Source organism: Gossypium hirsutum, chromosome D03, assembly GCF_007990345.1.
Source record: "Gossypium hirsutum isolate 1008001.06 chromosome D03, Gossypium_hirsutum_v2.1, whole genome shotgun sequence".
In the NCBI taxonomy this organism is placed as follows: Eukaryota; Viridiplantae; Streptophyta; class Magnoliopsida; order Malvales; family Malvaceae; genus Gossypium; species Gossypium hirsutum.
The window spans coordinates 48,972,199-49,044,287 of NC_053439.1; the positions used below are offsets into that span (position 1 = coordinate 48,972,199).

A 72,089-nucleotide genomic window follows, 5' to 3' on the forward strand; every position below is an offset into this window, starting at 1 on the left:
CCCCCAACACCTAGTTTGACTCCCAGGAGAGTGAATTTTTTCTTGACACCTAGTCCGTCCGATGCGAGAATTACGGGATCCTCGGGTCCTTCCTCGTCGAGAGGCAAGTCGTCCTTGAAGAGTCTTTTACCAAAAGTAAGCTTTAAGCATAGAAATCCTAACTCAGACATCGAAAAGGCCGCAAACTTTGAACCCGAATCTTCTTCTAGTTCACAAAGGGAGAAACCTGTCATTGCAAGTACATTGTCGCTTACAAAGATATTTACTCCTCAGATGAAAAGGACATCCTCGATGCCTGTAACTCGTATTGCACATTTGAACTCAGAGTCTGCAATCACTGGAAGCCTAAGTGTTTCTAATGCAAGTTTTGTGATATTTTGTCATGATTTATGTTGAATGAATAGCGTATGAAACTGCAGGTATTAATGTGAAGTAGAACTTTTCCTTGCAGAGAAAGGGAAGCATGTGGCAGTTTTCTCGCTCACTTTCACTTCCTCTCAACCGCAAAGAAGGAAACTTAAGGAGAATGGATTCATTTTTTCGTGTGGTTCCCTCAATTCCACGAGTAAAGGATGGAGAAATAAACTCGAATGCTTCGGTGGGACCTGATGCTGGTATCTCTTCATCTTTGTCTATGCATTTAAGCATATGTATACATAAGTTCAAGTTTGCAAACTTGCCTCCGGTCATCATTCTATTAGTACGATAGGTTTTACTTTACTCGTAACTATCGTACCAGCTGATGTCTTAACAGCATCTCATTATTCAGAAAACAGTGATCTTGATGGTGAGGACATACCCGAAGAAGAGGCAGTTTGCCGAATTTGTCTGGTTGAACTATGTGAAGGAGGTGAAACGCTTAAGATGGAATGCAGCTGCAGAGGCGAACTCGCTTTGGCCCACAAAGACTGTGCTGTGAAATGGTTTACCATCAAAGGGAACAAGAACTGTGATGTGTGTAGGTCCAGAACCTACCCGTCACTCTTCTACGAATCCAAAGTACTCGACCTCAAAATGTTGGAGCTGCTATTCCTGGATACAGGTAAATAATCAATTTGTTACCGACTCATTAGCTTTTCTCCTCATCGATGGCCTTATATATATACATATACCTCTAGACTCTAGTACATATGTCTCGACCATTGATTGGATCATTCGTTGGAAGTTATTTTCGGTGCTGGTAAAGAGATGCAATACACATGAATTATATCACATCTAGTATGTTATGCACTTCTTCATCGTAAATTTTGAAACGAGGAAGGGTGTTTTACGAATTTGCTTCGTCCCTCGCCTGTTCCATTGTTGCAGTGTATTTCTATATTTTCTTATTCTTCTTTATCGTGAGCTCAATAAGTGACAAAGAGGAAAGTAACAATTTCAGTTAGATGTTTGCAGGGTTTGGCATGAGGTCCCTATTCTTGTTTTCCTCAGCATGCTTTCATATTTTTGTTTCCTTGAGCAGCTTCTGGTAGGATAAGCAGTTTCTCATTTGTATATTTCCCCAGTTTCACTACTTTTTACTGTCGATATATTATTCGTTCGCCTGCAGATTGTTAAAATGGGCATAGGTGCAATTGCTATATCTCTTCCATTCGCCTGTGTGATAGGCCTCCTTTCATCCATGACTTCATCAACAATGGGTAGGCTCGCAAACATACTTGAGCTATAAGTTACTATTGCCAATGTCCGGTTAACATGTTTTTGTGTCCGGCCACCCGAAACAGAATATGATCACCGCCAATTGGTCTAAGTTTTTGTTTATAACACTCTCATTTCATGTTTCACCGTTGTATTTTGTAGGTTAGAAGTTAGATTCTAACTTAACACACATACATGCTTGCACACAATGCTGACACTTGAGGTCAATCAGGAAGCCATAGTAGACTAGGCTGGGAAACGTGGGTATACCATTGACTGTCAAAACTCTGAATTTTATAGGAAGTTCAAAAGTTGATAAGAAATTCCGGTACACTGTTCTCTTAAGATTTTCTGACTTAAAGCTACTCGAATCTTTGTATTCAGCTACACGAAGATTTGTCTGGATTTACGCATCGATTCAATTTGTTTTGGTGGTCATCTTTGCTCATATATTTTATTCGCAGGTAAGTGCCTATCTTGTATTAAAGGACATTCCTCTTTCCGGAATATCAATGAAATGGTTTCCGGAATGTCACCTTTTATGGGTGGCTGCATGAATGAAATGAGTTAAGCTTCGGGTTCAATGCAATGGTGATTAGACCGCATACTCTTGGCTCTAAGCTTCCTTCTTGCACCCAAAATGGGACATTCTAAACATGGTTGATTCGTAAAGCCATTTCATTCATAATGTTCTGCGGCATGCAGGTGAAGGTACAAGCAATACTATCAATTCTCCTCGCAACGTTTTCCGGGTTTGGTGTCACAATGAGTGGGAGTTCCATCATCGTTGAGATCCAACGATGTAGAAGAAGATGGCAGCGGGCTAGGTTAGAGCAGCAACAGCATAGTCCACAAGTGATAACTCGAGCTCCGGTCCAATCCCCTAGAGCTGTTAATTCGCCTCGGACGGATCCTAATAACGTAAACCGGCAAAATACAGAAACTGTTCGGTGGGAGCTCAATTGATCGCAGGTTCTCCAACACTACATTACGAAATTTATCCAGATTTCATTTAGGCCAAAATGGAAAGGGGTATATAATGAAATACATGGTTGCAATTTTTCTTTGTTTTATTGCGGTTTCTTGTTTCCCAAGGCTGTAAAATGCATTTTTTTAGGGTTTAGATGGTGAAGAAGCAAAGGAAAAATTAGGGTTGAAGTACACTTGTTTAATGGTCGAGAAATTAAATTTGCTCGGGTTAGAATGTCTAATTTGGGTTTACATAAATTTTTTTCCCCTAAATATATTGGGAGGTAAGATAAGATTTGTATGAGATATTATTTACTAATTAAATTTTAATTTTTAAAATAAAAAAATGAAAATTGCAATATAAAAAAGTAAACCCCAAATTATGTTATTAATCTATGTTTTCTAATTGATAAATTTTAGTACTTATACAGTCGGTCCTATCTATAACTGTCACTCTCTATATTTCATTATAATAATTTCGTTTGTTAGAATTGATTTTTTTTAATGAGGAAAAGACCATTAAACTTTAAACTATGTTTATAATATCAAAAAACCAACTAGCCTTATCACTATTAAATACTTCAAGAATTTCCTCCGAAACTGTTGTTAACACATTAACACCTTCCATATTCGCTGAAGCCATTTTAGCAATCCTGTCAGCAACTTGATTAGCTTCCCTCAAGGCATGGCTTACCATCCAATAAAAACCACTCTGTTTTTGCATTACCAATGCAGAGATTGGATTTGAAGATATTCCCTTTTTATTGTTTGGACTACCTCAAGATTATCAGTGTGGATCAAAATTTTGTCTAACTCCCTTTCTTTTAAAAGAGTTAGGCCATCCAAAATGCCTCATAACTCGGCATTAAAGACTGAACATTCTCCCAATGAGTGATTGTAACAACCCGATAGTCACGGGTGTTGGAAAATACATTTTTGGGACTTCGTTTTCGTAACTTAGACTCGTAAATATTTAATAAATATTTACGAAGTTAGTTGTGTGGTTAATTAGGTTTTAGTTAGATGAATTTGCATGAATTAAGAGTAATTAGGTATAAGGACTAAATTGTATAAAGGGTGAAAGTTAAATTATAGATTAAAGAAAAATTAAAGGGACTAAATAAGCAATTATGCCGCTGCTTATAAATGGGGCCGCATAATATAGACATTTATAAAACTTAAAGTTAAAATATATATTATAATATTATAATATTATAATATTATTTCTTAATTATTAAGTATATATATCATATTATATATTATAATAAGTAAATATAATAAATAAAAGAAACAAAAAGAAAGACAGAAGGTTAAACGAAATAGAAAGAAAAAGAAAGAAAAAGAAAAAGAGAAAGAAGGAAAGGAGAAAGATGCAAAGTTAGGGATTTCAATTGTTTAAAGTTCAATTGGTTAGTCAATTTAGTTTATTTTCTTGTAATTTTTATGTTTTTGGAATCTCGGTATTAAATACTACTCGCCTCATGTCAAAATTTTAGAAATTATTGAATTTTTAAGTGTTGTATATGTTGAATAATTTTAGTATTAGGGATGAAATTGATAGATTTTTAAGTTAGAAATGAAAAAGGATTGAATTGTAGAATAAATTGTAAATTTTGAGTAATATGGATTAAATTGTGAAAATTCAAAATTTAGGGATTTGAATGAAAATAGGGAGTTGAATTTAGTCTAAAGTGGAATTTGTATGAAAATAAAGAATTAAATGTAAAGAATAAAAGTTAGTCTCGGTTTAGGGACTAAATTGAAATTTAGGCAAATATTGAGTAAAAATTGAAATATTAAATATGAGATTGTATTGTATTGTATTGATGAATTTTAATTGTTTTAATTCCGTAACTAACGTCGTATCGGAATCCTCGACTAAAAAAGGGAAAGATAAAGTCGACAAGGAATAGCTCAAAAATTTCGGTTTGTATTTCTATAATCCGAATCTAATTATTAGTTATTGTATTTTGATTAAATGTTTATGGTAAGTGATTGATGTGAGTATTTGACATTTTGATATTGAATTGAATTTTTATGTATATGTGATTATATAAAAAAATTGATATTGGATATTGGTTGTATTTGAAAAATGAATTGGAACCCTATTAACTGTATCGGGTTGAGTGGGATATAGATGGCATGCCATAGGATTGGAAGAGTTTAGGGATTTCTTTGGCTTCGAGTCTATGAGACACTAGGTGTCAATTTACTACTTCTGATTAATTCGATAAGGCACTGGGTGCCAATTTATTTCGGTTTAACCGATGAGACACTGGGTGTTAAATTATTACTTCGAATTATCCAATGAGGCACTGGGTGCCAAATTGGTATGTTTTGGTTGGATCCGTGTATCCGTCCGAGTCTGAGTCGTGTTAATAGGGGTAAATAATTGAAATGGCACTATGATTGATATTAGATGATAGTGTATGTGAAATGAAAATGGGACAATGAATTGAAATATGGATTGAGACACATGAATTGTGTATCCATGAATTGGATATGGAATGAACAATATTGTTATTTAAATGGTATGTGTACCATATTGTGAAAAGTTATTATATATAGCAAGTGATGTAAATTGAGTATGGTATATAATGATGTATTCATGAATTAAGTAATGTATGGCTAATGCCATTGTATGAATAAATGTGGTTTTAAATATTCAATTGTGCTTATAATTAACATATGCATATTATATTATTTTGTCTTTAAATACTCGGATTATAGAAATACCATTTAGTTTTACTCAGCGTACGGTTTTGTTTTCCGTGTGCAGGTTAAGTACTTAATTTTGATTGCCGATTCAACATCCAACAACGGTCCCAAACTCAAACATGGTGATATTTTTCCTTTTGTGTCGGCATGTACCTAAGGTGTCTAAATATTAATTATTTTTTGGATTGATTGTAAATAAGATTATAAGTTAATTTTGATTGGATATATACATATAAATATGTGTTTAGGTTTAAGGTCTTATTATGACATGTTTAAGTTAATGTTAAAATGAACATGAATGTAACAGCCCAATTTTGACCCTAATCGGAATAGTGGTTTCGAGACCATAAATTCGAGTCTGAAAAATATTTTAATATTATTTTGTGTGTTTATGATGTGTGAATTTAAATGTGTGAAAGTTTCGTAAATTAATTTTGTTGTTTGGGTGTCGATTTAATAAAAAGGGGCTTAATCGCGTAAAATGAAATTTTGATGGTTAAATAAGAAAGTGCCTAATTATTGTTGTCTTTATAATTTGGAGGCCTTATGTTGAAATTTAGCCAATACTATAAGTAGTGGACGGCATATTGTTTTAATATATGGTTTTTTATACATTAAAAATAAAAAAATGATAATATTATAATATATGTTATAATAATAATAGTGATAATAACAAAGCCATTATCATATCATCTTTCTTCACTTTCGAAACTAGAGAAAGAATAAAAGATAAAAGCTTGGCTAAGGTTCGGCCATTGTTGAACTAGATTGAGGTTAGTCTTCTGTTCGGTTTTTGATAATTTTTACGTTTTTGAGATCGTTGCTTTGTGTTCTTTAAAACCCATGTTTAAATTTTGTGAATTGATGATGATTTTGAAATGTGCCATTGATGAATGTTTGAGTTTTATGATGTTAGTTGAGGAAATATGAAATATATGTGTTAGATTAGCATGTTTTATCAATGAATTGTTGATGAATTTGAGTAATTAGGGTTAAGTTGTAAAAATAAAATTTTTTTAGGAGCTAAAATGTGAAATAAATGAAATGTGTGGGTTTGTATGGATACTAAGAATATTCGGCCCTTAAGGAGTGTAGTCAAATTTTGTGTATTTTGTGTTTTGAGCAAAAAGGACTAAATTGTGAAAATGTAAAATATTAGGGGTAAAAATGTAATTTGCCCATTTATGCGTTCTTAGACTAAATTGAATGAAAATATGTTTAAATGAGATTTATTTGAATATGTTTAGATCAAGAAACCAAGAAATCGAATTTAGATCGGGGGAAATCAAAGGTAGTTGAGTAGCCGATCTATTTGTCGACGACATCCGAGGTAAGTTATTAAGCATACATATTTGTGTCGTTTTAAATTATCTTAACATCTATGTAATTATGCTGAATTGAATTGATATATATGTAGTGAAACAATTTTTGAAATATGACGTATTGAGTTGTTGACCCCCAACACTAAGTGTGCGAGTATAAAAATAAACGATAATGAGATTAGCACTAAGTGTGCGAGTTTAATTGAAATGCACTAAGTGTTCGAGTATAATGGTAAAGCACTAAGTGTGCGAGTGTGATTATTAAGCACTAAGTGTGAGTACTTATTAAATATTTTCGAAATATTATTAATATCGAGTATTTGACTTATCGAGAAATCATGAGTAACAAAGTGAGTAATAATTATTTTGATAGTATTCAAGATTAATTTTTATATGTATCAAACCTAGGTGGTGATTATAATTGGAGTTATATTTATTTAAGATGATTCATTATATTTTATGATAATAAAATGTATAAGGTACTTGGCCTTGTACTTAAATTTGAAGAAATGCTTATAGTTGAGTATTTATATTGATTTTTGTTAAATCACAGTATGAAGTGAATAATTATATTATGCTATGGGAAGTTAAAGGTAAGATGATTTAGAAGTATGAATTGGTTAAATATTATTCTAGATATCAAGTTAAATTGTAGAGTTATTTGTTTGTAACTTACTAAGCTAAATTAGCTTACAATGTGTTGGATTATTGTTTCGATGTATAGATTTCGGAGATCGCTACGTGTTCGGGAATCGTCAGCTAAGCTCATCACACTATCGGTGTCTCCTTTTGATATTTTGCTAAATTGTTTTCAAATATATGACATGTATAGCTTAGTTAAAAATGGTGATTTTGAAATCGATGTGTATGTGTAATTAAAAGCCGTGCGAAATTGGCTTATCTCTTTTTGTTTTGAATTTGGTATTAACGAATATGCTTTAATGGTCTAATTCCCATGCTTAAATTCGGTTTAATTAAAAATGGCTTGATCATTATGTTTAAACTTAGTTTTATATATTCTAGGTTGAATGTTCAATGTGTTTGGTTTCAATGATTCGACCATGGTATAAGTCTATTTGTATAAATGATAATTAGTATGATTGGTAACTTGATTTTATGTCTTGATTGGTTACATCATGAATAATTCATGAATTAGTTTGTATTAGTAAGTTTAAAACATAGTAAAAATGCTTGTAAGTTTTTACTAAACAATTCGGCTAAAGAGTATGAAAGAACATAATGTATATTTGATCATGATCTAACCTTAATTTGAAGTGGTGTTTATGCTGTAAATTGGTTAAGGGACGAGTTTCGGTTGTGCTATGATATTGAATTGATGGATATGTATGTTTTGTATTAAGAATTGGTGTGGAAAGAATAGATGATATACATAAATGTTGGTCATGATAGGTTAATTGAAATTATATATGTATTTTCATATACGCATATGTCATAATGGCAATTGTAATGAGTTGGTCGAATAAATACATGTTGGCATGATAATTAGATTTACTTATATGTTAATAAATTTAGGTGAAATGTTAATTATACTATAGATGGAATGATAGTTTATTTTGATTATTCGTTACGAAATAAAATATGTTTATTTGGTCTTATGAGTTGCACCAAAGTTGCTTATATACTTGATTAATGAATGGTAAACAATGGGTTTATGATGTATTAGATTGTATGTTGACTATATAGGTTCGGCTATGATGAAATATTACTATGCTTGAATTTACATTGAATTATTTAATGGTATAAGATGGTTCGGTTGGTTAATATGCGCAAGTATTGAAGTAAAATAATTGATATTCAATTTATGATATATATATGTATATATGTTTTGATTTATGTTTTATATATATACTATATAATGTTATATGCTGGGATGCGTTTTAAGTATATAGATGCCATTAATGTTAAATCAAGTGGTTCGAACATCTTTATGCCTTAAGCACTTGTAATATGTTTTATTGCACATCGTTAAATTGATTATGTGATCCATATATATATACGAGTTTGCTTAGTTCTTGAATTTAAATAAATGTCTGTTTTGATCTGTGCTATGTTTGATAATGCCTCAAACCCTAATTCGGCAACGGATACGGGTTAGGGGTGTTACAATGAATTAGATAAAATAGATTGAATTTGGCATGTTTACAAATTTGATTTGAATGATGTTCTATTAATATGTTTTGATGATATAATTGTGGTACCTATGAGGGTACATTGGTTAAGCACCTAGGATGATTGTTTTGACATGTTTTGAATGTGTTTGATCGTGTTTTGAATTGGTTAAACGAATGGTTTTTAAGTTGCTTATTGTTCAAGCTTACAGGGAATGGTAAACTTATCGTTTAAGGTACATTTTGAGTCCACACGGCCAGGCACACGGGTGTGTGGGGCCATTTCCAAAAGGGCACACAGTTTGGCACATGGGCCTGTGGCTCGGCCGTGTAACCCAAGTTAGAGAGTTACACGGGTATAAATGAGGGCTGAGACACGCCCGTGTGTCCCTACTTCAAATGCCCACACGGTCTAAGACACGGGCGTGTGAACCCTACAGGTTTGAAAATTTTAATATTTGTCGAAAAATTCTCTTAGTTTTCAATTAGTCTCGATTTGTTTCTAACACGTATTTTGGGCACCAAGGGATAAAATAAGGGACATTATGTATGAATTTAATTAATTTTTTGACTTGAATATTATATGATACAAATGTTTAAATTTATGTATGTTTGATCGATAAGTTTCGGTAATGCTTTGAAACCCTATTTTGACGACAGATGTGGGTTAAGTGTGTTATAGTGATTGAAACCCAACACCCATTCCCCTAAGTGATTCCTCACCACTCCCCCTGTGGAAGCATACCTTGTATTCAAACTAACTGCACCAGTAGTGTACAAGTGGGCCCAATTTTTAGATAAAGGGAGCCTTTGTATGGAGATATTAATTTGATTCAAGTCCTCCTTATGTGTGGACCAAAATTATTTCGCCCAAGCAATAGATACTTTTAACAATCTCAGATGCTTTCCAAGTAAGGTCTTGAAAGACGAATAAGTTTCTATTCTTCCAGATGCGCCACATGATGGTACCAAATAAACTTGTCTAATTAACTTCCACTAAATCCAACGTCTCATGAGACTCTAAGTTGGATATCAACCATTTCGAGAGATTAAATGAGAAAAACTTGCCACTATGATTCGAGGGCACCACTTGCCCCTACACCTCTTTTGCCGCAGAATAATCTCTTAGTACAATTTTTCATTTATAACAACTATTAAGTGTGAAATGGAGTCTTTATTAAATTACTTCTCTATAATAACCTATTGCCTTAAAATTTTAGTAAAATTAATTATATTACTATGTGAGATAAAAATAATAAATTTTAATTAAGAAATTATTTCAATAAAATACTTAATTTTTATATAAAATATAATAATAATATTTTATCAAATGAAAAATATCTTTAATAAAAGGAATTATATTTTTAAAGTTTATTAAAAATATAATCCAGACATCACTAATTAATATTATTATTAATAAAGTATATATTTTTTATAGATGTCTTGAATGTTATTATATATGTTTAACTACCACCTCTGTATAACATCTAAAATTTTGATAAACAGAAAAAAGTTATTAGAGAGAGTTGACTGTAATTTTAAAATTATGAAATTTCAATCCTTACCCAAAAAGTAGTCAATAAATCCATTAATTGAAATATTGAGGTGTTTTTTTTGTAAATACTATGTGAAAATGATAAATTGACATATTGTTCGGCATTTTAATCTCTCATATGTGATAATATATTTGTCACCTAAAATTTTATTATTTAAAAAAAATAAATTGTAGAAAACTACTACCATGAGTGTATTATTTATACAATATATAATCTGATCGACTGAGTTGAAATCATAAGTTAACCTTACATTAATTCAATTGAAAAATGAGTTTTTATTACAAAATAATAAATATTGTTTTGAGAGTTTTTTTTAAAATATTTTATAAAAATTTATAAAAATCAATTTAAATAACACATATTAATATTTGAAAGCAAGCCATCGTAATTTAAAAAATATCAACTTTATCAATTCAACTCAACTTTTATTAGCTTTTAATATAAATTTTATTTGTTATTCATTTTTTTCATCATAATTAGATTTGATCATGGGCCAAGTCACCTGGCTTGGCTCGAACGCCTACTCGAACAGTTAGAGAGTTTGGGCAAAAAAATGAGCCTATTTTCTAAACAGGTCAAGTCTCAAGTAAGCTTTTTTTGGGCCCGACCTAGAAAAAAAACTTGATGTTGTTTCTACTATTTTGGTGTTGTTTTGCCACTATTTTACTTTCATTTTGCTATTATATTATTATTATTTTGTTGTTATTGTTTAGATATTGTATAATTCTTGTTTTATTGTTAAATTTATTACTATTTTAGAGGCATTTGATTGTTAAGTTGCACCTATCTTAATGTTATTTAAACATAAATATTAAATTATTTACTTATTTTCAATTTGTTAGGAAACATTGATTTTAATGTTTTTAGTGTATTAATTTGATGTACTATATTTTTAAAATTTGTTTCATATAAAAATACTAATATTAAAAAAAATTAATACAGACAGGCTAGACCAAATTCAGGTTTTAGCATTTTTATCCAGACTAAACTTAGGTAAAATTTTAAGCTTATTTTTTAGGGCCGAACCTGAGCCTAAGCCTAAAATTATATTGAGATGCCCAACTCATGATCACATCTAATCATAATCTAATATATAGATAAAAAAAATCTTAAAATCTATAATTTTTAAGTACCAACAAAATAACATACTATCCAATTATTATAAACTCAAACATATCTAATAACTTTCTCTAATTTAAAATTACTTATATAATTAAAATTGTGAAAAAAAACAACGTTTTCAATGGTTTTCTTTCTTTTATAATTTAAATCATTTTTAGCTATTGTTTTCTAAAAATAATTTAAATTATAAAAGAAAAAAAAACCCTTTGAAAACGTAATTTAATAACTGTTTTTTTTTCAAAAATTTAATTATATTAATAACTATAGATTTTAGTAGTAAAACAGACGGACATCGTTGAGAGATGATAACTGTAATGGAAATACAACAGTACGGGACTCACTGAAAATTTCTGCTACGACAATCTTAAACTCATGCAAAAATAGTTTAAATCTCTTTATAAAGAATAAAAAATAAATATCAAATCAAAATCAAATGCTAGTAATACATTTGAATGATAAACCTTTGTACTGTTCATCTTCTTCACAGAAATTCGCTCCTGGCGGCGTACCCGTACTGAGATCTCCTGATATTCTCTTGTCTCTTCTTGTAAACCAATCCACCGAAGCCAACCAAACACGCTGCCGCCACTACGCCAAACACGATTCCCGCCTTTTTTCCGCCGCTCATTCCTCCATCGCCGCCGCTCTTCTCTTCGCTTCCTTCTGCGTTGATGTCGCTGTGGTTGATATCGCTGGCATCGACCGGTGAAGGAGCGGGAGAACTCGCGGGCGAGTTTCCTGGCGCCAGATCTGATGGAGATGGCCCCATTGGTGCCGGTGGCGAAGCATCCATTACCGGTGAGATATATGGCGCGGAGTCGGGAGATCCAGTTACCGGAGTAGGAGCGAGTTGCGGTAAGTCTGCACCGAGTGACAGCGCAGGCGCAGGCGCCGGCGGTTCAGCAGCAGAAGTGAGTTCAGCAACAATGAACAAAACAAAGGTAAGACAAAATCCGACTTTAGCCATTTCACCAATCTGAAGAAGGAAAAAAAAAGCAGTTGAAAATTAGAGAGAATTTGAAGATGGGGAGAATTTAAGGAAAAAAATGGGACGAAAACGGGGTAGATATAGTGGAACGGGAATTTAGGGGTGAAAATGAAACAATGTGGAAATTTGAATACACGTTGAATGGAAAGTTGAGAGCGAACGAACGGAGCCAAACAATGAATTAAAAGAGACGGCTTTGATGAGAGATTTAAGGGACTTAATGATTAAGTTAAGGGAGCATATGGGGAAGTAATGAGAGATTAAAGAGAGACAAAACAAGTATCATTTGGTTTAATTGTGATTTTAATCCCTCTATTATGTTGAAATCTAAGATTTATTCTCTTCACTTTAATTTAGCTTAAATTGATATCTTTATTTTCATAAAACTGTAAAGGTTAATAACGTCTAAGATGGTCTAAAAATGAAACCATAAATATACAGGAAGTAAATTATGTGTTTTTTTTTCGTGTATTTAAAATATCGTGTTTATGTGATTTTTCACGAAATTATTTGTTTAAATTATTTTAAATTCTTATGTCATGTCTCAAGTTATCTCATGGTTAGCATAGTTTTGGTGTGTTCTTGTTTTATATCTATAAAAAATAAAATATATAATGTGTTTTATGTTTCGAGTCAGCTCGATACTAATTCTATAAAAAAACTTATTTTTATATAAAATGCTTAAATTAAACCATTAAAAAAATGTCTAAAGATTGAAATTGAGCCTAAAAGAGGTTTATTGGTAAATACTTTACCATTCTCTACTCATAACTCCTCCTCAATCCTTAAATAAAAAGATAAAATGCATTTCAGTGTGCTCAAACCGACGTCTTCCTACACTAGCAATAATATCGGTGTCAATTGAGCTAAAACTCAGTAGACACTTATGATTCAATTGTTAAATATTTTTTTTTATAAATATAATTTATTATTAAGTTTTTCTTTCACCCATGTAATGGGTATGACACAATCTATAGCGTATATATTCGTTTTATTTTTCGTATCATGTTTGTGTTTGTGTCATTTTTGAGGTAGGAGTGATATAAATGTATATATTTTTGATAAATTCCGCTATTAATCTTTGTACCATGTTTAAGTTGCAGATTTAATTCTTGTATTTTAAGTCGATCATTTTTAGTTATTGTATTTTTAAAATTTTGAAAATTCAATAATAACCCAAAGAGTAGTTGTTAAATTATGTTATTTCTAAAATTGTATACAAGTAACATATTATCACATGTGTAATGTTGTATCAACTTGTTATTTTCACATAATACTCATAAAAATACCACTTTATATTAATAGATTTAACTACTATTGTATTAGTCATGATTGAATTTTCAAAATTCAAAAAATGTAGGGACTAAAAACTAATCAAATTTGAGAACAAAACTAAATCCACAACTTACAAATAGTATAAAATTAATAGTAGAATTTGACCTAATTGATTTTATTAGTAGTGATTAGATTAAGATTAAAATTTTAAAATTCAAAAAATATAAAAACTAAATCCGCATTCTTATGCATAATACAAAAATTAATAGCAGATTTAACTCATAATTTTCACACATTAAAAATACATTATACTCGTATCTTTTATTTTTATTTAGTTAAATAAATATTTAATTTTATCAAAGTGAATTAGGATCAGAAGACTAGGGCCTAATTTGGCTACAAGCCTGAGAATAATAGATAGTAATTGTTATTTATTTTACTTAAAATTAAATTTTCGTGATTTAATTAGATGTATTTAAATAATGTTAAGGAAATTAGCGATTTAGTTTGAATTATTCACGTATTTGAGATTGTTGATTTAAGTCGAACTTTTTTTGTTTTTGTCGAATAATTAAACTGTGGGAGCAAGAGCTAATTGTCGGGCTATTCCACTAAGAAGAGGTTTGAGGTAGTTAATTGACCACTACGAAGAAGTTTAAGGATGTTCCTAGATTGTTATAACCGATTTATAGGATGCATAATCCGTGATTAGATTTATTATTTGTGATAAATTAAAACCGAAACCAAAGTCGTGTTAGAGGCTAGAGTTCTCATGCTTTTGCTTAAAGTTGTATCTGTATTTTGATTTGGTTCCCCTTTTTGTTTTCTACAAGACTGTAAAAGTCGTGGGCACAAAATTATTCATAAAATGATCAATTTATGTAAGATTGATCCTATTTCCCTAATCGAATGAGTTTTAATTTTGTTTTTGTTATAGAATTTTTATTTTTGATGAGTTAGACACTCGACAAACACTAATAACAAATTAAAAAAAGTTAAAAAAAGATTATTAATTTATTGGTGAGAGGAAACACCAATAGCAAACTAGGAAAAGAAATAAAACTGTTCTAATTTTTTTGACACAAATCATAAATAATATATGTTCGATTAATTAAAAATAGAGACAACTTAATCTAAAGCATAATAAATTGAAAATTGAAATAAATTAAAAAAAGAAAATCATACATAATCAGATTTAAATCCGAAATAATTAAAAAGAGAATTCAGACATAATATTTACGCCTAATAAAACTCAAAATTTCATTGGGCAACTGGTGAATGAATTAGTAGTTGAACTTGTTGGATTACATTTAGACCCCCACCGACTCAATTTATGAAGGTCAAATTACAGCGGCGGGTAATAGGGAACACGATCTTCGGTGAACTCCGAGTCTCATGGACCAAGGCACATGATTTCACATGCTCTTCACTCTTCAGCCTCCCCACCAAATATCCCATTTCTCATTGCTTGTAAAGGTGAACTGATACAAATAATGGGAGGAATGAAGTTGATTTTAAGTTGGATTAATTTATATTTAAAAAATTCATTTATTTTGGGTTTGTTATTTTAAGTTTGATGATTTGGGTTTAAAATAATTTAGGTTTGGAATGTTTTGCGTTCAGATTTGTCTGATAGATTTTTTGAATTTAAATATTTTTAATTTGAGACCATTTCGAATTTTATCATTCAATTTTCACACTTAATTTGAGTTATTATAAGTTACTTGTTCAGATTATTTGAAATTCGAATAATTTTGAGTTTAGATTTATTACTAACATTGAGTTTAAATTGTTTTTTATTTAAGAGTTAATTTGGTGTTGTTATTGCAATTGAAAAGTAGGATGACTTAAAAATGTAAGTGAAAAAGTATTGATTTGTAATTTCAAGTTTTAGCATTGCGGTTAACAATTGTAATGTTAATTTTAGATATGATATTAAAAATTAAAAAAATATATTTAAATTTTAAATTATTTAATATAATGATATATAAAATATATATTTTAAATAATAAATATAAATTATTTGTAAAATAAATGGTAATCACCAAATAATTTAATGTAACAACATAAATTATTTAAAATTTTAAATAATATAAATAGCTGTATTTCGATAATACCATTTCAAAAGAAGAAAAAAAAAACTTAAATCTTAAATTTCGTTTGGCTTTGGAAAATATGATCTATTCTCATTTTAAATTTTTGATTTGATTTATTGTTTTTTAAAATTAAAAAACACATTTGATAAATAAAAACAAAAAATTGTTTTCAATAATGAAAATATGTTTAATACATTATTTTCTTATGATAAAAAAAGTATTTTTTGTATTTAAAGAGTCATTAATTAGTTGAAAACAATAAAAATAATTTAATTTTCACATATTTGGAGGAATCAAAAGTGAAGTATTTAGCATTACATTACTTATGGTATTGAAAAGTAATTGTGCCCCCGAATGCAATGTGGAATCAAAATTAATAGGTAAAAGGGAAGGAAAGAAGATGTTTAGATGAGGTGGCATGATAGCAAGAGAACAATGGGCCATTTATTCTTCAACGTCTAAAAAGCCAATTGCTGTCCTCTAAGAAAAAAAAACTCATACACCAAACACTAGGAACCCTCACAATTTTCGGATTCCTCGTTTCTACTCACTATTCTTTACTCTTATCTATTCATATAATATAACGTCACTGTGAGATCACAACTCATCCTTCAAGCCACCATTGCTGCTCTTATCACTCTCCTTCGACTCCTCAACCTTTGTTTCTGGGGTTGATGCTGCTTCAGCTTTGGGTGCTGACACTGGTTTTTGGAGCTTGAATGGGATTGATGCATGTTTCTTTAGGAACTTATAAAATGCCACGACAGTTCGATCAGTGTCCACAGTTATCTGTCAATGCCCAGTATTTCACACATTTTCTCATTCAATCTTTTTACAAAGAGAAACAGATGAATATACTCAAACTATACTTTAATTTGGGATAATTTAAACCATCTCCATTTATAATGTTATTAGTTAGCTCAAATAGCTGATACCCTTCAAATACTGACTGAAATTAAAAAATACACACAAAAAATGCATATCAGCTAAGGGTATTTTTAAGAAAAATTCCATGTCAGTTTTTTTTTCTAACAATCTTATTATAAGTTCTAATTGTATCAGCTCTTTTTGACACAGTATTTAGAACTACCCATAACCCCTCCACAACCTATAAATAGGAGAATAATGCGTTTCAACACACTCGAATCCATATCCTCCTGCATTGGCAACAATGCTCATGCCGATCGAGCTAAGACTCAACCAGCCATGTTGGGTTTTTATCAGAATAGTTAATGATGTTAGCTACTTTGACTAACTAATGACATTAAGTAGAGTAACCAAATTAAACCAAATTAAAGTGCTAAGGACTAAATTCCAAATTTAAGCATAGTAGAGAGACCAAAACCATAACTTGTCCAAAAATATTTCATAGGAAGGATGATGTAAGCAGAATATCATATAGTACTTACGGGATCAAAACTCTTGTTTCCTGCCGGGAAGAACAGAATTGTCGGGAACCCATCGGACTGCCAAAAAATAAGAGAAGTTCCACTCAAGCTCAAGTGCAAAATAGGAATTGAATAGGATCATGAGCTTAACGACGAATTGAAGCGCAGATTTGAGTTAATTTTTACCTTTGCCCTAGGATGTTCATTTGTTGTACCATCCATTTTAGCAATAACCAAAGAGTCAATGCCGCGGAGATGTTTGGCAAGCTTGTTGTATGTCGGCTCAAGTGCTTGGCAATGGCCACACCAAGGTGCATAGATCTGGTATTCAGTGCAATTAACAGAATGAGTGCATTTAAAGAAAGATATAATTAAGCATTTTTGTTTCTTACAGCAATACCTCAAGAAGGACATCCTTTGACTCATCTAATACGATTTCATCAAAGTTATTGCCAACCACTACTTTCACATCCCCATTGTTCTGTGTCAAATAGAAATTCAGGGGGGGGAAGGAAAAATGGAAGTTAGATTACAATCAACGATGAGAAACTCAATCATGTGAAAGAAGATACTTACTGTTTCAGGAATTGGTTCCGACTTGTAGAAAGGTTTAAGCCTGTCTTCTAAAAAATCTTCCCCAAAAGCCTACACAAAGGTAGAACCCTCTAAAGTTAAAGTCAACTATTACTGCTTACAAGTTGATTGGAAGAGTAAGTATTGTCAACCAATCACATTAAGGAGAGTAGGATAAATCTAAATATGGTGAGACATGGAGAGAGAGACCACCTTAATTTTATCCACCGTCACTTCTCCATCAAAGACAAACTTCCTAGCATCGTCATTTCCAGTGTATGCAAGGAGCTGTGTGATAAAATAACATCATAGTGAACATCAAACTCATTGCAAATGGAGTATACAACAAAATTTCACCATTCCCACATCTTCCATCCAAAAAATTGAACTTTCTAGGGGTAAAAGACCATAAAGGGTAAGGGAGACATACTTTGGGACCGTCTCCACTGACACCAAAATAATCTGCAACAGGTCTTCCAAAATCTTCATTATCCACTTGCACATAAACAAAGATAAGCTGCAAATAGACATACAAGACACAAATTAGTAAGAAGTTACTACCATCTACAGGACTAGAGAGAAATGAAGTTTATGGAAATCGAACGTGCCAATAGTTTATTAAAATTAACACAAACAAATACTGAAGAGTACTTTTATTTAATCTAGATGATTTAATGTTACCTTTCCCTTGAAAGATTTCGCTGCTTCTTGGAATGATGGTAAATACTTCTCAGAAATGTTTGATGCAGCAAACATCAAAATCTTCAAGAACAACGTTTTAAGTGTCAAATAAACTAAATCCAAGGCATGTATAATTCAAAAGTTCATAAATAGGAGAAAATGTTATAACACGAATACCTGTTTCTTAATATCGCTTTCAAAAATTGAAGGAGCACTTTCCCTAGTAAATATTGTAATCAAAGGAAGCTTGTTGGAAAATACAAACTCGGATATCGCAGTCTTAACAAACCGGCCATCTGCAAGACAAAACAATTGGGTATAAAACTTCCCCTATGAAGTTGGATCAAGATTCCAATCAATATTGCATCTGTCTAGAAACTAACCAAAGTAGTTTATTTTTTCAGCCTCCATTTTAACTAAGACCAATGCAGGGCGTTTAACTTGAGGATCTAGGTGGAAAAGCTTCGCAACATCAGGATTCACAGTTTGATAGAAGCTGACATCATCTTGGAGTCGTGATGCGGCAGCAATCTCCTCACTCTCAGGACCCTGTCATCATTAGAACAAGCCGAATCCGAATTACAACATCATTTGAGAAAGGGGTATATTAATAAATGGAGATCGATCATCAAGCCACCCCTAATGACAATTCCAAACATGTTGATTGAACAACAAGCCACCCTAATCTAACAAGTAACTATAGTTGACTACAGAAATATAACCAGAGAAAGGTAAATCATACCACCAAAGAGTTCAAGTAACCCAAAGCAACTTTAGATTCTGAGGTCAATATGCGTTCAGCCTCGTCGATGGTGGTAATGTTGGAAATACCAGGCCCTATCTTCTTCTTGATCCAGGTCACTATGGCCTCCCTGAATTGTCAATGATTAAATTTTCAATTAAACAAAGCCGGTACATTCTAGTTTCTATATTTTTACCATGATTTGGCTAAAATCAAATCGTGAATTCAATAGATAATCGAAAACCCCTAATCCTAATCAAAACTTACTTATTTCTAGCTCCAGGGTAAGGCTTATGCTCTCCATCAACAAAGAAGTAAACAGTAGGGAAACCCTGCACGTCATACTCTTGCGCCAGCTCATTCTCCTCCGTGGCGTCCACCTTGGCCAACACCACTTCTTCTCCCTTCAATTCCGTCGCCGCCGCAGCGTACTCCGGAGCCAACGCCTGGCAATGGCCACACCACGGCGCGTAGAACTCAACCATCACGAACTTGTTTTTCTCAATGAAATCACTGAAGTTCCCTTCCTTCAAAACGACGACGTCCTTGTCGTCGATTTCGGGTTCCTTGTACGGATCCGAATCGGAGTCATCGAAATCGTGGTAGTTCCCGAACTCCTCGTCGTCCAGGTCGGGGTACTCGTCGTCGCCGTCATCTTCTTCGTTGAAGTGGGAGTGAGAAGGAGCGGCGTCTTTTTTTCCCTCCGTTTCTTCGAGAAAACGGAGATCCTCGTCGTCGTCAAGCTCGACGTCGTCGCTTTTGGCGGTCTTGGAGATTGAAGGAGTGAGAGTTGAAATGAGGATGAGAGAAACGAGGGAGATAACTATGAAGAACCGAAACGACGCCATTTCGAGAAGAGATCGGAGATGATAGAGGAAACTGAGAATGACGAGATCTCTGATCTGAGTAGGGTTTATAGTGTGGAAGGAAATAGAAGATGGAAGTCAAACTGAGCAAGAAGGTCAACAACTCAGTCCAACGACGTCGTTTTCGTCTTTCAGTCGGGATTCGAACAAGATTAATTTAATTCATCATTTTCCATTGCTAATTAGTAGATTTCGCTAAATTAACTGTAAAAAAAAATTGTTGCGTAAATAGTTGGATTTTTTTGAAAATTTATAAAAATAAGTTGTTTTTGTAGAGGGAGAGAAAAAAAAGCTTTTCAAGTTCGATTTTTTTCTCACTCAAATTTATATATTTTATTTTGTTTTGTTTTAAGCTTTTTTATATTTTTAATTAATATTTTAATATATTAGCTCATTTAGTTAAATAGTTAAATAATAATAATTTCATATCGTTAAGATCCAAGTATAATGTTCCTCTTCTAAATACATTTATATTTTTATTTCATGTTTTTTCAAATATTTTTAATTAATAAATATATTCTTTTCAATTTTTTAATTAATAACTCTTTTATTCGTAAAATCAAATTATTATTAAAAATATTATTATTAGTAAATATAATTTTTATATTTGTAATATTTATTTTCAATCCATATCATGAGTGCAATAAATTTTAGTATTATATATTTTTGTATGTATTTAAAATATTTCACATATAAGCATAATAATATTTGAAATATCATACCCACAATGTAGATAAAAAAGTAAAGATATTTGAAATATTTTACATATAAAAATAATAATTGTATTTGAAATAATTATTTTATTTTATAATATTAAAAATCACCAGACCCATAATCTATGCGGAGAAAATAAATATTTGACATATAAATATTATATATAAAGAAAAATATATCAAAAAAATTAGTTAATGTTTATATTATATATAAAGGAGTTATTAATTTCAAATATTTTTAACATAAAATATATATTTTTATTATATAATTACATATTTATTATTTGATTTTATGAATAGAAGAGTTATAAATTAAAAAGATTAATTAAAAATAAAAAATTTGAAAATGATAAATTTATTAATTAAAAATAGAAAAAAGCTTGAATCGACATGGAATAAAAATTACAAATGTGTTTAGAATAGGGGAATTGAACCTAGGTCTTAAAGATGAAATTATTATTCAACTATTTAGCCAAAAGAGTTAATATGTTAAAAAGATTAATTAAAAATATAAAAAAAATTAAAACAAAAAATATAAACGTGAGTGAGAGAGAAATCAAACCTAAGACTTAATGACAAAATCACTAACATATAACTATTTAACTATTTAACCAAAGAAACTAATTATGTTAAAAGATTTAGAAAATGCAACTTAAAATTAGACTGTTTTCCCACACTCTTTCCAAAAATAGTTTATTTCCCTAAATTTTCAAAAAAATCGACCTATTTAGCCAATAATTTCTTTTTGCATACATGGCTAATTTAGCCCGTGAATTAGCATGCTCAACAATTTTCTAAATAAATAATTTAAAATAATAAATATTTTTTAGAGCAAGTTAAGTATGGATCCTATATCAAATGTGAGTTATCATGTAAATTAAAACTAAAATAAAGCATTAAGGATGTGTTTGGTTGAGTGGAAAAGTGGAGGGATGAAAGGAGGGAGTGGAAAAGTAGAAAGAAAGAAATTTTGAGTATGATTGGTTGAAAAGAAAAGCGAGAGAAAGAAAATAGGAGGGGTGATCATTTTGCGTAAAAACCAATCATTTCAAAATAAGTGTATCTTATTTCAAATTATGCATTTTTCAAATTGTTTTATTTTATTTCCTTCACTTTTCAACTCTTCCGAGCAATTGAGGGAATTTTTTTTTCTATTTTTCCATCTTACCCACTAGGCATATTGATAGAAAGAAAATTTATATTTTCCACCCTTCAAGTTTTTCACCCTTTCAATTTTTCATATTTCTAATTTTCTTTCTTTCGTACTAAGTATAGTTTAAGGGTATGCTTGGTTGCATGGAAAAGTGGAAGAAAAATAAATTCTAAGCATGTTTGGTTGGAAAAAAAAGTGAGAGGAAATAAAATAATAAGCATTCTTTAATTTAAATTCATGTAAAATTTTAATTAATACAAAATAATAAATTTAATATCCGAATATGTAATATATAAATCATTAAATTAATAAATCAAATGTTGTCGAATATTTAACTTTTTATTATACATTTAATGACAATATATATTTATATAAATAAAACCACATCTTGGATTTTTACTTTAGGTTTAAATTGTTTTGGATTTAATCCTTTTATTTTAATTTGATATAATTTAATCTCTTTACACTCTTAACTTTTTCGATTAATTCTTACGTGGACTTTTTTCCCCCTTAAAAACACAAATTCTAACTCATCATTTTGAAATATATATATTGAACAATCTCATTATAGGTTTTGATTATATCTGCTCATTTTGACAGCATGCCTAAAATTATCCATAGCCCCTCTCCAACCTATAAATAAGAGGATAATGTGCTTCAGTGCACTCGAACTCACGTCCTATTGCATTGGCAATAATGCCCATGCTAATCGAGTTAAGACTCAATCGATGAAATATATTTTGATAAAAGATAGAGGACTAAGTTGCTAGATTTGGTCAAATTTTTTACCGAGGTAAGTTTACGGTAAATAAATAAAATATTTTAATAATAATTATTAATGTTGTTATTTTCTAGCAATTATATATTTATTTCATGAATTTATTTAATGTTGACTCAAGTATGAGATGACAGAGAATCAGTGTTAAAAAGTCCCGTTGAAACATAAATAATGTATCAGATACAAATGTCATAACATTTGGGTAAAGAGGTCCCATGTAAGACCATGTCTGGGACACAGCGTTGGCACCGAGATAAGAGGTCCCATGTAAGACCATGTCTGGGACATGGCATTGGCACCGAGATGAGAGGTCCCCCGTAAGACCATGTATGGGACATGGCATGGGCATCGATATAAGAACTCCCATGTAAGACCATATCTGGGATATGGCATTGGCAGTACAAAAAACATCCCATGTAAGACCATGTCTGAGACATGGGTTTGGCATGTTATTATCATATATGAGACCCAAATATCCTTAATATTCCAATGTGGCTCAGCGGGCTAGAAAACAGATTATGTTCTATGGAAGTTAAAGTAAAAGTATAATTAGCAACTTCAGGTGAGGTATAAGAGTTAAGAATATGTTATGATATGAGTGAGAACCAATATTTCAGCAAGAGAAGAGTAAGTTGTAATCTTAAGCTATCTAAATAGGTAAGTAAATAAACAAGTAAATGAGAGTAAGTAAAGAGGAAACTTAAGAACATGATACTTGCATATCATTATTTGTGTTAAATGTTGTTATTATTTACTTGTAAACTTACTAAGTTTTATGCTTACTTCTTTTATTTCTTTTTCTTTCTTATAATATTATCAAGTATAGTCGGGATCTTGAAGATGCCGGAGAGCGTTCACACTATCAACCACCACAACTCGGTATTTTAAGACGATAAATGTTTCGAGCTATGACATGTATAGGAACTTAGTCATTTCGATTGTATATTCTTAAATTATGACCAAAAGATGATATGTAAATATTTGATGATGAATAGTTATTAAAATGGCCAAGTATGAAGGTGTTTGTTGTTATAAATGTCTAGGTGATAAATTATGCATAGAAATTATGAAAAAGTAAAAATTGGCAGTGAATCAGTTTTGAGACAGCAGTAGTGACGTGAATTTGAAAAATCACCAATGATAGTAGAAAATGAATTAGAGGGTGGATGATATATATAATTAAAGCTTATTGAGTCTATTTTCATAGAAAAATAACAGTATAGACAAAGGAATTATGTATTTTGAGATATTTGTATTTTAGTTAGACAATGTCAAAGTGGTCTTCGGAATCCCCTATTCTGCCTTTGGAAAATCATTAAAAATTTTATAAAAATATTATGAGTTTTAATTTATATGTATAGATTCATTATTGAGTATATTTTCTGTAGAAACAAGTGAGAACACCATATGAAGTCTGTACAATGAGATAATTAAATTTTAGTGACAAGAGGTCAGGACAGTCGATCAGTGAAACATGGGAGACTTTAACTAATAAACTGTACTAATTGGCTAAACCAAAAATTCTGAAAAATTTATGGTAAAAATATATATGAGTCTAGTTTTAGGGAAAATTTATGGATCTAAATTTTGAGTTTCGTAACTCGAGTTATAATTAAATTAGTGACTGCTGCGCAGGTGCACAGTATTATGATGAACAGTGAAATAAATTTTAAAAGTAAATTTTTATGCCCTGAACTAATAAGTGAAGTCAAGTAACGCCTCATGCTTGACTCCGGCAGCGGTCTCGGGTAAGGGGTGTTACAAGGATAATATGCTTCAGTGCACTCGAACTCTCGTCCTATTGCATTAGCAATGATGCCCATGCTAATCGAGTTAAGACTCAATCGATGAAATATATTTTATTGTGTGTGTTAGAATGGTGTTTTAAGAAAAATCATGTTGGCATTCTAACTAGAATAGTTACTGATCAAAATTATTTGGATAAACCAATGACATTATAAAAGTAAAAGAATCGATTTATGTCAAATTAAAGTATATGTACTAGATCACAAATTTGAACATAGCAAAGGCATCAAAACTAAAAATCACAAAATTGAATGTTGTAGAGACAGTCACCAAAACTCAGAATCAACCGTTATATTGCAACGGCTAAAACTATTTGAACTAGCTAATGATATTATAAAAGTAAGAGAATCAAATCATGTCATGAAGGGACTTAATCTGAAATTTCAACATAATAGAGTCACCAAAATGGACATAGGTTTTGAGCATTGATCAATTTGGTTCGGTTAATAAAATTATTTTATTATTTAAATATTTGATTAGGTTAGTGTTAATTTTTAGAACTTTATTTTATCTATACTTAATTAATATTTGACTGTTTGAGATAATTAATGTTAGGACCCAATCAAATATTAATTAAATAGAAAAATGATTAAAAATTTATTTTTTTACAAAATAAAAAATCTTATATATATTATTAATATAATTATATATAAATATGAGTTTGATTTTTTTTTTGAAAAGATAAAAGTACTTTTTTTATTTATTTGATTTATAGAATTGGATTAGAATTAAGATCCAACATCGAACTCTGTGTTCTAGAGATGGCTTTAAAGATGGGAAGCTGAAAAGTTTGAGTAGAAAGATTTCTTTTGGGATATTTTAATAAAAGACAAAACGTTCTATATTTTATAAGCATTTTACTTTAAAAAAAAGTTTATATGATTTTTTTTTTAAGTTTGGTAAAGTTTTAATATGAAATTTTAATGATGTAAGTTCTTTCAATTTAGATTTAAACTTTTTTAATGTTTGCATATTGAGTTTTAGCTCGATTAATATTAGTATTGTTGTCAGTATAGGAGGACGTGATTTCGAGTGCGCTGAAATGCATTATCCTCTTATTTATGAGTTGAGAAGGGATTATGCATAGTTCTAGACATTGTTTTTGTTCAAAAAGAAAACCTATATTGAGATTATTCAAAAAAAATTATTTAATGTTTCGTTAACTTTTTTTTGCTCAAGTCTTATCTTATAATTCCATAAGAAAAGCATATATTTTTAAGAGAAATAAAAACAAGTCTTCTTAAATCCTTTAAAGAGTTCTAATTTATTGGGTGAAGCTTTTACCTTCTAACTTGTGCAGGTTAACAAAATGTATAGTGGGTGACTAGCTTATTGCATCTCGAGAGATAAGGTATAATAAAATTTCTTCGCACCGGTTATTATTAGCAAGGGGGTGCATGTCATCTCAAGAAAGCGACTGGGTTCGTGCCTCAATATCTGTCACTCTATTTTAACTATTAGAGTTGTGATAGTATAGCAACAAGAAATTGATCCTATACTCCCATGCACAAGATATATTGTCCAACATTTTCTAACAATTTGAGATGAACACATGTTGTCCCTTTCCTTTTTTATATTGCCCAAAACTACTCAAGGCGGTCATCTAATTCTCCCTTTCCTCTATTATGGTGCAAATTACAAAAGATGGAAGCAAAAGACATTTTACCACTTGATACTTTTGAATGTCTCATACATTTTGATGAAAAAGAGTAAAAAAAAAAATACTAAAACTATGACCGAAAAAAAAATCAGAGCATGAAAAGAATGTGAAGAAATGAGAGAAGAATCATGACCATTACAAAAATTATTTGGTCAATTGTCTTTCTGATAATTTGTATGATTATTATGATCAAATGCATACTTCAGCAAAGAAAAGTTAGAAGGCATTACAACAAAAGTATGACACAGAAAAATCTAGATCCAAAAAATATGTTTGTAGACATTACTTCCTATGAAAAATAAATCTATGATAGAACAAGCCCATAAATCTCTAGATACTTGCATGTAGTGTTTAACGTGAAGGTCTTACACCACATACAAAAGGAACTATCCATTGAATCTCTTATTATGCGCTTGAGAGTAGAAGAAGAGTGCAAAAACCAAGACAATCTACTTTACTTCGATGGTGCAAGTAATTCAAAGGTACATCTTGTCTCTTCAAAGAAGAACATGTCTAGTACTTATAATGATACAAAATAAAAATAAAAATAAGTCCTATTATAAACAACTTAAAGGTCAGCTTAATAAGAGAAAAAAAAAACCAAGAATCTCCTTCAAGAGAAGTACCAATTAATAAAAGATATGATGGGGTGCTATGTACGTGAGAAGTCTGAATGTCATTTCCGAAAATATGGACCTTCTAATTAGGTTAATGTTAACACCTAATTTTATTCGAGGTCGCAAATTTGATTTGGGTTTCATAATTTTTAAAGGACCATGAATTTTTCTTTTCGGGATAATTATTTCGATTTTAAATTTAATTTCTTATCAAATTGATTCTAAAATTGGAACTAAACGTGGGTTAAAATAATTACCTTTACCTAAAATTTAAAAGATTTAGAATTGAATTAAGTTTTAATTATTTCTAATTTGATTTATTTTAATTCTTTGAAAATTTGGCATAAGGTAAGTAATAGTATTCTTGTGTTTGGTTGAATGGAATAGAGGTGTAATAGCATAAGGAAAAAAACTAAAATGACTAGAATACCCTTAGCAGAATTTTTTTTAGGTAGATAATTATTGTTATTGTAATTAAATTTTAATAAGCTTATTAATATAAATAACAAATAATTTAATCATATTTTAACATAATAATTATTAAATATAATTAAATAAAAATATATAATTTAATAAAATTCTTAATATTAAATATTCTTATATGAATTTAATAAAATCATAATATATAATACTAAAAAATATAATTTAAAATAATTATTAAATATAATTTAATAAAAATATATAATTTAATAAAATTATTAATATTTAAATATTCTTAAATGAATTTACTAAAATCATAATATATAATACTATAAAATATAATTTAAAATAATAATTATTAAATATAATTTAATAAAAATATATAATTTAATAAAATTCTTAATATTAAATATTCTTAAATGAATTTACTAAAATCATAATATATAATACTATAAAATATAATTTAAAATAATAATTATTAAAAATATAATTTAGTAAAAATATATAATTTAATAAAATTCTTAATATTAAATATTCTTAAATGAATTTACTAAAATCATAATATATAATACTATAAAATATAATTTAAAATAATAATTATTAAAAATATAATTTAGTAAAAATATATAATTTAATAAAATTCTTAATATTAAATATTCTTAAATGAATTTACTAAAATCATAATATATAATACTATAAAATATAATTTAAAATAATAATTATTAAAAATATAATTTAGTAAAAATATATAATTTAATAAAATTCTTAATATTAAATATTCTTAAATGAATTTACTAAAATCATAATATATAATACTATAAAATATAATTTAAAATAATAATTATTAAAAATATAATTTAGTAAAAATATATAATATAATAAAATTCTTAATACTAAATATGCTTAGAATTTACTAAAATCATAATATATAATGCTATAAAATATAATTTAAATTAATTATTTTTAAATATAATTTAATAAAAATATATAATTTAATAAAATTCTTAATATTAAATATTCTTATATAAATTTACTAAAATCATAATATATAATACTATAAAATATAATTTTAAATAATAAAATTTGAATCGATTAAATGATATTTGAATTGATTTGATAATATGAAATAGTACTACTAATGCATATATGTGATATGTGATTATCAATAGCATGTAAAAGACCATGCGAATCGGTTAAAAGCTTGGAGGGTCGATATGGAAACTTAGCGAATCAGTAGATTCGATAAAGAAATGTGATATTGGTATAATCAAATGGTATCACATACATCCTTAATGGTAGAAAATTTGTCATGTCATGTTTTTATTGAATTGCTAAATGAGATAATGAATCATGAATACATTGTTTGAATTGGTTAAAATTGAATTATGCATCGGTTATATGCTTATTATCTTAATGTTTTAATTTATATGATTTGAGCTTTGAAAGTACCACTAAGCTTTTTCACTTAGCATGCGGTTTGTTTATTCTTTGCACAAGCATCGTGATGTCAAGCTCTCAATGTCACAATGAGGACAAGTTAATGAGTTACATCTCGACCTAGAACCCCTAAAATCATGTCATCAACTCGATAGTTTAAAATTTTTACAATTTGATCCTTATTCAATCTTAAATTATCTATTGAGCTTCCGTAAACTTGTACAAGTCTCGTATACGATTGTATAACATGACAAAATGATATTTTGAACTTTATAATATGTACTAATTGTTAAATTGAATTGAAATTGATCATAATTGTTCCGACAACAAGTATGATATCCCGTAACTCGAATTCAACAATCGAGTCAGGTATAGAATGTTACAAATCTATACTGTGGGCAGTTTATTATTCACATTCATTGCCGGAACATTTCCACCATTACCTAGATTAGGTACATTATCTGAAAAAGTAGGCCTCAGATCTGTTGTTTGAGAAACTGGGGAAGATTCCATAGTCGCATCACCCTGTGTTAATCCAATTGCTTTCACGTCCTAAACATGATCCAAGGGAAAAATTTTAAAATTCTATGACTTGTGCACATATACCTGAGCTTAGAAAAATCCAAAACCCTGATAATATAAAAGAGATACAAAAATAATGCCAAAAAATGGAGCAGTTAAGAAGACCATTAATTTTGGTCTATGAGAAATATAATCAACTATTATCTATGAGAAATACCTGATACAATTGTGGACCATTGTCATCGTATCTAGCAACCAGTAGAGATACACCAAAAGGCCTTAAACCACTACAAAGAAAAAGAAAGATACATCAAACTTACCATCAAAGCAAGAGGATTGCACAATTTAGCATTTCCACTTTTTTGGTCCAATTCAAACGGACTCAAAACATAGCAGCAAGGCCATGGGTCATAAGGCATGTGAAAAAATAGTGATCTACAACATTGCCATTTTTCTCTGAAGTTCCCTTCTCATATTCCACTTTCAGCTCCGACATAATGCAAAAATATTAAGGCCAAAATATTAACTTTGATCAATAGAACAGACCAAAGCTACAATACCATAATTTGATCTGACATAATTTTTTCCCAGATGCACATAGGTTAGAAATTAAGTAAACTAAGCGTCATTAAGAGCCATCAATACCTTATACAATCTATGATACTGTTCTGCCTGCTTTCTACTTTTCCGAACCAAAACTCGAAAATTAGGGCCCATACTACTGCAGAACAATATGAAGATTTATGTGAATCTATATATCAAGAAATATAGAAGTTATATTAGCAGCAAAGAACTGTATTAAAACATAGAAATGGTGATGAGCTACTTACTTAGTAGCCTAGTAATCAAACCTACGTATTTTGAAAGAAACACATTTCACCTTTCTACATGCCTAACCGTCTTTCAAACTCAAAAGCACAGTCTCCTTTCTTTTGTTGGATATAGCAATACGTGGCACAAAATAATAAACCATAAAAGAAACTATATTACATGGTTAACAACTTACAGAGCTTCCTTACAAAAAAACCATAACAAGACAGCAAGATCATAAATAAAAAATTCTCTGACAAATAGGATATGAGTAAATGAATTCTTCATATATCAATCAAGGCATAGAACAAAAAGAAAAGGAAGGAAAGCTTTTTTAAAAAAGGAATAAATTCCATGAAACAAAAAATGGTCATGTACTGGATTGTCGATATTTAGAAACTGAGTATTCTACGATAGACCAACTTATGAAACGTGAAGTTAGTAACTTAGGGTGCTCCTTTTGAACTCCCTGTTTGGTAGTCAACAATGTCATAGATGCACATGAACTGGTACTTGCTCAAGACATTGGCGAAACACAGAGATAATTGCAGATTTGATTTTCAAGCAGTTTAATGCAATATGCATGTTAATCAGATCCAATATATCTCCAACTAAAAGAACAAAATAACCGAGCTTTCCAGATAATTGCAGAATGAAAAGAAACCTGTAAACAACTCCAATATTTGGTGTCAGACACTGTATTTTCTGAACCTGAAATCAGACATCAAATGTCCACATTTTGTGGTAATTAACAAAAAATCATCAGCATGGAACTAGAAATTGAATACCCTAGGCTTTTAATCTTCATACATTATAAAGTTGAATTGCTTCAAAAGAACTAACTAATTCTACCAGGAAAAGAAAACTAAAGCATCATCAATTATCAGTTATCTTTTACATGATAACATAGAGCCTTACATATTTTCTCAAAACAAAAACTAAATGTAATTAAGCAAGTACAAGCATTGCATGTTTCTATCGCTAGGAAGTGAGTGCATTCAACCATTCCCTAATTTTTGGTAAACCCAATACCCAAGGTCATATTGACACCGAGGTCGATGTAACATGGGAAAATCTAGAAATTTAAATGCAAATAGAAAGTTTGAGTGTATGGTACTAAATAATATACTCACAGAGGTTTCATCAACCAAGATTGAAGGCAATTTCTTCTCAGTAGCAATTACTACCCCATTAGCAGCTGTAATTTAAAACCATTTATTAGCATAAAAATCAAAACCATCAGCAACTTTTTTACTACTTCTAAAATCCCAAAACCCTTTTTTAAAAAGGAAACAAAGAAACCTTGGATTCCAAGATACGTTTGACCCGATCCTACTGCTGTCAAGGCGTGCTCGATCTGAACTAGCTTTCCTGAAGGACTGTTCAAGAACACAACAAACAAAAGAACTTTTGTTCTAAAAAAATTATGAAATATAGTACATTAACAAAGCTATAAAGCGATGAAAACATTACAGAAAAGAAATATTCCAGATTTGAGCACAAGCAAAAGCAAAAGCAAAATCAAAATCAAAATCGATTTTACAGAAAAGAAAAGAAAAGAAAAACAGGGAAAAAAATTTGGAAGAAGAAGCAGAAATCTGGAGAAAAGAAAATGGAGAAAAGAAGAAATGTGAGAAGAAAAGAAGCGTACCGAACCAGAAGAAGAAGTAGAAATCTGGAAGGGAAAAAATTGGGAAACGCCGAGAGAGGATGAGGGCAAAAAAAGGAAAATAAAATTGGGAATTGATGGGGAATCTCTATTCCCCGCTTCAAACTCAGAATGGCTATTACAGCCAATATCAGTAATAGACACAAAAGGGAACAGGGGTGTAATAGGATTAAACCCAACCAAACGTTTATTTGATGGTGGGCCCAGGGAATAGGGGGGAATGGATTCCTATTCCCCCAACCAAACATGCTCTTAGGGGTGCGTTTGGTTCGCTGTATTGGTTCGCTATGCCAATACATCAAATCAAACAAGTTGTAGGTTTCTGTATCTAGCTTACTAGGTCCTCAATCTAGCATGCGACGACAAATTTTATACCATTTTCTTTACTAATCAAAATTTTAATATCACGATTTAAACTTTCAATTCAATAATTAAAATTTTTTTAATCAAATTTCAAGTTTTAAGCATATTAAATAATTAAAAATTTAATCATCAAATTTTTATTCATCCAAATATTAAGCATAGTATAACTCAATAAAAAAACACGAGAAAACATACATATACAGATATAAATTTCTTGGTGCAAAGGAATTAAAATTTTGAACTATAAATATATATATATTTTTTTGGTGAGGATTGGATTTATAAGTATCTTTTTTTGTTTTTCAACTATAAAAAGTTACAAAATTGTCATTCAATCATTAGTAAATTTATTCTTTGGTTATTAGTTAGCTAACTGTAATAACTTTTAAAATTAGCATAATAGCTACTTTAGCCTTCAACATTTATAAATTATGTCAATTTAATCTTGGCTCTAAAAAGAATTATCCCTCAACATTCACACTTTGTGCAAATCGTCTTCTTTTGCGGTTTTACTTTTTTGTTTTTACATTGAGGGTTAATTTTAAAAGAATGAGAAAAGATGAAAAATAATTATCTTGGATTTTTGAGTGTTTCTATTGTTTGTATATTTTCAACCAAATTTATCTAATAAATTTATTTTTTTAGCTTTTTAGTTGGAAGGGTCATAAAGAAAAGCAAATTTGTAAAAAAGCCAAATTACAAAATGTGTAAATATTGAAGGTTAGAATTTTTAGAATCAAGAACAAATTAACATAATTTATAAATATTGAGGATTAAAATTACTATTATCCCTCTAGTTTACTATTTATAACTGGAAAATTTATTTTGAAAGTAAAAATCAGCAAAGTATAATAAAAGTAAAACCCGTTTCGAAACCCCCTTCCCACTTCTTTTCTTAATTCTTCCGTATCTGGTTTTAATTTTCTTTGCATCTTCCCTCTCCTCTCCCTTCACTTCTAGGTAAAATTTTATTATCTCCTTCGATCATTTTGTTTGATTAATTTGCATTGTGTTCAATCAGAGCTCAGATTTATAATTTTATGCTCTTATTTACTGTCTTTAGTTTTCAATTTTTGCTTTGATTGCAATAATATCGTTCTCGTGATTTCTTTTAGATAATTTTTTTTCTTCTAAATTTTATTGTTTTAGTTGGTTTTTTAATTTCTTATGTCTGTTTATTTATTGGGCTTTCTTTTTGGTTGATTTTGATCTTGGGTGACTTTACTCTCATACGGAAACCTAGTCGATTTGATGTTGGGTTTTTGCCTTTGGTGTTGACTTTTTCTGAATTTTGTTATTAGGTTGACTCTGGATCGTTGTACTTTAGATCCTAGTAACAGAGGAACTGAACTTAAATTTGAGCAGCAGTAGGATTAAAACAAAGCAAAGGAAGAGGAAAAGATGCATTCTTTTGGGTACAGATTAAATGGTTTGCTAACATTTGCCGTGACTATTCTAGCGCTAATGTGCGCCATCACATCTCTCTCGGACAACTTCAACACTCCCTCTCCCTCTGCAGAGATCAAGGTCCATCTCTACTCTTATATTCATAATTGGATACCTTTTTAGATCGAAAATTTTGGAATTGCTTTTTGGACTGTTTCGTGTTTTATTTTAATCTCTTATTTTGTTTTGCTTGGCGTGATTGTAGATTATGAACATTAATTGGTTCCAGAAGCAGCCACAGGGGCATGATGAGGTAATGTTGTTTTCGGTCATGGGCTTTTGAATTGTGTTTGATAGAGAACTACTTGATCATGTGTATCTCTTCCCACTACCCCCCTTCTTGGTAATATGTTCCTTTAGTTATTATTATCTTATTTGCAGCCGCACGCCACTAATTAATTGATTGCTGTTTGTTGTTGGTAAATTCTAAGTAAAAGCTTTTGACTTATGTAGGTCAGCCTAACGATGAATGTATCAGCTGATTTGCAGTCATTGTTTACTTGGAACACAAAACAGGTTTGCTATTTCTAGATCTTTATGGTTTCTTCTGTTAGAACTCTATGGCATTTGCTTCTTTCAATTATAGTAGGATCTTATCAGTACATGAGATAGAAGAAAATTTTCATTTTGGTTCTATTCTGATGCTTCTTTTTCCTTCTTGCGTTCATGTATTTCTATAACTCATATTTGTCACCCAACAATTCTAATTTTGATGGGGTGATGATTTGATTAGGCTTCCCTTTTGTAATCAGTTGCTTTTTGTTGTAATCATCATCGTCATTTTTTAAGCTGGTTTAAAATACTATATCACAGGTATTCATTTTTGTAGCAGCTGAGTACGAAACCCGAAAGAATTCCTTGAATCAGGTAAAGGTTAATTTCCCTGGTTAAATACCCTAAGTATCTGACTTGTCAATCCTCTGGCCTGCTTACTGTCATTAGCATATAAAATTCTTTGTTTATGTTGATCTTAGCAGAAAATATGTTCACTAGTTGATTTTTTTTGGACATGGTGTTGTACAGGTCTCACTTTGGGATGCCATTATACCTGCCAAAGAACATGCTAAGTTTTGGATCCACACCTCAAACAAGTATCGCTTTGTTGATCAGGTATGCTCGTTCAGATGAAGTAGCTTGTTCATCATATTTACCTAAATTGATTAGGGCTTTCTTGCAATGGAGGATAATCATCTCTTTTCTTGGATCTTTCATTATCTAGGGAAACAATCTCCGTGGCAAAAAATTCAACTTAACATTGCACTGGCATGTCATGCCTAAGACCGGAAAGATGTTCGCTGACAAAATAGTCCTGACCGGTTATAGCTTACCGGAGGAATATAGATAAGGTTTTCTTCACTATCATGTTTTTGAGGCTGCTGTAACTTTAGCCTTCTTGATATGCGGACATTACAGCCCAGCTGAACCAGAGAACTTGAAATCTAGTGTCCTCTTAGTGGGGACATTAAGTTGAATTAGAAAGTTTGAAACATTGACACTTATGCTTGAGAAAGTGAGTAAATGAATTTAACTTTTAGATTGAAACAAGAAAGAATCTTTCGAAGTGTTAAAAAAAGGCCATACACATTGCTTCGCAGTTTGCACTGAAAACTTCTTTGATGAATATAACCTTCATGAATTAGATTTTAGACATAAGTATGCTTTTTCTTTTACCCTATTTGATCTAAGTAAGCAATGGGTTTCAAAGAGGGATTGATTTACATGCTCGAGGTCAAGAAAGCAGTCAATGGCTGAAGATGATGTGTAAGCTGATCCTTGGACACCAATTTCGAGGAAACTAATGTTTACCGTATGGGTGGTTTCCTGCATTTCCATTAGGGATATAATCATATGCTAGAACCTGCAAGCATTGCACTCAGACAAACATAATCTTGACATCTGCCATTGAAAGTAGTTTCTTAGATGCTAAGAAAGGTTGTTTCTAGGCTTTGATTAATGGTTATGATCTATATAATCTTGGATGTTTTCTTGATTAGTTCATTAAAGTACTATGATCCTCCCCTATATATAATATTTACAGGTTGTGTAGCAGTCATTTATAGACTTGAACAAAATCAACCGGCTCTGATGTAATTTGTTCTTAAGTAGGACCGGGGTGTTCCTATGGGGCAAAAACAACAGCTGTTCTTGGCTTTTCCCATGGAACTGGTCGATAGTTACATGTAAGTGCAATAACCACATTTTCACTTCCAAATTCGTCTGAGTTAGACTAGAGAGCAGTTTTGTCTGTTGTCTGTAGGAGGAACAATGGGAAAGATGTTTCGAAACTTATCCAGTTGGAAGGATAGGGTACCCTACAGTTTACAGTTAAACTGGTTATAACTATGGTAATTTAATGTTGCCCCTCTGGGATTTTGATGATACGTCCTAATCAAGAACGGGGGGTGGGGTGAATTTGGGCACATGGTTGTAATGAGCAGGCAATGAGGCAGGGACCATTTTCATTAGTTAAAAGCCGCTGGCATTTGCATAGGGTGGGCAGAAAAAATAAGTTCTTATTTTTTTGAACTTATATTTTATGTAAAATCCAAAGTCTCTTCTATTAGTATTTTATGAATGATGTTAATTTAGTTGGGTTAAATCAGTTAAGGTTTAAGTTTGAATAGATTTAAGTTGATTGGTTAATTGATTAAGGTTTTTTTTTCTATTTTTATTTTTTAAGAAAGTAGAGTGTAAAACATCATTATATATTTATGAAGAAATTATCCAAATTCATGTTTCCAAATAACATGGCGTTTCTCTTATTATCAAATTGTAAATCCCTAGTTGGTTTAGTTGGGATCCAACATCTAAATCTAATCACAAGTGCATCCAACATCTAAATCTAATCACAAGTGCATTATTGTCTACATCATAAAATAAAAAGGTATAATGAAAAATTTAGTCCTAAACATTTGCATTTTTGTCAATTTAGTTATTTTTTTGAAGTTCTATTTGACCCTTGATTTTTTTTTTAAAAGAGCCTAAATTTGATCATAAACTTTTTTAAGAGTCAAATAGATTTTTTTAATGGAAATATTGACAAAAATTAATTTTTTAAACATGAGCTTGTATATATTTAATGTTTTTTTTTTGAATTTTTATGAACTTTAAATGATTTTTTATTTTTTAAATTATTTGTTGACGAGTGGCATATAAGACGAATAATGTTGCAAATTATTTCTGAATAAATTTTTAAAATCATATTATAGAACCATAGTATTTCGTGACCAATAATCAGGGACCATTAACATGGTTAAGCCAAACTCGATTGAGTTCGGATGTAGCAGGATACTCTTTCTACTACTATGTTACTAAATATAGAAATATTTTCAAAACAAAAATATTTTTTCGATATAAAACACTCATGTCGATAAAATGATTTAAGCCTCTTTTTCTAATGCTAAATCAATGACCTATGTATAAAGGGAGAAGAATTGTTTGAATTTGAAGAAAAAAAAAAGAAACAACTTTGCTAACAAATTACAATATATACATTATATAATTCTAAGTACAATTAGAAATTTCTATGTAAATTTTTTATTTATTATTTATTTATTATACTTTTTAGTTTTTTTATATATTTTCTATTTTGGTCAGAAGAATCCTTCGAATATTCTGGTCTTGAATTAGTAATCAATTTCGATATTTTTGAATATGAATAGTGACGAGAGGGAGAGGGTAAGCTCATTATGTTAGAAAAAAAGATATTGAGAATTAATTCTCAATAAATAATAAATAATTGAGCATGAGAGTCAAATGAATCGAAAGGTTCATGTTTGGTTCGGGAAGGGATCATGAAATTTTTGAAATAAAAAAAATGAATAGAAAGATAATCTGTAGAATATTATTAAAAATTTAATATTTTAATTAGTATTTCTGTGTCAAATTTACAATATATATAACTGTTGAGAGTTAAATTTTTTATTATGTAAAATAAAAATATCAATTGATTTTTGTGTGACACTATTCCTAATTTAAACCTTGACTAATTCATTTTCTCTACTCTTTAAAAAAAAGTAAAAACTTGAAAAGATAATTGGGGTAAAAAAAAATTGCATGGGTTGAGAATGGAAACAAAAACTAGCTGGCTACAACTACCATGGGGCATAGGCTTTAACTGTGAATCGAGTAATTTTGTCACACCTCTTGAGCTGACAGTGATGGCACTTGGCTAGTGATCATGAAATGTGTTTACATCTTTCTATAGCATTGGGGTGGAGTGGATGGGCTTAAATGGTTAGGTTTGAGTTGTTGGTGGCTCCTCAAGGAAAAAGTTAGTTAAGGCATCCTATGATTAACATCATATCAAGCACTCACTGCTCTAAATATGTGAAACACTATCATACAATTATGTATAACAACTTCAAACATAAAACAGAACTAAAGCGTGGCAGAAAAATCCAAAGATCAGAGGAAAAAAAAGATAGCATAAATGCTTAATTCTAACTCCTACATCATCATCATCATCACCATCAAGCCTTGGCCTACATTGTACATCGAGGATTGGATGTTTGAAGAGCAAATGATTTAGGCATCAGGTTGAACCGAGTTGGCTCGATTCGCATTAACACGACGGGTGTTGAGCACATAGTAAACACCCATTGCCAAAAGCACTGCAAATGCCAAACCAAAGACAATGCCAGCAGCAACTCCACCAGCTCCCACTCCATGCCCTGATGACACCTTGCTTGCAAGTGCTTTTGAACCATCAACTTGAGCTGCAACAGGCAATGGTGAGCACGTGGAAGCTACACAAGGGGTTTTGGGATGAAAAAAGTCATATGCTGAGGGGGAAAAGGCCATGGGGCTCTCGTATGCAATGCCATGAGGAGCTCTTTCTTCACATCTGCCAATGGAAACTAAAGCTAGAGAAGATAAGATAAGCAAGAAAGGAGCAAATGAACTCATGTTTTTTCTGACTCTTTGATGAGTTAAAAAATTCGGTTACCTTTTAAATTGGCTTTTATAAAGCGTCCTTGTTACTTGGCATTTAATTTTGGTCCCTTAGATTTGTTTTTATTCTTGATTTAATCATACCTCTTATTCATGTATTCTTCGAGCTTTTGAAATTTAGTCTTTGTTCTTTTCTTATTTAAAAATTAAAATCGAATTGATGATATCATTAATGAATTCTCATAAAACTTGAACACGTAACATTTTAATATTCAAAGCTCTGATTTAAAAATTAAAGTCCATTCGATAGCACATATTCAAATTTAACAAAAGTCAATCAACATTGTTATCAATTGGATTCTAGTTTCAAGGCTAAATTTCAAAACTCCAAGAAATACAAGGATTAGGGGCAGAATTAGACCTCTAATCTCTATTTCCTTTCTCTCAAAGCCAAGTTTCTATATGATTGAGTGCCTTCTCAAACACCTTTTGTGGACTCAGTTGTAATTTTATCATCCCACTCATATTGCCATTCAAATGAAAAGAAATCATACCCTAATCTCATCATTTATTGAATCAATGTTCTGAATGATTTTCTCTACACACACAATATGAATACATGAAATAAAAAGTAATGATAAGAGGGTTTTACTTAGCTTGAAGGATCAGCAAAGGGCCTAAACACATAGGAGTAATGTTATTTATCCAAACTAGAAGGTACGTGCGATATTTGAGAGGATTTGGTTAGAACTGTTTATTTTAGAAACCAATCTGCACAAAAAGAATTAATTTTGTTCCTTTTTTTTTAATTTTATAATATGTTATTTTTTTATTTATAAATTGTGTAAGTAAATATTAAAAAAATATATGTTAAATTGTTTATATTTACAAATTTAATAGAAGGAAAACATATATAAATGTGAAGGAGATGTAACTTCTCATTCTGACATTTCCACAAGATTCATGGTTTTCTCAGCCGATGGGGACCTTTAGGGCTTCACATGTTTTAGCCATTCATGTGCATCCTCACATCACACATCACATGAGATGGCATGTCTTGGAGATTTTATTCCTATATATGTAGAGATGTAAAACAAGCAAATTCGAATTGGAGTTAATTTAAAAAGTCAAAAAATTGGTTTTCAAAATAATTTGAATTTAATAAATTCAAATTTGTAAAAGTTCGGGCTAAAATCGATCTGGTATGATTATGAGATTAATCTTATTCAGAACTTTAAAAATCGAATTTATAATTAAATGGACATAAATATTATCATATAATAGTATTTAAAATGAGAATTCGATTGATTTAGTGGTTAAGAGATATTCATCTATAAAATTCATCCGGATTTGAATCTTCGAGGAAACAATAAATTTTATATAACTCCCTTTGGTGGTACATCGGATATATTAATACTAACCTTTTAATCATTTAAAATGAAAAGGTGGATTTAGTAGTTAAATGGGCTAATTCCTCTCATGGGGTACATTTTTATCTCAAAGTTGGCTTAGTCAAAGAGGACCCTTTGGGTCCATGTACATGTTCAAGGGCTTATATGTTAAAAAAATACTTAAAAAACTGTAAAAAAAATTAATTAAGTCTGTCTGTTAATGATTTTCATTATTAATTACGTCCAACATTAAAAGAATTGGCGAACCAATTAAATAGTAACACGTGACAATTTTTAGTTTAATTTAATATTTTCTCATAAAATGATTAAAAAATTAGAAAAAAATTTATAAAAATCATAAAAGATTATTAAATATTAAAATTACTAAAAAATTATTAGAATTGATATAAATTTATAAAAAAAAAATTTAAAATATAATAATTTTTAATAAATTATTTTCTTAAATTCGGGTTAATTGCAATGTTTGTTTTTATTACATGGCAATCAAGTGATAAATTTTTTATTTTAAAATGTTCATTAATGAATTTAATATAAAAATTTTAACAATGTTAACAATTGAATTTGAATTTTAAAATCTAGAAAATAAAAATATAATGACTAAATTGTAAATAGACAAAAACTAGATAAACTTAAAACATAATTTAACTTTCTTTTATATGAGTATTTAACTTGTTTGGTGGTTGGCTTGTTAATTTATGATTTCTATTGATTAATACGTGTAGCTTACCAAACAAATTAAAAGTCCTACACTGACGATATATATATAAAATAACCACAGTTGAACTCTATGTGTTGATCTAATGATTAAAGTATTCATCGTTCCAAGTATTAGGGGTGAGCAAAATCTGATTTGATTAAAAAACTCAATAAAAATTTCAAATTTCGTATTAAATAGTTTGAGTTAATCGAGTTAAAAAAATTAAAATTTTCGGTTTAACTCGAATATGAATTACACAATTCGAGTTATCCGAAAATCCGAATAAGAAAAAGACAAAACAATTTCATTTTGATAAATGTTTGCTCGTTAAGTTAAAAGAAAAACCATTATATTGTTTATGTAGTTAAATAATATTGTACTTCGTCTACTAGTTAAATAATCAGTCCATGTAAACGTAATATTGAGCATAAACAATAGGATTCATTAACTCGACTTGAAATTTTTTTACTCGATTTGATTTGATTTGAAAAAAATTTAAATTGAGTTCGGTTTTTAAAATAGAATTCGTCAACTCGACTAACTTAAAAGTTTTGACTTGATTTGACTCAACTCAATCGAATGCTTATATTCCAGACATTTCTAGTACTGCATTGACGATACTTTCTCGACGGTGAATTTGATTAATTAAGCTATGACAAAATTTATTCTAATTTTACTGGTTGAGATTTTGCTCTAATGAAATCTTTGGTTATTGTGGAATGCTTTAAGTAGCCAATTATTTAAGTATAAAATTTATGTCCTACTCATATTTTAATTTAAAATTAGATATGTTGATTTTGATTTAAAATTAAAATTTAAATAGATTTAATTTAATTTGAGCATAAAAATAAATAACTCAAATCTAAATTGATCCGAATAAATCTGAAATTAAAATAATTGTACTTAAAATAATTCAAACCTAAAATCTGAACCCAAAATGCTCCAAGGCTAAATGACTTAAACCAAAATGATTTGAACATTTTAAAACTCAAATTCACTTAATCTAGATTAATCCGACCCAAAATCAACTCGCTCTATCTCGATTAATATGTCTATTGAATATAAAATATAATCCTTTTAATATATGGAAAATTCTTTATAAATATCCATATAAAGCATTTACCTATTTCAAAATTTATCTCGAGAGCTTGGTTTGAAAATTTATTGTCCCAAGAAGCAAATGGGATGTCTCTTTTAGATTACCGCTTGAGCAATAAATTATTTGGAACATTGGAAATGAAGATAGTATTGAATCCCAATATAATATGGTGTCAAGACTTGATTTCTTTGGAAGAGTCGAAATGAATCTATTTTCAATCAAGTGAGTAATAACAACCATGCGCTTATAAATTCTACTAGAGCTTGGACGAGGTCTATATTTATTAAAAGAGTGGCTGGAAATTGGGCGTGTAACTCCATGATAAAGGGTCATTGGCAAGTTTCGAACCAAGGATCGGTGAAGGTGAACGTTGATGATTCAGTGTCGACTTTTAAAACAAGAGCAGCTATAGGTGGAGTGGTGAGAGAGCTGAATGGTAATTGGATGGAGGGTTTTGAAATGGTGGTGGGTTTATCGGATATCTTTCAGATTGAAGCTCGAGCATTACTTGAAGGCTTAAAATTTGCTTGGGCAAAGAGGTGCCCTAGAGTGGAGATCGAGAGTGATAATTCTATGTTGGTAACCACTATTCAGAATGGGCTAGTAGGAAATAATATCTACAGTGAAGTTAGACTCATTCAAGGCTAGTTTCTTAAGGATTGGGAAGTGAAGTTTCAACCGATATTAAGAAAGAGTAACAGGGTGGTAGATCGTATCGCAAAAGAAGTCCGAGGCGAAATGGAGCACTTGATTATTCATGAAGAACCACCGGAGAGTGTGAGGGGTTTATTAAATTATGACAACCATTGCACTACATACCCATTGTTTGATGGCGATTAATCCTGCTGTAATCATAGCTTAAAGCTTTATTCTTTTATCTACCAACAAAATTTCCAAGGATTTTTATAGAAATAGAAGTAATAAAAAACCTTAAGTTTTGGTTATTTGATAACTCCAATAATAGTGACATCAAATAATATTAATTTCAATTTCATATGCAGCTTTCAAAACAGCAAAATCTCATCTAATTTTTTTGTAATTTAAAGCCAAATCGTTCATAATCAAAGAGCTTAACACCCCTAGAAATTGACCAAAGGGCCATAAAATAAGGAGAAAGATAATGTATATTAACTCTAAATTTCATATGACCTAACACATTTATTTTTTATTTTATAACAATTTTGCTTACGGAATTCTTATTTCACTCATCTAATCTCTTTAAAGATGTCATCCTCAAGTACTAATTGTACTAGTTTTTGTTTTAGGTTAATCAATTAAGCAAAATTTTAATATTTTATCTCTTTACTAAAAGCATATTCTTAATAAAAGTATCATTGAAACCAAATATTTATAACCAACAAATGTTTGGTGCATGGTCCAGCACGAACCTCAAAAAATTGTATTAATCCTAAATTAAGATTTAATTAAAAAATTCGCGTTCAAATTGTACTTTTTTCCCCCTTATATATTTAAAGGTTTTTTTTTTTAAAAGTGATACTTAAACTATTAATTTCATCTTATTTCAAGCAAAATACAATAATTACGAATTAACTTTAGATACCTATAGAAATAATGGCAAAGATAAACTAGAAAGTTGGGATTGAAATAAAGTGTTAAATAAATTTATTGGTGCTCCAATTAGGTACTCGAAGTTCAAGTTTTAGTTTCAAATTTAGAATTTATTTTTTTAATTTTAATTTAGTATTTATTTTATAACATTATTAATTAGTTTGGATTGTTAAGTATTAGAATTAAAATGTTAATATGAATACTTTTAAAGAAAAAACTCCTTTCACGCACACACAAAATCAATGTCAGCATGATGAGTTTAATAACATTTAACGATAAATAGACTTAAACTTTAGGGAAGATTAAGTCATTTCAGATTGAAAAGAAGCAGTTGGATAAGCTAATATTTTATAAAAATTTATTTTTAATAATTTAATGTCACATCAATAATTTCATCGAATTTACTTTTGAAACGAAAATCCTGTATCTTACAGCATGCTTAACTTGAGTTGCAAGTTAATGCATAATGATAGATGAGAAAAGAGATAATTTAAAGAGAGTGGTTGAGACTCAAATCAATAATATTATGCATACAAAAATAAAACAACATTAAAAGAAATGGAGATGATAAAAGATGACAATACAACTTAATTATATAAAATTACATTTAAAAAGCAACAAAAATTAAAAACAAACAGGGATTGAAAAGACACCCTTATCCATAATTTTTTTTTCTTTTATTATTTACATTTCAATGGCCCCCCTTCTCAATGGTATAGAAAATAAACTGCAAAAGGGAACCCCTCCCACAAGACATAAACTTGCTCTCATTCCTCATTTGTTATTACATCATTGTTTTCTTATTGTAATGAAGGTGAAATGTTTTTAAGCATTGCTCCTGAAAGATCCAAGGGCTTTAATGGCTGCTGCTCTTAGGATGTATTGGTGGTAAAAGGCTGCAACGAAAGCACCAATGAAGGGTCCAACCCAGAATATCCACTGAAATAACACCGCATGAATTTCATTTAATTTTTTTTTCAGTGGAAATGTAAATTTTATATATTTAGGAAAAGTAAAAGTAAAAAAAAGAAGAGGGAAATTTACTTGATCATCCCAAGCTTTTTCTTGGTTGTAAATCACAGCAGCTCCAAAGCTCCTTGCTGGATTGATGCCAGTGCCAGTGATAGGGATAGTGGCAAGGTGAACCATGAACACGGCAAATCCAATGGGAAGTGGTGCCAACACCTTAAATATATATATATTTTTTTTGCATACAAAGAAAATAATTACTCATAATGTTTATAATTTGAAAATTGAGAAAATAATAATAATAATAATAGTAGGGACTTAATATGGCAAGTTGGCAACCCTCCTATATGCCTAACCATGAAAGTTCCTACTAAGGAAATTAGTGGAAAATTGATTGTGTATAACAAAGTCTACATATGGACAATCTACAAAGATCCCCTAATTTTCTTTCAATTTCTTAATTTGACTCAAATATAAAAATTGGTTCATTTATAGAAGAGAGAAGGGAACATACAGGAACATGGGAATCCCTTGCACTCCTCTTGGGATCAGTGGCTGAGAAGACAGTGTAGACAAGAACGAAGGTGCCAATGATCTCAGCACCCAAGCCGGTGCCCTTGTTGAACCCATCTTGGAGCTCGTTGGCACCACCTCCATAGCTATTGTAGTAAGTCTTTTGGAAAGCCTTCACCAACCCACACCCACAGATTGCACCCAAGCACTGAGCCACCATGTACAACAGGGCTCGGATCAGTGACACCTTCCGCCCCACGAACAGTCCAAACGTCACCGCCGGGTTGATGTGTCCTCCTGTTGGGTTCACACGTTTCAACAATGTTTTCCTCACCCAATGTTATACCAAAAGTTTGCATTTAATTATACACTCACCAGAGATACCAGCAGTGCAGTAAACAAGGATAAAGATCATGCCACCAAAAGCCCAAGCAATACCAAGTATACCAACACCACCACAATCCGGGTCAACAGTATTCTTTACCGGGTCGGTTTGGACTTTATACCCGATCACAGTCAACACCGTGACATACAAGAAAAGAAGGGTGGCAATGAACTCAGCGATCGCCGCCCTATAAAGCGACCATTTGGTGAGTTCTTCCAAGTCAATCAACGGTGCCGGTGGTGGGTCCTGGTAGTCCTTCGCTGAGAACTCCGCTCCGCCGCCTTGCTCCGCCGTGGTCTCAATATCCTTAGTCATATTGTGTTTTAAGCTGTGAAAATGTTCGTTTAAGCTATGGGTGAAGAGGGGTGAGCGGGCGAGGGAGTGTATATAAGGGGCAAACAAGAGGAGGCGACATCATGATGATCATAGTGATTAAGGTGATTGATTATGATGTGATTATTTTTAACATTTATTCTAAGCCGTCCAATTTTAGATTATCTTCATTTGCATGGTCCCACCCTTAACTATTCATTTGTTTTTATTTTTCTAATTTCCCTATTATTTTTTTAAAGTTTTCAACTGTCTTACTTGTATTTAGGGCTAATTCTCATTTTAATCCCTCTATTAAGATGAAATTTAAAATTTAATCTCTTATTTTAATTTTTAAAATTTTTATCTTTAATTTTTATAATGTTATTAGTAATTCAAAATTGATAACACGGTTTGTTGTTATAATTATAGTGATGATATGAACTTTAAAAATATATATATTATTCTATCACACAATCAGAACCATCTGAAAATTCAATTAACCATGTTCAATTAAACACTTAGGGTGTTTTTAAAGAAAATTTCACATAATTGTTTTAACAAGAGCTAGTCAAATTGTATCAATTTGAACATAATAATATTATTATAGATTAAATATCAAATTTTAGCATTATAGAGAGACTAGAATCACAATTTATCCCTTTTTACATTTAATGGATGATACTCTTCTATAATCCACCAAACTTGTTTGATGAGAAAATACAAATTAAACATACAACTACTAAAAAGCAAAACCCAAAATAAATAAAGTAAATTCAATAATATTAAAAATAGAAAAACAACATTATCTTTTAGTATAAATAAATAAATAGGTCAGATTCCTTAATTATTAAATGAATTATTATTTAAATAAAGCAAAACTGCTGTCGTATGGTGGGCTGGTGAGGACTTTGCCAGATAAACTTATGACTCTGAATATATACCTAAAAGCCAAATTTAAGTTTTGCAAGAAGATATGAATATGTGGTTCATGTTTTGTTGTTATTGTTTAATCATTGACATGTGCATGCTTGTGATTTTCAACCACCTATTTTATTTTTTTCATTTCTTTTATTTTATTTTTCTCATTTAGGGTTAGTTTGAATGGTCGATCTGTTTATTTCTAATGAGGTTAAAAGAACGACGAGAGTGAAATCATTTAATATAGTGATAAAATTAGAGGTTGTAGCAGTGAAACTAAAAACAACAGTGAATTTGTGTTTAGATTTAAACCCAGCTATAACTGTGAGGTGAGAATAGAAATTAATTATTAAAGACAATAATAAAATTCATTTTAATTAAAATAACTCAAAAAAGATTATTTTTGTAAAACAATTCTCCACCAAAGTCAATTTACTCCTACTAGAGCATAAAGCACCAGCCAAAATTGAGGGCTATGATGCCACTCAACTGACCCACTACACTTCACCGCAAGTGTAAAGAGGAAGTTACTTTACTGTTTAAAAGGCGTATACCCTAATTCTATCTCGTTATGGATGAAATGATATCTAAAGGGAGCCTTAATCATTTTCTTGGCAGCCAAACAAATTTGGTTGTTTAAATAAAATTATGCATCCTAAATGATAAACATCTAGGATGTCAATTTCACCCTCGAAATAGTTTCAAAATAGATATGTTAGGTTGGAATAAATCAAGTTTTAAAATTTTTAAATCATTTCGAGTTAGTATATATCTCGAATTTAAATTATTTGAGATTTGAATCATTTTAAGTTCAAGACATTTTCAGATATTGAACAAATTTATATAGTTAACATTTTATTATTTCGTAAACTTTGTTGATTGGAAAATCGATTCTTTTAAGAGAAATATAAATTTTGTATAAAATTTAAAAAATAAAAAATAAAGGAGACCGACCATTTAGACTAACAATAATGCTGACCAATAATATTTGTATAATGTTTTGCAAAATGTTGACATTAATGTAAAAATGGACCCACATTCCACCTCAATTTTGCATATGAAAATCTCGAAATGTTACACTCATAACTTCATCATCGTAGCATATAAATAATTATCTGATAACTTCATCTGTTTATTAATTCAATCATTAGTCGCGTGATAAAAGAATTTATGTACTAATGACGTTAATTTCATGTTTGAGTTCCATTTCATATTAAACCTTAACTAAATTTCAACTTTAATTCTTAAATAATATCTAAGAAAGTTTTAAGCTCAAAATGAAATTATTTTCGAAAGACTAAAAAATTATAAAATTATATTTGGAACTCTTAAAAATTTATAATCCGATTTTTCTCTATTTCTTTTTTCTACTTTCAATCCTTAGACTTAATAATTCCATTCCATTTGGAACAGCTATTAGTCTTTCTTGAATGTAAGTTATGGCTAGAAAGACACCACGTGTCCGACGATGATGAAATAAAATTCTCTAGAATTATGGTGCGCCATTGGCTGGACGGTGAGGAGGAAATTTCAGGCAAATGTTTGTCTAGTAAGAGTGATGTCATCTAATCCTTAAGACTTTACCCTACCAATGAAGGATTACTTATCCCATTCCACAAAGGTTGGAGACTTACTAAATTCATCACATTGCAATCTAAAAAGTTTAAACAAAATTTTCTCAGATTAGTTTATTAAACAACTCCTATCATTCATTGGCGACTCTGTACCAAAATATTCATCATCTTTTATGTTATTACACCAAATACTCTTCAAATGACATTTTTTGTAATACGAAATATATACAACATTCATCCATTATCCTCTTATTTAAAAGTTAAAAGAGACGTTCGAATAATTTTAAACATTGTATTAAAAAAACAAGGAACTTAACTTCAGATAATATTTTCATCGAAAGCTCCTTTTAGAATTTTTCAACACTGAAAACTTAACTCTTTTAATTTAATTTGTAGAATTGCTAACATTGTTCATATAAATTGTTTCTTTTTCTTTTTAAAGTTACAAGTACATCAATGTTCTAATCAAGGTCAATTATTATAATTTAATAATTAAAAATTAAAAGCATTAACTTGAATATATATATATAAAAAGCCCACAAATAATTTGTACATAGCGAGACTCAAACCTAAACCTTTATCTTTGCCAAAACAACCAACATCTCATTGGTGTGCATCAAAATTGTTGAATTGTTAATTTTTAGTCAATGATTTAATACAAAAAAATTAACAATATTACTCAATTGAACTAATTTTTTATTCTCAGTAGCAAAAACCAATATATGAAGTAATGCATGCAAAGTGGAACTAGAACTCGTTTGCAAGGCATTGAATCAGGATAACTTCTGCCATTGCCTGACTGTTATATGGTGAGCAGCGTTGGAAAAAGGTTGAGGTCCCTTCTAATGTCAGCCAAGGTTACTATTAACGCTGAAGCTTATGGCTTGAAATGGTTAAACAAGTTGTTCCAGGCCTACATGACGATTGATCATGAGTTTTCTTCATTCCTAACCTCTAAATCCATAACCTTACTAACATGCCTCACAACACAATTATACTCAATTAAGAATTTTGGTCCCTCCATCCAGAGGAAGAATATTTAGGTTTGTCGAAACCAATTTTTTGAAAATAAAAATTAGTTATCGACTTTAAAAATAAAAAATTGGAGTCGCCACTGATCTTTTATTAAGGTGTGATCGGCTCACCTTAAAAACGATTTTGGTCTACGAAATTTGAGAAAATAGGTTCGGGAGTCAGTTATGCACGAGGAAGGGTTAGCACCCTCGTAACGCCCAAAATCGATACCAAATTGATTGTTTAATGCCTTCGTGTCGAAAATATGAAAAGATTTTAAAAGAAAACTTTTAAACTTGATTAATGAATTAAAAAATAAGACATCCTTATTTCAAAGAAATTTAAACGTCAGACCCAGTAAGTTAGGGCGTAACATTTTTAATCTTCAAAATTAGGCTTGTCTTTTGATTTTTAAAACTCATGCATTTAAACCTAAGAAGGATATTCGGTTATTTAGGTCAAGTGAATAAAATCGACACCCAGTAAGTTAGGGCACAATTTCTCAAAATTCTGAATATTGAATATTGCCCTTATTTTTTAGAAATTCTTATTTCGAGATGACAAAACGTCACGTCCAGTAAGTTAGGACCCAACATTTTTGGATTCTCAAGAATAAGCTTTCATTTGAAATGTGATTTTACTGCAAAACAAATACTTGGCTCTCTAAATTCATCGGAAGAATTGAACTCAGTAAATTAGGACACAATTCTTCTCGAAAAACGTAAATGCCAAATATTTTCAAATTTTAAGAAATAAAATGATTTCATGCTTCAATAAAAAAACAAACATTAAAAAAAAACAAATATACAAACATATTTTAAAATGCTAAAGAGAATAGCACGAGCAACAATCCAATAAAGGATAAAATAAAATAAAATAAAATAACATAAAATAAAAAAACGAGTCAACTAATGTAAAAGAAACAGTGATAAACGAGTTGAATTAAAATGCTTTTGTAATTAAATGGGCATAAAAAGACAGACATTTTGCGAAACAACAAAACCATAAAATATATGAAAAAATTATTATATATATATGTATGTGAATGCACATAAAATATGAAGAATATATGGAGGCATACATATTTTAAAATTATGAAACAAAAATATATATAATTATGTTTATAAATACGTTTATAAAAATTATGATATATAGAAGTGTATAAAAGTATGCATTTATATTTACAAAATATAAAAAATGTATAAATATAATATATAGATAAACTATGAAAATATGTATATATATATGTGTGTGAAAATATGCATGTATATAAATATATATAAAAAATGAAATATATATATATAAATAAAATAAAATATATGTATATATAATATAGAAAATATATATGCATTATAAAAGGTAAATGTATATATATTCATGTATATAAAAGTTATGAAAATAAAATAAAATAAAATATATATATATATAAAATATGTACATGTATTTACAAAAGTTTAAAAAATATATATATTATTAAAAATATACGTGTGTATATGTATAGAAATAATAATAATAGTAATAATAAATAATGATAATACTATTGAATTTAACTAATTTAATAGCAATAATAAAAAATGACTAATTTAAACTTAAAACAGAAATTTGGGACTAATTTGAAATAAATAAAATGCAAATGGCCCAAATAGAATACGCAATTAACAGTGGAGGACCAAAAGGGAAATTAATCCTACCCTCCAACACGCTGTGCAGCTACATGGGCCAAATTGAAATAGTAATAAACATGCAGCAAAATTTGAAAGAAATAAAACAAATTAATTTAGACACATTATAAAACAAAAGGGACTAATCGCGCAAATAAACTATTGAAATAAAAAACGTGGGTCTTAAGAAAACGAGTCGGGTCGCTCGAGTTGTTGAGCTATACGGCGCCGTTTTGGGGCCACTGAAACAGGCCCCAAACGACGTTATTTTAAGCCCTATAGAATCCCCAATTTTAAACCCTAAATCATTATCCCCTTTTCCATTTCAGAAATCGCGCCGTAGCCTCCCTTTCTCTACCGTTCCAATTCCATTTCCAATCGGCCACAACGATGATGGTGTGCTGCCACCTGTAAGAACTTTTCCCCTTCTTCTTTGCTTCATTTATTTGTTTTAAAAAACAAGAAAGGAAATAAAAAAGAACAAAGCAGTAAAAAGAAAAGAAAAACGGAACCAACTAATTACCTTCAAATTTTTTTTTATTCTTTGTTTCTGTTTTCTTTAATAATGTTTTCAATACAAGATTTTTTCTAACCCCATTACAGAAATCGATTGGCTCTTTTATAGCCGAACCTTTACAACTAAAATAATAATTTTTTACAATTTTTTGCTATATTTCCCGTTATCTCTACTGTTCATGGCTCGTTGTAGGTACCACTGGCGAGAAGTCGTGTGCGGCGTTCGCAGAGGCTGCTGAACGTAGGCGGTTGCTGCGAACTGCTTAAGGTGACTGTTGTTTTTTTTTTTTTGGTGTTGATGGCCACATTGCAGTTGGGCTAGGGTTTAGGTTAGTGGGCTAGGTGATATTGGGTCATTTAATTTGGACCAAATTAATTTTTATTTTGTAAATGGACTTTAGTATTTGGTTTTTATGTTAGTTATAGGCCCGGGCAATAATTGAGTATTACAGCTGCCCCTCTTTGCTCGTTGATGTGTAACGGGAACGGAGCAAAGACTTTAAAATGACAAATTTTGCCCGGTCATGCAGGTCCTTGGTACTCTTCTTCTTCAAATAGCCCCATTCCTTCCTACTGCATCTTCAGAGGTATAGAAATTGGTGTTTCAATCTACTCCACTGCAACTTCAGGGAGATAAGACTAGATGCGATCTGCTCTACTATAACTTCAGAGAGATAAGATCTGATTTTAATCCGCTCCACTGCAACTTCAAGGAGATAGGATTATTTTCTTCAATTTGTTTAACTGCAATGTCAGGGAAACAAGATTCGTTGTCGTGACTTCAATCTATTCCACTGCACCGCCAGGGAGATAAGATTCGCCGTTGTGGCTTCAATCTATTTAATTGCAATGTCGAGAAACAAGATCCGCCATCGTAGCTTCAATCTGTTCAACTACACTGCCAAGGAAGTAAGATTCGCCGTTGTGGCTTCTTTTTAATTGTAATGTCGGGGAAACAAGATTCGCCGTCGTGGCTTCAATCTATTCCACTACACCGCCAGGGAAGTAAGATTCGTTGTTGTGGCTTCAATCTTTTTAATTGCAATGTCGGGGAAACCAGATTCGCCATTGTAGCTTCAATCTATTCCACTGCACCGCCAGGAAAGTAAGATCCGCCGTTGTGGCTTCAATCTTTTTCATTGCAATGTCGGGGAAACCAGATCCGCCGTCATAGCTTCAATCTGTTCCACTGCACCGCTAAGGAAGTAAGATTCACCGTTGTGGCTTCAATATTTAAATTGCAATGTCGGGGAAACTAGATCCGCCATCGTAGCTTCAATCTGTTCCACTGTACCGCCAGGGAAGTAAGATTCGCCGCTGTGGCTTTATTCTATTCCACTGCAACGTCAAGGCGATAAGACTGGTGTCTTCGATCTGCTTCGCTGCCAGTACAGGAAGGCAAGATCTGCCATTTTCAACCTACTATACTACTGCTCATGGAGACAAGGCTGGTATCTTCGATCTACTTCGCTGCCAATACAGGAAGACAAGATCTGCTATTTTCAACCTATTCTACTGCTACTCAGGGAGATAAGGCTTTATGGTTTCACCGGTTTGTTCTCTGAGGAACATGACCTGTATAATTCAATCTATGAACCTAATTATGCCTAGTGATTAGGATGTCATGATCAAAATGAATCAAATGCTCCTAACTAGACGTGTATGAATAACATTTGAATGAATGTAGAATATTATTCTTTTGAGAATCGTCTTTCTTTATCGCTTAGGTCGTCATTACTCAAGGTTTATTAAGATTTTATCACTGATATGCCACAACGCCTTCTTGCTCGGCTGGCATATCAGAAGAAACACTTAATCAAACAGCCCCCACTGTAAACTTTAAAGTTCAATCTACTAGGATGCAAAATTTGTACCATCTTCCTCCCGCTGTAACTCAAGGGTAGAAAATTTTGACATTTTCTCAATCCTCTCCTATCACAGTTAAAGGATACAGAATGTGAAGCTCTTTGGTCCTTTACACCATTCCCAGGGTGTCATACCAAATGCCCATGCACAAATAAAGGTTTTTTTCTCCGAGGAAACCTCTTCCTATTGCTTGGTGATCATTGTTTGCTTGTTCATTGAAGCCTTATCACCGACACGACATCTTGTCATTTTGTTTAATCAATGCTTTGACAACAAAATCTGAAGGGATAGTCTCAATTTAGACTATTCCTTCCTAGATATTTTAAATTTTAAACTTGGTGTGTTCTAAACAATAGTCCTGTTTTAAATTCCTGTATTATTTAGACTGCTAGAGTAATATGCAAAACTTCCCCTGTGAAAGTTTTTTTAGTTCATTAATCGTTATTCTAATGCAACATGCTTGCAAAAAGAACCAAACGATGGATAAAATAGAATTGATTTGAGAGCATAGCTCAAAATGAATAAATTATCAAGAATATTGAGAATAAAAGAGGAATTGACTTGTATCTTGAAAAAGAATGAAGTATTCCAAGAATAAGCAAGTATAAACAGTATAAAGACTAGGTGCTCTAGATATCGCAGCTTGAACTTCTCTATACAAACTTGCTAAAGACCATTCTGAGTTTGACATGTGTTTAGGAGATCTACAGTACTCTGTTGATGCCCCAAGATGTCGCATATCCTTTCCTGCTGATTTAGGTATATCAAGACCACCACATGCCCCATTCTGATCAAAATCTGAGCCACTCTGATCACTTTTTGCACTATTCTTATCAAAATTTAGCCGCCCTTTTCGAGTTTTCAACTCAAATCCCCTTTGGTCTAAGGCGCCCTTTGCGGGTTTTCACATTAGCCTCTCTATTTTTACTTTTTCCATTTTTCATTTTTCCATTTTTCATTTTTCATTTTCATTTTTTCATTTTTTCATTTCATCATTTTTTTACGACTTAAAGTGCCCTTTGCGGGTTTTTACCTTGGTCCTCTCCTTCTTTAAGCGAAGTATTTCTTGGCCGAATCTGAGTTTACATGATTAGATAAGTTTTTTACTATCCATCTCACTCAAGATTAGTGCTCCTTCGGAAAAGGTCTCCTTTACAACATAAGGACATTCCCAATTTGACACTCATTTTTCTCTAAAATCCTTTTGTAGGGAAAGGATTTTTTTCAATACCAGGTGTAATGGCTCAAATTCAAGGTTATCGAAATAGTGATTTCGTAACCACAAGCTCGATTTAAAGAGAAATTTATTTTAATATTTTTGCATGAATATTGATATGATAAGAAAATCGTATGAAAATATAGATAGAAAAATTTTACCCATTTAGTGGTTATTTAGAAAAAGAAATTATTGAAGAAATTGGGTAAAAATAAGGTATCGAGACCTCGATCTCGTAAAATCGAGTCAAAAATATTTTTATAAATATTTATGAAGTGTTATTAATATGGTATTAAAATTTATTTAGAAAATTTTAATGTTTGGGTAGTCAATTAAGTGAAAAGGACTAAATTGAAAAAGGTGTAAAAGTTACTAGAAGGATTAAATAGCTCAATTGTTGAATGAAGAGGGACATAAATTGAAAATAAGCCCAAAAGAAGATATTTTGGGCGGCATACGCTGAGAAAAATCAGGAGAATTGAAGAATTACGGGTAAAATTGGAATATTGCAAAATTTACTTTAAAAGTTAGGACTAAAGTGGAATATCTAGAATTCTCTTTATTTTTCTGCATTCTTATCAGCAAAAAATGTTCTAAGGGTTTCTTCAAGCTGGATTTTCATAATTTTTGCACCAAGTGAGTTAATTCTTTCCTTTTTCTTGTAATTTTTGTGTTTCTAAGGCTTTTACAACTAGGTCCTATTACTAAATTCATTAGTTTTTTATTTTATGAATGAATTTGAAAGTTGCTATGAATATGTGCTGGAAGTTATGATGAAATAGGATGAAATTGAAGCTTTAATCTGTTTATAAGGTGATTTTATTAGGTAATTTCAATAGAAATTGATTTGTAGGACCTAATTGTGAAAAAGTTTGGAATTAAAGTCTAGTACTAAAATTCTGATTTCCAAAGCTTATAAAGTAGTTTAAAGTGATGAGATAAAGTGTTAATTGAGAAAAATAAGCTCAATTGAGAGGTTAATTGAGCAGAGATAAAATTATCATTTATTGAAAGTTTAGGGAAAAATGGTAATTAACATCATACACTAAAACAGTTTTGGACAGCAGCAGTAGTCTAATTTGAAAAATCACCAAAAATTGTAGAGATCGAATTATAGGATTAATAAAATATGAAATTAAATCATATTGAGTCTAGTTTCTAATAGAAGAAACGATTTAATCAATGGAATTGTAAATCATGAGATATAATAGATTTTGCGAGACAAGGTCAGAATGAATTCGGGTTCCCCTGTTCTGACTTTGGAAAATCATTAAAATTTGCAAAAAAAAATTATTATGAGTTATAATTTATATGGTTAGAATCCTTAATGAGTCTATTTTCAGAAGAAACAAATGGAAACATCAACCGAATTCTGTACAATGAGATAATTAATTTTTAGTGAAGAGAAGTCGGAACTGTCAAATAGTGAAACAGGGGAAACTTTAAAGAATAAACTGTACTTATTGGCTAAACCAAAAATTCTAAAAAATTTATGGTAATAATATATGTGAGTCAAATTTCGGGGAAAATTAGATGATCTTAATTTGGAGTTCCGTAGCTCAAGATATAAATAATTTAGTGACTGTGACTCAGTGAGACAGCTTTTAATGCACTATAAATAATAATGGAATTATAGAGAATGTTACATATGAACATGAAATGTATTATATTAATGATTAAATTTATTTATTTAGATCTAGAAAATTCAAATACGAAGCTAGATCGAGGAAAAGAAAAAGTTCGGGATTAGTAGATTTTTGTTTACGAACAAGTGTCTAGGTAAGTTCGTGTAACTTGAATTATATTCTTAAATGCCTGAAATGTTTGTTATTGATGTGAATATGATTTGAATGTTCATTATATGAAAATTGATGAAACATTGATATATTTGATAAAAAGGGGAAGAAATCCCGGTTGAATGGAAGGATAATTCGATGGATCTCTGAAAAGGAATTGACGGTAAAAAGGATCTAGCCCGGACGGGTGATCCTATCCTGATATAGCCCTCCCGAAGAATATGTGGAAAATGGATTTAGCCCGGACGGGTAATCCGAATTAGGGTCTGAATTTAGCCTGGACTGGTAATTCAGATCCAAGCTAATTAGAGTAATTGTCGTTGCAGGGGATTTAGCCTGGACTGGTAATCCCGACAATACTCTATGAGTTTATATTATAGGGGATTTAGCCTGGACTGGTAATCCCGCTGTAAGGATGAGGTTCGCGGGAGTGTGCTCTCTGAAATGGAAATGTGAGCACATGAATATGAATTGACGGACCCGGATTTGTACACTAAGTACCTCTGAAAACCCATCGAAATTCTGAGAAATTCAACGGGATAAATATGGAAAAATAACAAGGAAATGGAAATCATGAAATTGATGAGCTCATCAATCATGGTATAAATTATTGATACATGGAAATTATTGGACTAATTTGAATGTTGAGTTTGTGCATGATAGGGGAATAATGTATTGAATGGATGTATGAATGTTTATTGTATTGTATTGAAAATATTAGGTAAGTATAATTATTGTTACATGAGCTTACTAAGCACAAAGTGCTTACCCTGTTTCCTTTTCCCCTATTTTGTAGTGTTAAGAGCTCAGAGGTTGGATTTGGTCGGAGACGCATCACACTATCAACCTCAAGATCTCGGTATATAAAGAAACTTTATTTTGGAAATCAATGGCATGTATAAGCTAGTAAAGTAGATGTTAATGTGAAATGAATGTATTCAGTGGTATGGCTAACAAATTTTGGTTTTGGTATGTGATGAGATTATCTTATGAATACAATAAATCTATCTTGAAAATATATTGAAATGGATTGGTTGTGTCAGATTGGTCCCGGTTTAAAATTTGCAGGGAAGATTTGATATTTATAAAGGGGTTATATTGAATTTAAAAAAAATTATTCGGTAAAATCTGGTAATGCCTCATACTCTATTTCGGCGACGAATACGGGTAGGGGTATTACACCAGGTCTCTCTCGTGGAATTTTCTGGGACGAACCTTTTTGTTGTAAGCTTGCATCATCCGTTTTTGGTACATTTGACTGTGATGAATAACTTTTAGCCTTTTTTCTTCAATTAGGTACAACTGATCGTATCGAGATGGGATCTTTATCCCACTTCAGCTCAGCCAATACCCAGAGAGAAATAATTTTAACTTCAATGGAAAAATAGTGATAAGCTAAAGAGAAAGGCATTGCCCTGGTAGAGGTTTTTGTTTCTTTTTGTTTTTTTTTTTGGATTGAATCTGCACTCATAGGATTAGGCAAGTCTTGGTTATCCCTTTCGATCAGAATCAATGTTATTCCAGATAAGGTCTTCCGCATAAAATCTTCCACTTTCATTTTGTATGCGAAAGATCTTTTTTGGTATCAGGTTTTTCTTATAGATCCTTTTGGGGCGAAATTTAACTATGACGAAAAAAATTTAGATCTTCCTCTTCAATTAGGATGAAATCCAACAAAAAATACGGAGCAATGGCAACTCGACTTCAGTGGGCAAAGCTATGGTAAGTCAAAGAGAAAGGCATTGCCCCGGCAAAGCATCGTTCATGATGTTAACCTTGAATAAACTGCACATTTCAGATATCGTACTGCTGTTCATATTACAATGTCAATGCTTAACCCGGGCATGTCCTGGTATGACCATACGAAGATATCTTTAAACCTTTAAGGTAACTCAACAAGGTCTTGCTTTGTTTCTCCGGTTATGCATGTTCCCTTAAGGTCACAATCTCTATTGTCTCCTCAGGAGGTAAAATTTTTTTCTCTTCTTATTCTACCATCCTTAACAAGTCCAGAGATAGGCCACGATCTATGTCATCTTCAAAGTCATGAGATCCCTCTAAACACATGTCTCGCTCAAAAGGAGATTTTAAATCTGTAGCAATGTCACTCATGACATTGATATCTAGGGTCCTATTATAGGTACAAAAGAATATACAAAGAATGTATGAATTTATAAAATAGTTATTTGTACAGTATGATTATGAATGAAAGATTTGAAAGAAAATCCAAAAGAATGAAATAATCTAGAATTATTTGTAAAGAATGAAAGAATATTGACTCAAAAAATGAATGCAAAGATGTATTTTATTAGAATAATAACGTTCAGGCATGAGCCTATTTCACAAATGTATTCTTATCATTTCTAGGCTAAAAGTAATAAGAGTGTTCTGAACATTACTCTAAGAAAGCTCTAAAAACTACAGGAATTTCCTCCGCAGTCCAATTATTTAGAACATCTCCAAGTTGATAAAGGCGAATATCTTCAAGGACCCTTTTTAAATTGTGTCTTCATATATGGCATTGATGTGAAAATTTCCCAACACTTCTTCACTCCATTATCAATCATGATTGGATAACGGACTTTCTGCACTGGAGGCCATATCAAATTTGACAACGCTTATATTAATGAGTCTTTCAACTATCTTTTTGAATGCGGTGCAATTTTCTATCAAATGCCCCGCAATTCCTGCATGGTATTCACACTGAGCATTTGCATTATACCATTTAGGAAATGGGGACAACATTGGTTTCAAATAGAAGGGGGACACCATATGTGCATTAAATAGGCTTTGATATAGCTCGCTATATTACATCGGTATAGGTGTGAACTGAGACCCTTCTGTATTTGTCTTCGTGTAAGATTCTCGCCTTAAAGGGCTCTGATAGCTAGTAGTAACCGTCTTTGGCTGGCTTGCGGTAATCGACTTTGAATAACCCTTGTTATACCCACTCGTATTATTCAACTAATTTTTCTTTTTCCTTGGGGTCTTAAAAGTATTGATTTGGGAGTTCCACTCTCGCCCTTTCTGTTTGTAACGATCTTCAAATTATTTTGGGAACTCCACCCTCACCTGTTTTGTTTCTGCTAGATCATCAATGGCAACAAGATTAGTTAAATTACCCATCGGGTTGGAACCTGAGCCAGTCTGGAAATTCGCCAGTGTCGAGGTGCTGGTCTGATATTGGGGTCGGATGTTAACCATTACCCTTTGTGGATATGCATTTGGTTGTGCTTGGGTATTTGTTGGGGTGAAGCTTAGAGGATATGAAAGGTCCTCATTATCATCTCCAAAGTGGACCAATGGGTTCTTTCCTCTTTCTAACCCTCTAGCCAATAACTAGGTTAACTGGCACATCATATTTTTTTAGAGTTCTAACAACTGATCCCTCATATCTTGTTGAAATTTGGTCAATTGCTCCTGCATCTGTATTTGCATTTGCTCTAATTTCTCTAACCTTTGGTCCATTCCTCTAGCCTTTGCTTGGGTGCAGTAAGGGTGTTGGCTTTCCAAATTAACTGAAACAATTTTACTCAATTAGGCTCTTTTAATGGATTTTAATGTATATAATGTAATGTAATGCAAATGCATGAGATGAATGCAAAAAGAGATGTCGATTCTTATTTAATCCCGTTTAGAAAACTTTACTAGAAGATAAATTTCTTTACATAAAGCGAAAAATATATACGGCCTTGCCCTTATACTTCGAGAAACATCGATCTCTTTCTTCATTCGTATGTTTAAGATAAATCTCGCGAATTCTTCAAAATGGGTGCCTCATCTACCTTCTTTTTGCTTGATCTAATCACTCGTTCATCCTCGTAACGCTTGTTAGCTTCTTTAAAAAGGTTGGGGCATTGATGACTCTCGAACAATCTTTGTCAACCTGAATCCTCGGGCATCGCAGAAAAGTCGTGTACTCCATTAGACTATCATCTTTTTCTTTTCACATTTTCTTGGATCATATTTGGACAACCGTATTATCTTCCACTTTATCAAGAAATCCATTTTCCATGATAAGCTCTCTATTTGGTAACTGAACGTGAATCAACACCTCTTTTTATGATGAAAATGCAATGCAATCGTAATTAAAACAAAAAAAACACGTTAGTACAAAAACATAAATAACAAAAAGAGCACCTATTCGGACGACCACTAAGGGTTCGGCGTGGTTCTACCTAGGGTAGGCTCCTATGGTTCATTATATGCGGTTTGGTTCTAAAGCAAAGGTACACGAACCAGCAGATTTCTCGATCCTCACCCATTATAAGCTCATATGGACCGAGTTCAGTTCAGGGGAATACATTTCCTTATGGCTGCACGGAGATGAAAATCTCATGAAGACATAGGTACGGATGTATCCCAAAAGTGATCTACTATCCTGCACGAAGGTGAAAACCTCACGAAGCAGTAGCTTCTCACTCCCACTTAGAGGGGTAAAAATTAACCATGAAATGCAAAATGCAAATAAACTAACGGACTTAGACCAATTAATCAAGCGATGAAAACCAATGAATGCAAAGAGGAAATCATGATGTAGAACAAAATTTGATTTTTCGACCAAAAGACAAAAATTAATCAATTTACGGCTCGACTCTCTAACCAGTCCCCAACGGAGTCGCCAAGCTGTCGAAGCCATTTTTTTGAAAACAAAAATTAGTTGTCAACTTTAAAAAAAAAATTGGAGTCGCCACCGATCCTTTATTGAGGTGTGATCGGCTCACCTTAAAAACGATTTTGGTCTACAAAATTTGAGAAAATAGGTTCGAGAGTCAGTTACGCACGAGAAAGGGTTAGCACCCTCGTAACGCCCAAAATCGGTACCGAATTGGTTGTTTAATGCATTGGCGTCAAAAATCTGAAAAGATTTTAAAAGAAAACTTTTTACCTTGAATGAATTAAAAACTAAGACATTCTTATTTCAAAGAAATTTAAACGTCACACCCAGTAAGTTAGGGCATAACATTTTTAATCTTCAAAATTAGGCTTGTCTTTTGATTTTTAAAACTCATGCATTTAAACCTAAGAAGGATATTCGGTTATTTAGGTCAAATGAATAAAATCGACACCCAGTAAGTCAGGGCACAATTTCTCAAAATTCCGAATACCGAATATTACCCTTACTTTTTTAGAAATTCTTATTTCGAGATGATAAAACGTCACGTCCAGTAAGTTAGGACCCAACATTTTTGGATTCCCGAGAATAAGCTTTCATTTCAAATGTGATTTTACTGCAAAACAAATACTTGGCTCTCTAAATTCATCGGAAGAATTGAAGCCCAGTAAATTAGGACACAATTCTTCTCGAAAAACGTGAATGCCAAATATTTTAAAATTTTAAGAAATAAAATGATTTCATGCTTCAACAAAAAAACAAACATTTTAAAAATATATATATACAAACATATTTTAAAATGCTAAAGAGAATAGCACGAGCAACAATCCAATAAAGGATAAAATAAAATAAAATAAAGTAACATAAAATAAAAAAACGAGTCAACTGATGTAAAAGAAACAATGATAAACGAGTTGAATTAAAATGCTTTTGTAATTAAATGGGCATAAAAAGATAGACATTTTGCGAAACAACAAAACCATAAAATATATGAAAAATTTATTATATATATATATGTATGTGAATGCACATAAAATAAGAAGAATATATGGAGGTATACATATTTTAAAATTATGAAACAAAAATATATATATATATAATTATGTTTATAAACACGTTTATAAAAATTATGATATATAGAAGTATATAAAAGTATGCATTTATATTTACAAAATATAAAAAAATGTATAAATATAATATATAGATAAACTATGAAAATATGTATATGTATATGTGAAAATATGTATGTATATAAATATATATATAAAATGAAATATATATATATATAAATAAAATAAAAATATATGTATATATAATATAGAAAATATATATGCATTATAAAATGTAAATGTATATATATTCATGCATATAAAAGTTATGAAAATAAAATAAAAATAAATATATATAAAATATGTACATGTATTTACAAAAGTTTAAAATATATATATTATAAAATATATGCGTGTGTATATGTATAGAAATAATAATAATAATAGTAATAATAAATAATGATAATACTATTGAAATTAACTAATTTAATAGTAATAATAAAAAATGACTAATTTAAACTTAAAACAGAAATTTGGGACTAGTTTGAAATAAATAAAATGCAAATGGCCCAAATAGAATACGCAATTAACAGTGGAGGACCAAAAGGGAAATTAATCTCACCCTCCAACACGCTGCGCAGCTACATAGGCATAAACATGCAACAAATTTTGAAAGAAATAAAAAAAATTAATTTACACACATTATATAACAAAGGGGACTAATCGCGCAAATAAACCATTGAAATAAAAAAACGCGAGTCTTAAGAAAACGGGTCGGGTCACTCGGGTTGTTGGGCTATACGGCGCCATTTTGGGCCCCAAACGACGTCGTTTTAAGCCCTATAGAATCACCAATTTTAAACCCTAAATCATTATCCCCTTTTCCATTTCAGAAATCGCGCCGTAGCCTCCCTTTTTCTACCGTTCCAATTCCATTTCCAATCGGCCACAACGACGACGGCGCGCTGCCACCGGTAAGAACTTTTCCCCTTCTTCTTTGCTTCGTTTATTTGTTTTAAAAAACAAGAAAATAAAAAAGAACAAAACGGTAAAAAGAAAAGAAAAACGGAACCAACTAATTACCTTGAAAATTGTTTTTTTTTTATTCTTTGTTTTTGTTTTCTTCAATAATGTTTTCAATACAAGATTTTTTCTAACCCCATTACAGACATCGATTGGCTCTTTTATAGCCGAACTTTTACAGCCAAAATAATAATTTTTTACAGCTTTTTGCTATATTTCCCGTTATCTCTACTGTTCATGGCTCGTTATAGGTACCACTGGCGAGAAATTGTGCGCGGCGTGCACAGAGGCTGCTGAACGTGGGCAGTTGCTGCGACGCGGTTGCTGCGAACTGCTTAGGGTGGCTGCTGTTTGTTTTTTTTTGGTGTTGATGGCCACTGCAGTTGGGCTAAGGTTTAGGTTAGTGGGCTAGGTGATATTGGGTCATTTAATTTGGACCAAATTAATTTTTATTTTTGTAAATGGACTTTATTATTTGGTTTTTATGTTAGTTATAGGCCCGGGATATAATTGGGCATTACAAGGTTTAATTATGATGTTGGTCCCTCAAATATACTCATATTTGAGTTTTAATGTACTTTAATTTGACATAATTTATTTTTTCCTACCTTTATGCTGTCATTAATTAATCCAAATAGGTAATACAGCTAAAAACACCCTTTCCAACAACAACAACAACAATCCATATCAGCATAAAGTGTTAGCTATTTGGTATAACTAATACCATAATCAAACTAGAGAGACCAAATTTAAGTACCAAGGACAAAATTAAGAATTTGAGAATACTAGAGGGAAGACTGAAATTTACACAGATGCTAAGCTTTCTGATAGCCCACAACACAATAATACATTTATTCAGGATGCAATAATGAATCAAATAAATCACTGATAAATCAAACATTTAGCAATGAAGCTAAACCAGCTAAACAGACAGGTGATGTTAAGCACGTAAAAATGGTCAGACCAATAAACGTGTAAATTGAATGGATCGGATTTGTTTTAGATTAGATCAACTCGAGTTTTAAAATTTTTGGATTATTTCTGCTCCAGGTCTTCATTTAAGGTTTGGGAGGCTGAGGTTTTTTTAGACCGGGTCAATACAAGTTTGATCATTTTGGGTCCAAGCCGGTTCAGGGTTTCGGGGATAAATTCAAAGGTCTAACTGACAACAACAGCAAGAATAGGACTCTCAAACTTTTGAAAATAATCTAAGCCTGGACGGCTACAAGTAACAAAGCACATAATCCTGTTGTGATAACAAAGTATTCTAATAGTATGTGCATTCAGATTCTTTAGCAACAACATTCAAAGATATCTCAATCTTAAAATACAATCTCAATAATATTACCCATAGAGAACCAGTAGATCAATGCAATCAAGTTCCTAAATCACATTGAATAACTTAAAAACTATACTAAAATGCAACATTTTCCATTAATTTCTCACTTACTAAGCTGAAGCATTGTCAAAAGACTCACATTTTCAATTCATTTCCAACTTACCAAGCTTAAGCAAAACACCAAGACTTGCATTACGAAAAAAATACAATATAAAGGACAAACAGAGGATAGAATTAAACATCACATATATAGCCATAAAGATGACCCACAAATGTTAAAATCATCTAAAATTAACCTCAAAAACAATCTCTGATAGAAAATATCCGTAAATTCTCCAAAACCATACAGATAAACAAAATTAAACAAGATATGATCTTAAAAGTAATAAAGAAAGTTTACTCACTCGAGAGGAACATCAACATCACCATCATCAATCTCCTGCTGCAAATCTTTAGGGTCTTTACCATCGACGGTACACCCAACGGAAACACAGGTGCCCAGAATCTCCTTCACCGTCCCTCTCAAATCCTTAGCCATGGACCTCGGCCTCATTACTTTAGCGATCTCTATGACATCATCGAGTGCGATGTTCCCGTTATGCTTGATGTTCTTGGTCTTCTTCCTATCCCTCTCCGGTTCCTTCAATGCCTTGATTACCAGCGCTGCCGCCGACGGTACCACCGTGACCTTCGCCTGGCGATTCTGGACAGTGAGCTTGACGGTTACGCGGAGACCCTTCCATTCCTTGGCGGTCTCTTTGGCGATATCTTCTCCGATCTTCTTGGGAGAGAGACCGAGCGGACCGATCTTCGGAGCGAGTGAACTAGCTGCTCCTACTTCACCGCCGGTGACGCGGACGAAGACGTCGACGACTTGGCTTGGATCAAATTTTGGCGGCATTTTGGCGTAGGAAAGAAGGTGGCTAGGGTTTTCGTAAAAACGAAAGAGTGCAAGGAGATGACATAATATAGCTAGGGTTTTTATTGTTTAATACCCGATTTAACCTTTTACGAGGCTGGGGAACAATAGGCACGTACGAGGGATTTTTGCGTCATTTACTATTTTCAGGGACTGCATTGGGCTGAGCAATTGTATAGTTTTGGAATTTGGGCTTCTTTTGAAAAATTAAAATTGGTAGAATTTTGGGCTTCTATAAACTACCATTCATATGATATTTTTCTTATACATAGTCTTGTAAACACCCACGTTAAAGAGGTTTCCTTGTTTACACTATTCCACCAATTTACATTGGGAAAGTTTTCTTTATTCAACATATTCCTTATTAATCAATTGACTCGATTCATCTGGTTTAATCTAGATTTATATTACCATAATAATAATAATAATAAATCACTCTACTTAAAACCAAACCACAAATATATTATTGGTAAAAATGTAGAGCCAGTCCTCTTTATAACCATCACGCTCATTTAATTATAACAATCCAATTTGTTATAAAACCCCATTTTTATGTTTTTTGCTTACCATTTATAACAACCATAAAACTATGAAGTAAATTTGTTCCTCTTTTCTAAAATTTAATCACACGTCTAGAAAGTCACTTAGTAATTGGATTGGATTTGTAACTAGTTTAGATAATCATTGTAATTGATAAGTCTCATTGAATTGAGTGCAATTGAAGCACCTCAAATTCCTTATAATTACAATATGGTGTATTTATTACCTGAATAATTACACTTTCATCCAATTACTCTGTGATGTCCAAGCACACCATTTGTAAAATTAGTTTTATTCCTAAGTGAAATAAATAATAATATATTATTAAATGAAAACATTTTTTAATAAATGAAATTGCATTTATAACTTTTATTAAAGATACAATCTAAATCTCACCAATAAATATTTTTAATATAATTATAGTTTTTTAATTTAAAATTTTACAAGAAGAAAAAAAAGAAAACCTCAATTATGATCTGAATCTTAAATATCGTTTAAGTGTCTTAGAGATTTGTTTGTTACTAGTTTCTAATGCAACGTATGTGATTTTATGAATTTAATTTTTAATTAATGTATTTTTAATTATTGTTATCTATCATTAATATGATAAATTTTCTTAGTTTTTAAATAATATAAAAATTTAGAAAGTAAACTATAATGTTAATTTGAAAAAAAAAGGTGGTGGTAAAACAACATGCAATAATTATAATAATAATTCATGATAAATAGAAAATTTACTTAAACTAACTTATAAACACATTTAATAATAACGATTATAAGTTTTGTTTAGCGACGGTATCAGCTTCCAGGCTGGCTATCGCTTGCCTTTTTTCTCTCCCATCAACTATTTCTTTATTATTTTCATTCACTACACACGTCTTCTTTGTTTTCAATTTGCAGATTTATTTTGTGGGTATCTTTGTTGTCTTCACAAGTTGTGATGGATAGATGATGGTGCCTGTCGCTTGCTAAAACTCCACCAGCCACCAGTAATTTTTCTTAGATAAAGAAAATTGGCAATAAGATGTAACTTCCATTTTTTTACCGGTAAACTTTTTTAGATGCTACTTGATCAAATTTGTCCAACTACTTAATGTTATTTATAGTGTCAAGCTTAAATTTTAATTGGTATATAACTATAATATTAATTAAGCCATAATGAAGATGCTTAGAGTTATATTCAAACAATAACTTTATTTGGCACCAATAAAATTAGCACAATTAAAAAATAGTAAAATTTTTAATTAGAAATTATATCTATAATTGTAACTATCACAAAATTTTATATATTTTATGTTTATAATTCTATTCAATGAATAATTCTATTTTAAAGTGTAAATGATTTTATCTAATAATTCTAAATTACATTATAAAAGTTAATTTAGTAATATGATGAAAAATAAATAGTATACTTGTCGGTTTAAAAATTTCTCCAAATTCATGCTTATATATATATTATAAATTGATATATAATAACGGCCTTTCCATAACATGCAAAATTTTAACAGACAAATAGAATTATTATAAATATATATTATAGATAGGCATATAACAACAATCTGTCCATAATATACAAAATTTTACTAGATAAATAGAGTTTTAAATTCAAATTTTCTTTGAATTTGATAGGAAAAATAAACGTAAATAAATAAAATAATTACTATGTCGTGAAAGAATCACTGATTTAAAAGTAAATTCATCCTGATCATGTTGACTCCTCAAGGTTAACACAATATTTTAATATTCGTACAAATAAACATGTGTACTATTCAATGAGAGTAAGAGGCAATGCTTAGTAACATTTTCTCAACCAAGATGGGATTACTCACCTTGCATTACCAATAATTTCATGTTAAATCATTTTAATTTAAGTTAAATTAAAATTATTTATTTGAATGATTTCGAATTAAAGTTATTTTTAAACGAATATTCTTAATTTTTTATATTAAAATAAAATAAATTAGAATTAGAATTAAACAATGGAATTTTGGAATTTGGGGATAAGCATATCCTTGGATCATTTTGAAGCACCCAAAACGTAATTTTCATGGTGCCAAATTTCGCAATGTTGAAGTAATAGCTTGGTCTTCACTAGAATCCAGCTTTGACGGAGATTGTGAACGAATAGGATTTGTTCCAATTTTGAACATTGGATAGCCAAAGTATATAGATTCGTGTGTTTATGCTTCAGGTTAGGTCTCGTTACAGAAAGAATAAACAATTTTAAGTTGGAGTCTAACTATCATCTTGACTTGGTTCAACTTGTATATATAATTTATTTTGTAAACTATATAAATGGTCATTCAACTAAGTTCGTGTTTTTGTTTTGGCTATCCAACTTTAAATTTTTTTAATTTAGGCATTAACGTTTGAACTCGTTTCTATTTTGGTCACCCATCCTTAAATTGATAACATAAAGCCTTTTTTTTAACTGGTATAATAACATATTTAGTCCTCAATACTTACATATTCTATCTTCAAACTTGTTAACCAAAGCTTTCAACTTTTAAAAAGTATTCCACGTCTATAAATTTATAAAACCCAAAAAAGAAAAAAAATTCTCTCAACTAACGACCCGTTTTCCAAGCCAATTATCCTTTCTTTTTTCATTAGTTTTCTTCTAAGTATAATATTGTATATCCCTTTAATTGATAAATTTTTGGCTAAATAAAATGAAAAACCCTTAAAAAACAACAATTTAGATTTTCTCTTGTTGTTAACAATATAATATTTCTTTAAAAAGTACATATAAATAGTCTTGGAAGTAGGTGCTTGAAATTGGAAATTTAATCTAGAGCTAACAAATATGGTTTTGAAAAATTCAATTGCTCAATCAATAATTATATAAAAAAATTATGAACATTTAATTTTTCATAAGAAAAAAAGTGAAAGAATTAATTGAATTTCCTTTTGTTACATTGATAATATATTTTTAATTTTACAAACTGATTAAGGGATTATTAAGTGCTCTATTATTTTTACAAATATTAAATTATTTATGTAATTTTATTATAACTTTTATTTTCAAAAATTTGTATTTTTCTATTATTTTTAATAGAGTTTAGTTAATTTTTAACACTAACTTCTTAAAAATATAAATAAAAAGGGTTATGTATTGAATTGAATAATTTCAGTCATAAATAAAACAATTAATAGGTGTGGAATCCTTTTGTTTTAAAAGTTTAAAGCCTGGTTGGGAAGTTTGAGGATCAAATTGCTAAAATTTGCAAATATGAAAGGTTAAATTTATTGAATTATTTAGAATTAGAATCAAATTGATAGAATATGTAAGTGTTGAAGACTAAATGTGTTATTAAATCAGTTAAAGAAATATTTTCTGTTATCAATTTAACCGTGGATGACCAAAACATGAACGAATTCAAACGTTAATGCCTAAATTAATTTTTTTTAAAGTTGGGAAACAAAAATAGGAACGCGAACATAGTCGAGTGATCATATGTATAGTTTTCCCTAATTTATTTTATTTTTTAAAAACATATAATAAAAATATAATTTTATATTAACATTTATATGTTTTTAAATGAAGAATAAATAAAAATACTTTTAAAAATTATTTAATTTAAAATCAAGTGGAATTCATCCAATTTGTGCAAACACGTTCTTGATATTTTTGGGGCCTTAGGCAAAATAATAAATTGGGTCCCTTTTAATGAAGTATTTATGGTGAAAAATTGAAAGCCTTAAGCATTTAATTAATTTATTTTAGTCTGAAATTTATTTCCCACATTAAAAGCTAGAAAAAAAAATTTTGACCCCTTCCAGCTTGGGCGGTTGCACTCTCAAACAATTCTTAGGGTCGGGCTGAACTCGTGATTAAATATTCTTTATCTAAATTAGTTGGTGAAATGAAATTTTCATTTTCAAGAACAACATGATTTGTTTAATTACGTACAACCATTATTTTGGTTTTTTTTAATTAGATGGATTGAATTATTTAGTATTGAGTTAATTCGAGTTTTAAAAAATTTTAAATTATTTTAAGTTTGTGTTAGTTTCAAATTTTAATTATTTTAGATTCTGATTATTTTAAGATTAAATTATTTTAATGTTGATTTAATTCAAATTATGATCATTAGTAATTTTTTCAAGTTGAGTAGGTTGATTTTAATTCGAATTATTTAAATGATTTAATTATATAATTTTAAATTTAAAATATTTTAAATTTTAAATTAAATGGAAGCTTGTATTGCGATAAGCATATCCTTGGGTTGATTTTAAAGTACCGAAAACGTAATTATCATTGGTGTTTGGGTTGGGCCCCCACTCGTTGAAGGCAATAATAGGTGGTATGGCCCATGCATGCCTATGGTAGCTATCACATCAAACTTCTTTTATTGGAAATTGGAACTTTATGTCAATACCTACTTATCTTATACGGAAGCTAGCTTTAATTGCCCTTTATGGACATTTTTCACTACCACAATAAAATATATCTAAATATTTATTTCTTAAAATATACAAAATAAATATAAAGGTTAAGATCTAGATTTAGTTTCTATACTTCTTACATTTAGAAGTCTCCCTCTGTGTCACATGTTCTTTTTCTTTCTAAATTTACTTGTGTGAGACGTTTTTAAGGTTTCTCAATTTATTGTGCAGTGTATACTGTGAGCGGTCAATGTTGGGTTTGTTTTTTCATTTTGTTTCAATGGAGAACCAAATTGCAAATTTGAGTATATGGGATGGCGAGGAAGATGTTTGGCAAATTTTGACAAATGGAGAGCAAAAGCCAGCACCTAAAGTGTTTGATCTGGTTGGATGTTTTTTAACGACAAGTTTCGTACATTTCCAAGTGATATGGAACACCATGACAAACCATTAACATTCGTTAGGAAGTGTTACGATAAAATATCTTGGGGAGAAGCAATTTCTGTTTTGATTTTACTATGAGATAGATATGGAGAGAGTCTTAGATAAATCTTTATGGACTTTTAACAACTATCTTCTTCTGCTTCATAATTTGATGGATATTGAAGATCCATCGAGTGCGCCTCTACTGTTTGCAGATTTTTGTGTGTAGATCCATAATTTACCAAGTGGTCTAATGATTAAGGCAATGGCATGACAGTTTGGCGATTTTTTTGATAAAATTGCCAATTATGACTCTAAATTGATCAGTCACGGTGGAAGGGGTTATATGCGTGTGAGTGTTAAGGTGGATGTTCAAAATCCATTGAAAAGGAGGAAGAGATTGGATTACCTTAAAAGGATCAAGTTTATGTTTGGTTTCGATATGAGAACTTGACTCTCTTATATTTTCTCTGTGGGTGTTTCGTTCATAGTGATAATTTTTACTCCATTAGGATTGTTTAGGGAAAGAAGATACTAGAGATGGGTTGGATATTTCTTTTAGGGCGACTCTTTGAAAGGCCTCGATGGTGACTAGTTATTGGTTAAAGGAATAGGGTGGTGGCATTTCGAATATTCCAAATTCATAGCTGAATAGAGAGACTGATGTGAGGAGTTTCCTTAATCAATGGATTCATTTGAGACTTAATTTGGAAGGTAGGTCTGGTTATGCATCGAGTGGAAAGTAGTACATGAGTGAGTTAGGGGTTATAGGTAAGGAGAATATTGGGCTGGAAGGGGAGGACTGTCAGTTGAAGGTTGTTGATAGGAATAAGTGACCACAAATGACTTTATATGACACTGAAGGTTTGGTTTTGAAGAATGCTGTTGAGATCTCAAATGGCATGATTGTAATGGACCATTCTATTATATCGGTAGGTCTGCTAGAGCAGGCCAGCCGAGGACAATGGAAATCTTAAGTTGGAATGTCCTTGGGGTGGGAGTTTGCGGTCAGTTCGTAGACTTTAGTATATGTTAAAGAAACATATCCCCAATATTGTATTATTTTTACCGAAACTAGAGTAGATAGTAGGCATATAGAAAGAATAAGGAAGAAATGCAATTTTATATATGGTATTACTGTAGGAGCCATGGGTTCAAAAGGTGGTATTTCTTTTGGCTAGAGGATGGGTAGTGTGGTGACGCTACGGAGTTTTTCTAAGAGCCATATGTTGGAAAAAATCATTTTTCTTACACAGCGAAAAATTAAAATTTTGAAAATCAAGTTAGTTTGTGATATTTATAGCAATAAACTTTTTCCGAAATCACACCTGTGTTTTCGGCTAGACAGATCCTTATTGTTCTCAGCTTTCAATCAAATGACCGTCTTCGCTATTCTCATACCACAAACTGCTTTGAGTGTGGGCTTAAACAAATTTGAATCAAACACAAAATCAGAAATTATTTACTTTACTTTCAATGCGAAAGCAAAAATCTCTCTTTAATAGAAATCGGTAGAATTGTTATTCCAAAAAATAGAATTTATACTTAGAAATAAATTATCACTATTTTCATGCAGAATAACAATATCTCAAAATTGTGTAAAACTTACTGTGTATTTAGCCATATTAGTGCCATCTATTTATAGGAAGAAGAAGTGAAACCCTAGTTGATTTAGTAGAACTCTATTTCAATAGAAAAACTTCTTAGTTGAACTAGGAGAGAGAGGGGTGACAACCCTAGTTAAATATAATAGGGTTTGTTGTCCCATGTATTAACATGATGGGCTTTTGGGTCTTTCCCGTATTGGGTCTGATCTGTCATAATTTAACACGTCAAATTAGGCTCTCCAATACACTCGAGGAACCTATTCTCAAGCAATTTAAATGTCTTTTATATGTTTTTGTTGATTTTTAGCTTTAAGCATT

At 30.8% G+C, this 72,089-nt stretch overlaps 7 protein-coding genes, 1 long non-coding RNA gene and 1 pseudogene across 12 annotated transcripts; 3 read left to right on the top strand and 6 right to left on the bottom strand.

Moving 5' to 3' along the window:
• The window catches only part of LOC121203445 (uncharacterized), a 4,030-nt pseudogene extending 1,076 nt beyond the window's left edge, over positions 1-2,954 (top strand).
• Positions 2,955-6,572: 3,618 nt separating this feature from the next.
• On the top strand, positions 6,573-7,654 carry LOC121215570 (uncharacterized). Its single transcript, XR_005911486.1, has 2 exons — positions 6,573-6,655; positions 7,372-7,654. It is a non-coding gene; the product is annotated as an uncharacterized lncRNA (long non-coding RNA).
• Positions 7,655-11,728: 4,074 nt separating this feature from the next.
• Positions 11,729-12,802, bottom strand: LOC121215571 (proline-rich receptor-like protein kinase PERK12). The gene has a single exon (XM_041090362.1). The coding sequence runs from the start codon at positions 12,419-12,421 to the stop codon at positions 11,936-11,938; it is 486 nt and encodes a 161-aa protein (XP_040946296.1). The 5' UTR covers positions 12,422-12,802; the 3' UTR covers positions 11,729-11,935.
• A 3,435-nt stretch (positions 12,803-16,237) lies between these two features.
• On the bottom strand, positions 16,238-20,119 carry LOC107963870 (protein disulfide isomerase-like 1-4). The gene is made up of 12 exons (XM_016900376.2): positions 19,465-20,119; positions 19,198-19,327; positions 18,839-19,004; positions 18,633-18,751; positions 18,456-18,536; positions 18,205-18,291; positions 17,988-18,062; positions 17,778-17,846; positions 17,602-17,682; positions 17,388-17,522; positions 17,223-17,279; positions 16,238-16,602 (listed from the first exon to the last, which is right to left on the bottom strand). The coding sequence occupies exons 1-12, from the start codon at positions 20,043-20,045 to the stop codon at positions 16,411-16,413; spliced, it is 1,773 nt and encodes a 590-aa protein (XP_016755865.2). The 5' UTR covers positions 20,046-20,119; the 3' UTR covers positions 16,238-16,410.
• An 8,806-nt stretch (positions 20,120-28,925) lies between these two features.
• LOC121215572 (uncharacterized) lies at positions 28,926-31,942 on the bottom strand. Of its 5 annotated transcripts, none has more exons than XR_005911489.1 (7): positions 31,631-31,922; positions 31,282-31,358; positions 31,113-31,177; positions 30,644-30,690; positions 29,815-29,890; positions 29,490-29,649; positions 28,926-29,199 (listed from the first exon to the last, which is right to left on the bottom strand). XR_005911489.1 is itself a non-coding variant. In XM_041090364.1 (7 exons), exons 1-6 carry the CDS (start codon positions 31,894-31,896, stop codon positions 29,418-29,420), a joined length of 570 nt encoding a protein of 189 aa, XP_040946298.1. In that variant the 5' UTR covers positions 31,897-31,942; the 3' UTR covers positions 28,926-29,199; positions 29,387-29,417. The 5 variants fall into 5 exon arrangements, 2 of the variants coding, with proteins under 2 accessions (XP_040946298.1, XP_040946297.1); XR_005911488.1 differs by having other exon boundaries at positions 29,490-29,653; XR_005911487.1 differs by having other exon boundaries at positions 29,490-29,656.
• An 807-nt stretch (positions 31,943-32,749) lies between these two features.
• On the top strand, positions 32,750-34,999 carry LOC121215573 (signal peptidase complex subunit 3B). Its single transcript, XM_041090365.1, has 7 exons — positions 32,750-32,971; positions 33,313-33,538; positions 33,663-33,710; positions 33,911-33,973; positions 34,271-34,324; positions 34,481-34,567; positions 34,677-34,999. The coding sequence occupies exons 2-7, from the start codon at positions 33,413-33,415 to the stop codon at positions 34,800-34,802; spliced, it is 504 nt and encodes a 167-aa protein (XP_040946299.1). The 5' UTR covers positions 32,750-32,971; positions 33,313-33,412; the 3' UTR covers positions 34,803-34,999.
• A 2,786-nt stretch (positions 35,000-37,785) lies between these two features.
• LOC121215574 (uncharacterized) lies at positions 37,786-38,604 on the bottom strand. The gene has a single exon (XM_041090366.1). It carries the CDS (start codon positions 38,363-38,365, stop codon positions 37,985-37,987), a length of 381 nt encoding a protein of 126 aa, XP_040946300.1. The 5' UTR covers positions 38,366-38,604; the 3' UTR covers positions 37,786-37,984.
• Positions 38,605-43,702: 5,098 nt separating this feature from the next.
• LOC107963873 (probable aquaporin PIP2-2) lies at positions 43,703-45,351 on the bottom strand. The gene is made up of 4 exons (NM_001398484.1): positions 44,985-45,351; positions 44,611-44,906; positions 44,172-44,312; positions 43,703-44,066 (listed from the first exon to the last, which is right to left on the bottom strand). The coding sequence occupies exons 1-4, from the start codon at positions 45,307-45,309 to the stop codon at positions 43,953-43,955; spliced, it is 876 nt and encodes a 291-aa protein (NP_001385413.1). The 5' UTR covers positions 45,310-45,351; the 3' UTR covers positions 43,703-43,952.
• Positions 45,352-64,122: 18,771 nt separating this feature from the next.
• Positions 64,123-64,953, bottom strand: LOC107961938 (60S ribosomal protein L12-3). Its single transcript, XM_016898127.2, has one exon. It carries the CDS (start codon positions 64,792-64,794, stop codon positions 64,294-64,296), a length of 501 nt encoding a protein of 166 aa, XP_016753616.2. The 5' UTR covers positions 64,795-64,953; the 3' UTR covers positions 64,123-64,293.
• Positions 64,954-72,089: the final 7,136 nt, after the last annotated feature.

Bases quoted from the DNA above. Each gene is read 5' to 3' on its own strand.
- LOC121215571 (XM_041090362.1), bottom strand. From the start codon at position 12,421: ATGGCTAAAGTCGGATTTTGTCTTACCTTTGTTTTGTTCATTGTTGCT.
- LOC107963870 (XM_016900376.2), bottom strand. From the start codon at position 20,045: ATGGCGTCGTTTCGGTTCTTCATAGTTATCTCCCTCGTTTCTCTCATC. The intron at 18,063-18,204 runs GTATGTCTCCCT...TTTATCACACAG, and splicing joins TCAGTGGAGACGGTCCCAAA to CTCCTTGCATACACTGGAAA. The intron at 16,603-17,222 runs GTAAGTACTATA...GGGCATTGACAG, and splicing joins GAAACAAGAGTTTTGATCCC to ATAACTGTGGACACTGATCG.
- LOC121215572 (XM_041090363.1), bottom strand. From the start codon at position 31,896: ATGTTTGGTTGGGGGAATAGGAATCCATTCCCCCCTATTCCCTGGGCC. The intron at 31,359-31,630 runs GTACGCTTCTTT...GTTCTTGAACAG, and splicing joins CTACTTCTTCTTCTGGTTCG to TCCTTCAGGAAAGCTAGTTC. The intron at 30,691-31,112 runs GTGAGTATATTA...GTCTGATTTCAG, and splicing joins TCTTGGTTGATGAAACCTCT to GTTCAGAAAATACAGTGTCT.
- LOC121215573 (XM_041090365.1), top strand. From the start codon at position 33,413: ATGCATTCTTTTGGGTACAGATTAAATGGTTTGCTAACATTTGCCGTG. The intron at 33,539-33,662 runs GTCCATCTCTAC...GCGTGATTGTAG, and splicing joins CTCCCTCTGCAGAGATCAAG to ATTATGAACATTAATTGGTT. The intron at 34,325-34,480 runs GTAAAGGTTAAT...GGTGTTGTACAG, and splicing joins GAAAGAATTCCTTGAATCAG to GTCTCACTTTGGGATGCCAT.
- LOC121215574 (XM_041090366.1), bottom strand. From the start codon at position 38,365: ATGAGTTCATTTGCTCCTTTCTTGCTTATCTTATCTTCTCTAGCTTTA.
- LOC107963873 (NM_001398484.1), bottom strand. From the start codon at position 45,309: ATGACTAAGGATATTGAGACCACGGCGGAGCAAGGCGGCGGAGCGGAG. The intron at 44,907-44,984 runs GTGAGTGTATAA...TGAACCCAACAG, and splicing joins CTGCACTGCTGGTATCTCTG to GAGGACACATCAACCCGGCG. The intron at 44,313-44,610 runs GTATGTTCCCTT...TATATATTTAAG, and splicing joins CAAGGGATTCCCATGTTCCT to GTGTTGGCACCACTTCCCAT.
- LOC107961938 (XM_016898127.2), bottom strand. From the start codon at position 64,794: ATGCCGCCAAAATTTGATCCAAGCCAAGTCGTCGACGTCTTCGTCCGC.